Below are 72,089 nucleotides of genomic sequence, written 5' to 3'. Positions count from 1 at the left end.
TTCGAACGCGTCTGCCTTGACTATGGGCCAGAAATACCCCTGTATTATCACCTTTTTGGACAGACTATGCCCCCAGTGTGATCTGCACAAAATCCTTCGTGAATTTCTTCCAAAATTTTCTTCGCCTCGGGTGGAGTTACACATCAGAGTAATGGCATAGAATACCCTCTTTGATACAACCTTCCTTCCACAATAGTGTTCTCGGGATCTGATACATCAACCTTCGAGCCTCGTTCTGGTCTGCTGGGAGACTCACGGTTTTGAGGTAGTAAATTATTGGGGTCATCCAGGTTGGTTGTGAGTCGATCATGCATACATCCTCCTCGTCAGACTCGCTAATACTCGGGGTCGATAGAAACTCTACCAGGACCACGTTCAGTGTATCAGCCTCGCTCATTGTAGCATGCCTGGCCAACGCCTCTGCATTTGAATTTTGTTCTCGGGGGACTTGCTCTATAGCATAGAATTCGAATTGTACGAGTGCATCCATTGAATTTTGTAGGTACGTGGCCATTTTTATGCCCCGAGCCTGATATTCCCCTAAAACTTGGTTGACCACCAGTTGTGAGTCGTTGTAACAGTGTATAGCCTTTGCTTTGAGCTCTCTGGCTATTCAAAGTCTTTCTAGCAACGCCTCGTATTCAGCCTCGTTATTTGGCGCTTCAAAGTTGAACCTTAACACTGAGTGGAATCGATTTCCTGCTGGGGTAATTAGTATAATGCCTGCCGCCGATCCTTTTTCGTTGGAGGATCCGTTGACATAAAGTTTCCACAGCTCGTGGGCTGGGGTTACAACTTCATCATTTGAGATCCCCGTACATTCAACAATGAAATCCGCCAGGGCTTTTCCCTTGATGGTCGTTCTTGGGTGGTATATGATCTCGAATTGCCCGAGTTCGACAACCCACTTTAACAATCTTCCGGAAGCCTCTGGTTTGGACAAAACTTGTCATAGTGGCTGATCAATTAGCATATGAATAAGGTGTGCTTGGAAATAGGGTCAGAGCTTTTGAGATGTTTGTATCAAGCTCAGAGCCAGTTTTTCCATCAAAGGGTATCTCGATTCTGCCCTTAATAACCTTTTGCTGACATAGTACACAGGCTTTTGTACCTTCTTTTCTTCTCATACTAGCACCGCACTAATAGCGTGCTCGGTCATCATGAGGTATAGATACTGTAACGCCCTGGTTACCCCAGAACAGTTACGGTGAACCGGAAATTTGACCCACTACCTGAGTCCCTTGGTTAAAAACGTGTTCTAAATGTGATTAACAGGTTAAGGTGGAAAAATCAATAAAAAGGAAAGGATATTTTTCATTACAAACTGCTCTGCAGAGCTAATCAAAACATTTACAAGTTGTTCTCAGTACCAAATGGTCATTACTGTTTCAAATTTACAATCCCACCGACCTAAGCGGCAAAAATAGGGTAAGCCCCTAGTTCCCCTGAGAACGCCTTGGCCGTGGTGGTCAAGCGGCCGCATATGTACACATCACCATCTAAGCTCTCCACTCAAGGCTGGGTGAGCTTTTCTTTCCCTTTACCTGCACCACATAGCACCCATGAGCCAAGGCCCATCAAGAAAACACAATATGGCATGATATAATATCAATAATGATCATAATAATCATTCAGGACCATCAGCCCAAAACAGATAGGTGATAGTCGCAAAAGTCACAAAAGTGGGTACAACCCCCTTTAGCCTTGTGACAATAGGGTCACTCGGGCTTAATAGATAAGTGAACCTTTCATAAGTTTGAACAGGATAGGTGTATGGTGTCTAGTCACCAACATAACCTTCCTCATGACCATAGAGTCATAACCCTGGAACATCGTTCCCTAGCCATGTGACAGCAGTCACCGGGGCCTCATGCCCTGGCTCTGAGTAACTAGTCTTAGACTAGCCAAGCGCTTATAAGTTCATCGACCTTAGGGTCAGTCCAGGATTAATGCCATAAAGCCATTCAATGCTAATATCGATTAGATCCAATCTTCATTTGGCCTTGCGTTCATGACGCTATGCCATTTCTGACTCTTAGGTCAGTATCCCTGACTAGTCAATAGATATACAAGTATACAACATTCGCTAGCATATAATATGCAATCCATGTCCACATTTATCAACCAACATGCCTCAATAACAATCACGCATGTCATATACATATACAGGGTGCAATTGTATTCATACACTATTTTCTTACCTCAGATTCGAGCTAGAATGATAAAAAGAACGACCCTTGAGAACGATCAATCTTTAGTCCTTTAGCGGTCACCTAATCATAACCAAACATGGGACATCATTAATAATAATGATCAACATATGTTCCCAAACCAATATCTAGCCTCCAAGACATCAATCCCCACTAAACCAAGTAGTAGGAACACTCTCGAGGCCTATAACTAAGTTCCCGGGGTCAAAACATGCAAACGGGGTGAAAACTGGGCAAGGGCTGTGGCCCTAACACCTTGGGCCGCGACCCCCAGAAATTCCTGAAGAAAGGGCCACGACGCCCTCCATCAAGGGCCGCGGTGCCCAGCAGGTTCAGAACTCCCACCTGCTTCTTCAAAGTAGGGTCGCGGCACCCCAAGAACAGGGCCGCGACCCTCAACTCTGGGCCGTTCCCAAATGTGTTTTTAACACTCCAAAGCCTCCAAAATCATACCTAAACATTCCCCAATCCTCAAAAAAAAGTTCCCAAGCTTCCCAAAGCTCCAAAACCTTCAAAACCCAAGGTTCAAACCAACCAAAAACTCAACAATTTTCAAAATCTAATTCAAAGCTTAGAAACTCGAAAAACTCAAAACTTAAACTTCAATTACCTTTGATTGGGTTGTTTTCTGTCAAATCCTTCAGTTAAGAAGCTTCTAATCTTTCCTAGGATCGCTATGCCTTGATCCTCGTTTTATTCCGACTCCTAGAACTCGAGATTTCTTCAAAAAGGCTCAAACGGTAAAACGAACTAACGAAAGGGGGAATAAGAGGTTTTCTAACGTACGTTCTATCTGATAAGCTACTTCATGCTTAAGTAACCTCAAATAAAACCTAGTGCTCGAGGTCCCGAAAACACCCCCGGGGACATTATAGTCAAAACCTCCGAAATTTCCTCCTGGTCTCAATTATTCCCAATTTATCATCAAATAAACATTCCTATTACCCCAAAATTGACCCCATTATGACAAAACTGCTAATCCATTATATATGACCGTCTCATGCCAAATAGCTCGAATATATCTCCATAATAATGAAATCTCATTCACAAATCACATTATGCACCCAAATACACATATTCACCCTCAATGGGCCAAATTATCAAAACAGCATAATATTCAAATGTGGACCCACATGCACGCATATAACATCATATCATAATATAATTCACATATACATGCATATTATCAATTAATGGCATAATTAAGCAAGTATGGCCCTCCCGGCCTACTAATCCCGCCATTAAACCAAATCGGAGAATTCGGGGCATTACAGATACAAAACCTCTCCTTGATAGGTTTCGACAAGATTGGTGGTTCGGATAATATTCTTAAGGTTTTGAAATGCGATCTCGCACTCTTCTGACCACTCGAATTTTTTTCCCCTTCTCAAAAGGTTGAAAAAAGGAAGACAACAGTCTATAGATTTCGAGATAAACCTACTTAATGCCGCCATACGTCCAGTTAAGCTCTAGACATCCTTGTGCTTCTGAGGTGAGGGCATATCTATCAATGCCTTAATCTTGTCAGGATCAACCTATATTCTCATGCATTTACTATAAATCCAAGGAACTTTCCCGAAGACACTCTGAACGAGCACTTTTGTGGTTAAGTTTCATGTTGCATTTTCGAAGTATAGTAAAGCACTCTGCGAGATCATCGATACTCTGCGAGATCATCGACATGGTTATTGTTACGTTTCGATTTAACTAACATATCATCGACATAAACTCCCATGTTATTTCCTATTTTCTCGGCAAACATCCTGTTCACCAGTCTTTGGTTCGTGGCTCCAGCATTTATGAGCCCGAAAGGCATGACATTGTAACAGTATAACCCTTTGTCGGTCCCGAAGCTCGTGTGTTCCTGATCTGGTGTATGCATGGTGATCTGGTTATATCCAGAATAAATGTCCATGAATGACACGATGCCATGTCCTGCAGTGGCATCTACGAGCTGATATATCTGAGGTAAGGGGAAACAGTCTTTTTCACATGCCTTATTAAGATCTGAGTAGTCGATATAGGTTTGCCACTTTCCGTTGGGCTTCAGAACCAACACCAGATTGGCAATCCAATTAGGATAAAAGGAATCCCGAATGAATCGATTTTCCTTTAACCTATCAACCTCTTCCTTGAAGGCCTTCTTTCTATCATCATCCATGAGTCTTCATTTTTGTTGCTTCGGGGGGAAGCTCTTGTCAATATTGAGTGCATGACTCATGACATTCAGACTGATTTCGATCATGTCCGAGTGTGATCATGCGAACACATCCTGGTTTTCTTTCAAGAAGAAAATTAATTGCTATCTTGCCTTTTCAGAAAGATTCTTACCCACCTTCACCTCCTTCGTGACATCTACTGCATCAAGCTCTTCCAGAGGTTCAAGATCGGTCCTCTCATCTACTCTGGGATCGATCTCCTCATCAATCTCGAAAACGGTTCCATTTATTTCTTGAATAACCACCAGTGCTTGCGCACTTGTCTGACTATTTCCTCTTATGGAAATGTTGTAGCACTCCCTTCCTACGAGTTGGTCTCCCTTCAGCATCCCGATGCCAATAGAGGTAGGGAACTTGATGGACAAATGCCTAACAAACGACACTACCCCCAGCCCAATCAGGGTGGATCTCCCGAGTAGTACGTTGTAGGCCGATGGGAGGTCCACCACTACAAACTCCATCATCTTGGTCACTGAGATTGGATAGTCTCCCAAGGTTACGGGGAGTTCGATGGATCCCATGCAGGCAATCCCTTCTCCTGAAAAACTGTACAACGTTGTTGCACACGCTTTCAAATCACGAAGCGCAAGTCCCATCTTTTCTAGAGTGGCTTTGTAAAGGATATTCACTGAGCTCTCATTATCAATTAGGAATTGGCGTACCCTCTTGTTCGCGAGCTGGAGAGTAATGACCAGGGGGTCATTATGAGGAAATTGGACATGTGACGTGTCCTCTTCGGTAAATGTTATGGGTTGAGTCTCAACCCTCTGTTGTTTTGGAGCTCGTGGTTTGGATTTGTAAGGAGAACCATCCTCAGTTTTGAGCTTGTTTACGTATCTTTTATGGGAATTTCTGCTTGAGCCTACAATATGCAGTCCCCCCGAGATGGTTACTACATCCTCTCCATCAATTAGAGGGGGTCGCTCATCCTCTTGAGCTCGAGAGTTGTTGTGCTGGGCAGGTTGTGCAACTGTTTCCCTCTGACTTGTTGAGGCTTGATTGGGATTTCAGTTTCTGACGTACTGGCCTAAATATCCCCTCGAGATCAAACCTTCGATCTCGTCCTTCAATTGCCGACATTCATCGGTCGTGTGTCTGATGTCTCTATGAAATCTACAATATTTGTTTGAGTCCCTTTTCGCCTTCTGATTCCGCATGGGGTCAGGTCGTCTAAACGGAACCTAGTTCTCATTGGCCAAATAAATATTCTCCCGAGTCTCGTTGAGCTCGGTATACACTTTTTATACAGAGAAATATTTATCGCCTTTCTTCTTTTTTCCTCCATCAGCCTCGGGGTTATTCCCTTCGTTCTTTTTCCTTTTGGAAGGGTTATCCCTGGAGGGTTTTGAAGTTGATGGGACTACCGAGGTCGAGGCAGAGTTCACATTTGTCGTTGTAGTTATGGGCTGAGAGGTTAGGTTTAATGCTGACCTCACCTCTTCTACATTGACAAACCTATGGGCCCTCTGATTGAACTCGGTTAGTGACCTAATAAGTTTCCTTTGTAAATCTTCCCAAAGGGGATTTCCTGGAAAAATACCAGCTCTAACGGCCATCAAATGGCCACTATCATCGACATTTCAAGCTCGGGCCACTTTTAGTTAAACCTCATAAGGTAACTCCTTAGCGACTCATCTTGATGTTGTCGAATATTGGTTAAGGCTGAGGCTTCGGGCCTGATGCCAACCATAGCTTTAAATTGCTTCTTAAATTCTCTAGCTAATTGATCCCAGGACGTTATCGAATGTCTTCGAAACTTCTCAAACCAATTTTTTGCTAGTTCTATAAGAGTGGGTGGAAACATCATACATCTAAGCTCGTAGCCAACATTCTTGGTTCACATGATGGTGTTAAAAGTACTCAGATGACTATATGGGTTTGAGTTTCCATCAAATGGTGCTGCATGGGGTATTTTGAATCCTTGGGGAAACGGAGTGTTAGAAATATGCAAGGCAAAAGTGTTATATTATTTCATATAATATAATATTAGATTAAATAAAGTGACAAAATGTGATTTTTCACACAAATGTGATTTGTCACACCTTGTAACATATTATTGAGAGTCACAAAATTGGACACATCTGTGTGCCCAAATGTGACATATTTTGGAGTTACAAAACCAGTTACAAATTGTAACTCCCAAATATTACCCAATAATGTGTATATTATATGTTACACATTTGAGATTGGATTTCATAAAGCCATTATGAAATATGGCTGTTGGAGATATGATTTTAACCTCAATAATGTGTTTTGGGAGTTACAAAATCATTTGGGAGGGTTTGGAACCGTTTGGAAAAACAACACATTTTCAAGTGTTGAAAATGGGCTGTGGCCGCGACCACTGAATGATGGTGGCCGCGGCCTGGGGGACAGAGAGCAATGGCCGCGGCCACTGATGTCCCTGGCCGCGGCCACAGATGCATTTCAGGCTAAATTTTCAGTTTTTTCCAAATGTGTTGAACAGTTCTAAAAACCCAAATAACTCCCAAATCTCAATTTTAATTCCATATTAATCCAATTAAACATTGGTAACAACCATGGGGGTTGGTGGAATTTGAAATCCAAAGGGTATCTCAAACTCTATAAATAGGAGCCTAATGCTCACTTGTATGACACACCATTTTCCATCCACAAAGCACTTGCCTGGAAAATACACCAAATGGCTTGATAATTCCAGAGAGCTATTCCCTAGAGATATCCCTTAGTGCTTAGAGAATAGGGGGAAATAAGCTTTTGGACAAAGGTCTTGATCCTTGTTCAAGTTGGTGATCCCCACTACTCTACACTTTGGTTGTGTGAGAGTTTGTTTGTGTTTTCATTCTTTTGTTCCTCTTCTTCTTCTTATTTATTTGTATTATTATAGTATTGAGCTTGTAATCTTCTTCCTCTACATCTTATTTCTATTTACTTGTATTTTGAGCAATTGAGTTGTAATGTTTATTTAATCAATATTATCTTGTCCATTGTATTTTTGCATAGAGTTGTATTTGATTTTTCCATATTTCCATTGAAGTATCAATATATATTCTCTAACAATCAAAAGCTTATTCCTTTTTGTTTCAATGGAAGGTGAGACCATAAAGATCATGAACCAAGACTTAGTGAGGTTGGATAGGTTTGATGGATCCAATTTCACTAGGTGGCAAGACAAGGTGAAATTCCTTTTGACAACACTCAAGATAGCCTACATCCTTGAGTCATCCTTGGCACCTCTAGCCGAGCCATCCGACAAAGACACTCCCAAAGAGGTGGAGAAAAGAAGGAAGAGAGAAGAGGACAACCTTCTTTGTAGGGGTCATATCCTTAATGCCCTATCCGATAGGCTATATTATCTCTATACCAATACCAAATCTGCGAAGGAGATTTGGGATGCCTTGGAGAGTAAGTACAAGGCTGAGGAAGAAGGTACAAGAAAATTATTAATTTCTCAATATTTGGAATTTTCTTTCATTGATGGGAAAACTCTTTTACCTCAAATTCATGAGTTACAAGTGATTGTGAACAAGTTGAAAGTTCTCAAGATTGAGCTTCCCAAGGCCTTCCAAGTTGGTGCAATAGTGGCAAAATTACCACCAACTTGGAGGAGCTATAGGAAAAGAATCCTCCATAAGAATGAGTATTACACTTTGGAAGAGATCCAAAAACACATTAGAATTGAAGAGGAATCGAGAATAAGAGACAAGGGTGTGAATGAGTCTAAAGATGAGACTTCCAAGGCCAATGTGGTTTCACACAAGCATCCAATGGGAAACAACAACAACAAAAGGGGTAGTGGGAACCCTTTAGGTCCAAAGAAAGATCATGGACAATTCAAAGATGTGAGAGGTCATTGTTTTGTTTGTGGAAAACCCGGGCACTATGCTAGAGTGTGTAGGTACTGAAAGGACCCACATGAGAATGAGGTAAAAGCTATAGAAAAGGAAGAAGAGATCCTAGCATGATTACCATGTTTATGTGCCTTATTGGGAAAATTGTTATTTTGTAATAAAGCTTGTACTCTTGAAAGCTATCAATAAAATTAAAGTATTATTCTACGATGATTCTTTATTTTGTTATGAGACATTTGTGTGAGACATTAACAAAGTTTCAAAATGAACTTGTTAAAATAATAGGTAAGTGTGTAGACCCATTATTTCATAATGTGATTATTTGTTTGAGAAATTCTCACAATACACTTGTGTTCACATTTTATTTTGTGAAATATATAACAGAAAGCAACCAAGTGAAAGTTACTTTCAAATAAAGTGTGTCTTGCTTTAGCAAGTAAATGAATTAAGATAAACATTGAGGTTTTTTATCTTGATCTATTGAGTGTTTATCATGAAGCTTAAGGACTCATGATGAACTTTGAGAATCATAAGTCTAGATTTATCTTGGAGGATAAATGACTTATTAGAAATGAAGAGATTTCTATTTTAAAGCTATATTTTATTATCATTATGTGATAAATGTGGGGGTGATGCTCCAAAGTTAATCAATTTATTTTGTTGTTAATCAATTGATTAATTTGGTCAACCTATCAAATAGGTGATTTGGAATTCCACATTCTAAATCACATTGGCTATATGTGTATAGAATGAACAAATCTAGACATGTTTGGTGTCTAAAGTCATTGTTTGTAATATTTTGATTCAAGAAGGAATCAATTTAAACATAAAGGAGAATTTTAGAAACAAAGAGGTTTCTAGAATTAATATTCAAATGTTTATCTTGGATATTAAACTATAAAATAGTGGGGGCGTTGACTATGGTCAAAATCACTATTTTAAAGGGGTAACTATTTTAATTAAACTATGGCTAGCAACAAAGTTTGAATAAAATAATGAGAGTGTCTAAGTATGCATACATGAGAAAAGAAATGATTCAAATGGAATCATTTCTACATTTCAAGGGGTGGGACTTAGACTCCCTAAAGAGATTCACGGTTGATGGTAACCTATCTTAATACTAGTAACCAAACTAGTATTAGGTTCAATAGGTAATAACAAGTCAATCAAGTGAATAGATAGTAGTACTCAAATTTTGTCCCATCTGAGATATGAGTACTAGTGTGTTACAAAAATGAGGGTTAAAACCGAAAGGATTTTTAATAGAACTCTGTCTTGAAAAGACAAGTATTTTAGGGTAACAAAATACTGTAAGAGTTCTACCTATATAGACCTAGGGGTGGTGCCGCCCCTCATGAGAATTGGGAGTCATTCTCAAGAAAAGTATATGAATGGAATGTGCACATGGCCATTAACGGTGCAAAAGCGAGACATTGAGGTCTCAAGTGAACATAGCAAAGGTGTGTGTGTTATCACCGGTTTGTTATCAAGGGATAGTGGTTCAATGCTTCAGCAACCAAAATTTCAACAAACTTTGTGATAATTCCACTAAGGTAAAATTCAAGTCGAAAGACATTTTACTTTATGCACCAATGCAAAGGTTTCTATAGAGAGTGATTATTTAATCAAGTGGGGGAATATTATATTTTAATATAATGTTTGATTGATTATGTTATCCAAAAATCTGGCATGGATGACATGGCAGACATTTAATACACGTGGCTGATATCTGGCAAAATTCTTGCTCGACTATCGACCAGGAAGATAACTATTAGCACAACGCTCAATCTCTATATACGACCAGCCTGGTCGTGACACGCTATATACGGAGAAAATCTTAGGCAGTTATGATCGAATTCGAAATTATCTCCCATGATTTCCTAAGTATCCGATTATTTAGGAAAGAATATCTGTAACAAATTAATGTAATCTTCCTTGAGCCTATAAATAGAGAAAGATAGCTCAAGGAAGGGGGACTTTTTGCTTTCTGATTATCTGAGATTAGAGTTATTCTATTTGATATATTGTTTTGTTCTTCAGAGGTTTGTGAAACTCATTGAACCCTAGTTTTTTGATCACTCCTTTGAATCATATATCAATAACAGTTCAAGTGGACGTAGGTTGTTACCAGATTCTGGGGCCGAACCACTATAAACTCTTGTGTTCTTTATTGTTTTTGTCATCACATTCATTTCAACGCATTTGTCCACATCAAGCATATTTGACTTTGTGTCAGTTGGCCAAAATTATGGTCAACATTCTGGTGCTTTCATTGAGAGCTTGATACAGTATCGTTGAAATATCAATGGCGAAAACCACCAAGAAAACTGGATAGGCGGCTAGCGCTGCACCATCTACCCCGCTTCCTCCTCCCCCAAATGTGACTGAGGATGAGCCACATTTGGAATTCGATGAGGAAGAAATGGATTTCGAGACGCTGAGGAATACCCTGGGGGTATTGCAGGATGAACTGGCCAATCTGAGGGCCAGCCAGGAAAGTGTTGCCGAAATTATGGCGCGGCAGCAACAGGAGATTGAACGACAGCGCCTGGAACTAAGTGAAAGGCAGGCGGAGATGGACCGTCGCCAGGGGGAGGCCATGGCAGCCCTCGAAGCAGCCCTACAGCTGTCTAGGAACTAGGATGCACCTGCCTTGCAGCCTGATCAACCTACGAATGGGCCGCCCCAGAGGGGTTCTAATCCTAGCCCGCCTATCCAGCCCTCGAGCCCCCAAAGGCTCGAGCAGCCACTGGTGCCTCAGGACGATGTCCAGCTAAGGGACCGTGAGGCACAGCCTCCATCCCAAGAAAGTCGCGGCAATCCCACGCAACAAAGGCAGAATAGGACCGGACAGCCGCCTCGCAGTTCTAGACGCCATAGGGGCGACGAGCCAAACCCTCCGAGCAGAGGACAACGTCCTCCTGGTAACAGAAGGAACTTAGAGTCAGGCTCTGCGGTCCGAGGCCCCCCACGACATGATAATGCACGGGGACCTACCGACCAACGTAGGCCACCCTCTAACGTTCAAGAGGTTCCAGCCCGGGAAGGCAACCGAGGGAACAGTCGATCCCATCATAGCCAATCAAGATTCAGAGATGGCCATGATTATAATAAGGCCGACTCAGACAGAGGAAATGCCGGTCGGAGAAATGAAGAAAGAGGTGGAGGTAGAAGCCTACCACCTAGGGATGACCAACCCGAAAGACGGGACGCTGGGGGGTAGCCCCGACAAAATAACATATTTAACCTGCTTGAAGCTAGCGTGCAGCGGAGGAGAGACAAGGATTTAAGGGACGTACTCAACGATCTCCAGGAATGGCACGATGAGTACGTTCCCCCAGCACCAGAGGCCCCGGCAATTCCTGGCGCCATGCAGGCCCAGATAGATGCCCTCAACCAGGCAGTGTAGTAGTTGGTCGGGGGAAGAACATCTTATATCGACCATGATAGGAGAAAGGGCACTCCTTTCGTCCAGAGGATAGCTATGGCAGAAACTCCTAGCAAGTTTAAGATGCCAACGCTTCCGAACTTTGATGGGTATGGTGACCCGGTATCTCACGTCAACAAGTTTGAGATACAAATGGACATTCAAAAAGTGTCCGAAGACGTTCGGTGTAGGATCTTCCCTGCAACACTTTCTGATGCCGCACAGGAGTGGTTTTTCAAATTCCCTCCTGCAAGTATAGTTTTCTGGGAAATGTTTGTGAAGGAATTTTACGGACAATTCTATGCGGGTCGTGTGCACCTGACTAAGGCAAATCAGTTGGTCGAAATACGCCAGCAAGACGGAGAACCACTGAAGGACTATGTCCAGTGTTTTATGCGAGGAGCTATTCGGGCGAAAACAGTGGGAGATGAAGGCAAGATGATGGCCATAACTGCAGGGGTTAAGCGCCGCACGCCTCTTTGGGACAACCTCAGAAAGCATGGAGTCAAAACTACCCAGGAATATTTGGATCGAGCTTATCGATATATCAAGCTCGAGGATGCCATCGCCAATGAGGGAAAGCCCCCAGACAAGGAAAAGGGGACAGCCGAGCCCGCCAAAGCCGACAATGGGTCGAAGCCCAACGGAAACGGCAAAGGCAACGGGAACGACAATGGCAATGGCAAGAATGGGGGAAACGGCCGCACAATGAGCCTTCCACCTCTGACAATAAACGAGCCAAGGGTAATCATTATGAACCTCAGTTCACTAACTACACTGCCCTTATTAAGTCTCGGGGAGAGGTTTATCAGGCCACGAGTTCCAGTGTGCCTTATAAGAAACCTGCCCCCATTCGAAAGGATATTTCGAGAAGAGACACTACCAAGTTCTGTCGTTATCATAACGACTACGGACATGATACCAATGAGTGCAACCAGCTGAAGGATGAGATCGAGTTCCTTATTAGACAAAGACACTTGAGAAGATACATACGGGCCTCGGGAAATTCCCAACGAGAAGCTCCAGGTGGCAACGAGCAAGCGTCCACATGCCAACGCTCACCACCTTTACAGCCTGACCCCGTAACTGGCACATTGTTAACCATCTGTGGAGGCTCGCACCTCACAGGAAACAGTGGAAAGGCTAGGGAACGATATGCTCGGACTCTGCGCCACGACCAGGACATTGAGATGATGACTGTGGACGACCGCGCGCCAAAAAAGGCTCGGTCAGAAGAGGGTGAAATAACCTTCTCTGATAGCGACGCTCAGCATGTCCGATTCCCACATTCCGATCCGCTGGTCGTGGATGTCCAAATGGCCAATATGATGGTGAAAAGAGTGCTAGTTGACACAGGAAGTTCAGTGAACATCCTGTATAAATCTTCGCTAGAACGCATGAAGTTGTCCGTGAAGGACTTGGAGCCCTACAACCAAACAATATACGGCTTCTCTGGTGAGGGACTTGCCCCAGCGGGGTTAATCAGACTTCCAGTGACAGCAGGTACATCGCTTGCTACTAGGACATTACTCGCTACTTTCATAGTAGTCAATTGTCCCTCGGCGTACAATGCGGTCATTGGAAGGCCTATACTGGTTGATCTTCGAGCCGTCACCTTAGTATGGCACTTAGCCATGAAATTCCCGACAGACGCAGGGGTAGGACGTGTGTTGGGAAATTAGAGGGAAGCCAGGGAATGCTACAACGCCTCAGTCACGAAGGCGAAGAAGGGAACGTCAAAGAGCACTCCCCCAGATAGGTTGCAGATGGCTATTGATACACAAGCCCAATTCGGTGATGAACTCACCAAATAAGGTGTTGCCCAAAGTGAGGATAGGGATTTAGATCCTCGCTTTGGGGATTTTGAGGAAAATGTTGGACCCGTCGAGGACCTGGAAGAGGTCCAACTTGACAGAAAAGACTCGACCAGAGTTGTGAAGGTCGGGAAAAACTTAGAGCCAACCACGAAGCATGCACTGGTGGAATTCTTACGGAAGAACCAGGAAGTTTTTGCCTGGTCGCACAAAGACATGGCTGGGATAGATCTTGCAGTTATCAGCCATGTCCTGAACATAGACAAGAGTTTTCCACCCGTGCAATAGAAAAGAAGGCTTCTCGATAAGGATCGGTCAAGAGCCTTAAAAGAAGAAGTTGAAAGATTAAAGGAGAATGGGTTCATCAGGGTGGTGTTTTATCCATCGTGGGTCTCTAATCCAGTACAGGTTCCAAAGCCTAACGACAAATGGCGAACCTGTGTGGATTTCACATACCTCAATAAAGCCTGCCTAAAGGATTGCTTCCCACTCCCAAGGATCGACCAGCTGGTCGATGCAACTGCAGGACATGAGATCCTCTCCTTCATGGATGCATACTCAGATTACAATCATATTAGTATGCATCCCCCTGACGAGGATCACACCAGCTTTCGAACTGATACGGGATTATACTGTTATAAAGTGATGCCCTTCGGACTGAAAAATGCAGGTGCGACTTACCAGCGATTGGTTAACCACATGTTTAAGGAGTTGATCGGAGTAAACATGGAGGTGTACGTGGACGACATGCTGGTAAATTCGAAAAAAGCAGAAGGACATGTGAAGGATTCACAAGAGTGTTTCGATGTATTGAACAAGTACCAGATGAAACTAAATCCTCTCAAATGTTCCTTCGGAGTTGGATCAGGGAAATTTTTGGGGTTCATAGTTAATTCAAGAGGAATCGAGGCCAACCCCGACAAGATAAAGGCCCTGATCGACATGAAATCGCCAGAGAAGATCAAGGATGTACAAAGTTTAACTGGAAGAATTGCCACCCTAAGTAGATTCATTTCCAAATCGACGAATAAATGCGTCCCTTTCTTCAATATACTTAGGGGCAACAAGAAGTTTGAATGGACAGGAGACTGTGAGCAGGCTTTTTAGGCCTTAAAAGCCCATATGGCACAACCTCCTATTTTATCAAAGCCTATCGAAGGAGAAACTTTGTTCATCTACCTGGCGATCACCGAAGTTGCTGCTAGTGCGGTACTGGTACGAGAGGAAGAAGGCGTACAAAAGGCGGTTTACTATGTAAGCAAGAGGCTAATCGGAGCAGAGCTGAGGTATCCTCCCATCGAAAGGTTAGCCTATTGTTTAATCTTGGCCTCAAGGAAACTACGTCCTTACTTCCAAGCCCATCCCATTATAGTCTTAAATGACCAACCCCTTCAGCAAGTCCTCCAAAAACCAGAAGCGGCTAGGCGTTTATTAAAATTGGCAGTCGAACTAGGGCAGTTTGATATTACATATTCACCGCGAGCAGTAGTAAAAGGACAAGTCTTGGCTGATCTTATTGTGGAGTTCACCGAGCTCCCAGACAACGAGCAGTGCGAAAAGCCTAGTGTGCCTGAGCCCCAAGATGAAGCTCCTTCGTGGAAGTTATTCACGGATGGATCGTCCAACGAATCTCACACGGGAGCGGGAGTGATTTTGATAACGCCAGAAGGGCATCGATTTCACTGCGCCATAAGGTTCAACTTCACAGTGTCGAATAATGAAGCCGAATACGAAGCACTCCTCGCTGGACTAAGACTGGCAAAAGACATGAGTATAAAAGTGTTGGATATTTACAGTGATTCACAACTGGTTGTGAATCAAGTTATAGGGGAATATCAAGCACGAGGCCTCAAAATGGTGGCCTACTTGAAAAAAACTAGAGATCTGTTGGCTCAGTTTGAGAAGTATACCCTCCAGCAAATACCTCGGGATCAGAATTCGAACGCAGATGCCTTAGCCAAACTCGCAAGTGCGAAAGATGCTGACACTTTGAATATTGTGCCAATAGAAAGATTGTGCTAGCCAAGCATACGAGCAGATGAAACCAATATGGAAATCCGAATGGGGGACACATGGATGGTGCCTTACTTGGAATATCTTACAAATGGTGTACTACCGGCAGATAAAAACAAAGCCAGAACTCTTCAAAGGCAGGCTGCTAGGTATATACTGGTCAATGGTGTTCTATACCGAAGAGGATATTCCATGCCACTGCTCAGATGTATTACACCAGAGAAAGATCCATAATTAACTTCTTGGTGGCCCAATATGCCACATGCTCTAACTGAATCGGCAAATGGAAAGCTTTCCCAAAGACCAAACGATAAGGTGACATTAGGATTCACCACCTTTTCTAGAATTTCCTTGCTTTCACTATTAGATAGCTCTGCCTGGCCATTTGTTTGAGGATGGTAGGTTGTAGCTCACACAATACTTGGCCAAAAGGACAACTAAGAACTTGTTGAAAAACTGGGTACCCTCATCACTAATAAGAGTTCTTGGAGTACCAAAGCGAGTGAACACATTCTTATGCAAAAACTTCATCGCCACCTTAGCATCATTGGTGGGACTTTCTACCACTTCAACCCATTTTGATACATAATCTACAGCCACCAAAATGTACAAGCTCCCAAAAGAAGGAGGGAAAGGTCCCATAAAGTCAATGCCCCAAACATTAAACAAATCCACTTCAAGGATGACATTCAATGACATATCATTTCTTGCTGAAATATTACCAACTCTTTGGCTTCTATCACATCTTTTAGCAAACTCATGAGCATCCTTGAAAATAGAAGGCCAACAATACCCCGATTGAAAATATTTTGTTGTTGTCCTTTGACCACCAAAATGCCCTCCATAAGGAGCTAATTGACAATGCTCAAGAATGCTTTGAATCTCATCTTCTGGAACACAACACCTGAACACATGATCTGAACATTGCTTATAAAGAAATGGTTCATCCAAATAATAAAACTTCACATCATGAAAGAACTTCTAAAGTTCTTGGCTCTTCAAATCAAGTGGACTCATACCACTCACCAAATAATTCACAAAATCAGCATACCATGGCATTGAAACTTGACTCACCACCAAGAGTTGCTCATCAGGAAATGTCTCTCTAATTGGTTGCTCAAAATTCTCCTCATTACCATCTTCAAGTCTAGAGAGATGGTCAGCCACTTGATTCTCTATTCCCTTTCTATCTCGAATTTCCAAATAAAATTCTTGAAGAAGCAATACCCAACGAATAAGTCTTGGTTTGGCCTTCTTTGTAATAAGATACTTGATGGCGGAGAGGTTCGTGTACACCACAGCTTTAGTCCTAACAAGGTATGCTCTAAATTTATCAAAAGAAAATACCATAGCCAAAATTTCCTTCTCTGTGGTAGTGTAGTTCAATTGAGCATTAGCTAGTTTCTTGCTTGCATAATAGATGGAATGAAACACCTTCTGTTTTCTTTGGCCAAGCACAACACCTACAGCAAAATCACTAGCATCACACACTAGCTCAAAAGGAAGGGACCAATCGGGAGCTACAATAATAGGGGTGGATACAAGAGCTTTCTTCAAAGTCACAAATGCCTCTTAACACTCATTGGTAAACTCAAAAGCTCAATTTTGCTCAAGTAAGGAACAAAGAGGCTTAGAAATTTTTGAGAAATCTTTGATAAACCTCCTATAGAAACTCGCATGCCCCAAGAAACTTTAAATTCACTTTACTGTAGTAGGTGGTGGCAACTTCTCAATGACTTTAATCTTCACTCTATCTACCTCAATGCCTTTTTTAGAAATCTGATGACCCAACATAATGCATTCTTGCACCATAAAATGGAGTTTCTCCCAATTAAGCACCAAGTTTGTTTCTTGACCTCTCTCTAACACCTTCTCAAGATTCATCAAATACCAAAAAATCATCCATAAACACATCAAGAGTTTTCTCCACCATATTGGAAAAAATAGCCATCATACAATGTTGAAAAGTGGTGGGGCATTGCATAACCCAAATGGAATTCTCTGGAAAGAAAATGTCTCATATGGGCAAGTAAAAGTGGTATTTTCTTGATCTTCAAGAGAAATAGAAATTTGGTTGTAACCCAAGTACCCATCAAGAAAGCAATAATACTCCTTCCTCACTAATCTATCAAGCATTTGATCAATAAAAGGCAGTGGAAAGTGATCTTTTCTTATTGCCCTGTTTAGCTTCCGATAATCCATGCAAACACGCCAACCCGTCACTGTTTTTGTGGGAATCAACTTGTTGTTATCATTAGCTACCACCATGACTCCACCCTTCTTGGGAACACATTGAACCGGGCTAACCTAAGAACTATCTGAAATTGGGTAAATAAACCAGCATTTAACAACTTGATCACCTCCTTTTTAACCAATTCCTTCATGATGGGATTGAGCCTTCGTTGTTTCTCAACAAAATTGCTACAACAATCTTCTAGAAAAATCTTATGCATACAAAGAGAGGGACTTATACCCTTGATATCCGCCATGGTCCAACCAATAGCCTTCTTGTATTTCTTCAACAAATCAAGCAACATACTCTATTTTCAACCCCTAACATTGCAGAAACAATCACAAGCAAGGTGTCTTCATCTCCTAAATATACTTCAAATGACTAAGCAAAGACTTCCATTCCAACTTTGGTGGCTCTTGAATAGATGGTTTGGATGGCTTGAAATTTCTTTTTGACAACTCCAAAGTCTTAAAATGCCTTCCAAATTTAGTAAAAGGTTGCTTGGATTCCACCCATGTGACTTGGGTTTCTATCTCTTCACTCATTTCTTCAAGCAAAATCACCCCCAAACCATCTTTACAAGTTTATTTTTGCAATTTTTCAGCCACAATAGCATCAATCACACTCAAAGAGGAACACTCATCAATATCATCTGGAAACCTCATTGCATTGAACACATTGAAAGCCACTTGTTGGTCATTCATCCTCATTGTAAGCTCTCCTTTTTGGACATCAATTAAAGTCCTTCCGGTAACAAGAAATGGCCTCCCCAAAATGATTGGAACATCTATATCCGCTTTATAAAGAAGAAATGAACTTATCAACTTGCACAAGAACATCTTCAATCTTGCCTTCCGGATGTGCCATAGAACAATCTGCTAATTGCAAAGTGAAGGCGGTGGGCATTGCTTCTCCAATTCCCAACTTCTTGAAAATAGACATGGACATCAAATTGATACCAGCCCCTAAATAACATAAGGCTCTACCAACATCTCTACCACCAATAGAACAAGGAATTGTGAAGCTGCCTGGATCCTTCAACTTAGGTGGATTTGTATTCTTCAAAATAGTACTACAGCCTTCAGTCAAAGCAACCGTTTCAAATTTACAAAGCCTCCTTTTCTTTGTCAAAATATCCTTCAAGAACTTCATATACTTTGACATTTATTCCAAAGCTTCCACCAATAGTATGTTGATGTAGAGTTGCTTCAAAACATCTAAAAATCTCCAGAATTTGCCATATTGCTGCTGCTTTTGAAATTGTTGGGGAAATGGTGGAGGTGGCTTGCTATTTAGCTTCTCTGGTGAATTTTGCTGAGAAAATGTTGTAACATTTGCTTCAGGATCAGAATTTGACATATTAGAAGTTCCAACTCTTTCTTTTTTTTCCACACTAGTTTGGACTGAAGTGGGCTCATTTTTTCTCTTAGATTTTTCCTCATTCGACTCTAGATTTTTACCACTTCTCAAAGTGACTGCCTTGCAATGCTTTTTTCCATCTCTCCTTGGATTTTTGGTATCACTAGGAAAAGTGCCTTGTGGTCTATTTCTTAATTCATTAGCTAGCTACCCCATTTGAATCTCAAGGTTCCTCAAAGACGCTGCTTGACTTTGAATCACCGCATATTCCTTGGCCATATACTCGTTCATCAAATTCTCCAAAGAGCTTGTTTGAGAAACTTGTGGAGGATGAGGTTGAGCTCTTGGTTGTTGTTGAGAAAAACTCGGTGGATAAGTAGGCTTGTTAGGCATGGATGCACCACTTGAACTATCCCCATGACCTCCCCAAGAAGTTTGGATGTTGCCTCCAACTCGGATTGTAAGAGTTGGAATATGGATTATTGCGGTTGGCATTTTGATTCCCCAAGTAACAAACCAAAGCGGGATTAGAAGGACAACTATCAAATGTGTGCCCATCTCCACAATAAACACAAGACACATCTGCTACTTCACCTATATGAGCTGGTTGTAGATTACCCCCCATACTCTTGGTCTTTAAGAGGTTGGTCATAGATGAAACTTGAGCGGTCAAAGCTGTCAAAACATCTACCTCATGAATACCCGCTACCTTTTTTCTCATTGGGGCTTTAGTAGCAGGCCAATGATAATTGTTGTTGGAGATCCTCTCAATAATATCATAGGCCTCATTATAAGACTTAGCAAGTAAGGCCCCATTTGCTGAAGCAACCACTGCCATTATTATGTGAACAATGAGACCATTGTAAAATGTCGCCATCTAGATGCGACGAGGAGTTCCGTGATGAAGCCATTTTCGCAATAATTTCTTGAACCTCTCACATGCCTCATATAAAGATTCTTCCTCAAGATGCTGAAAAGAAGTGATCTCATTATAGAGCTTAACATTTTTAGTGGGAGGAAAGTACTTCATCGAGAACCTCTCAGCTAACTGTTGCCAAATAGTGACTGAAGTTGACGGTAAAGTGTTCAACTAAGCTCTTGCTCTATATCTCAAGGATTATGGAAATAACTTTAGTATTAATGCATCCTCTATAGCCATGGGAAATTTGAATGAATCACTCACCTTCATAAATAAACGAAGATCAAGGTGAGGATCTTTGGTAGGCATCCCACTGAATTGTACCATAGTCTGAAGCATCTGGAACATAACTGACTTCAATTCAAACTGTGTAGCCTATATTTCTGGTCTCATAATGCCTAGGTTGAGCTCATTGAAGAGGGGGATAGCGTAGCATTTGTGGCTTGGTCTCTGTCATCAGCCATGATTACTGCATTTTGACAAATGTTAGCCATTATTCCCCCTTAAGCTGCTTGCTCACCATTTTGGTTTTCCATCATCACTACTTCCTCTAAAGCTCTCTATTGTGCTTATTATGCTCTTCTTCTTTCTCTGAATGTGTGCTCAATTTCAAGATCAAGAGGAAGCAGCTCAAGATTAGTGGAGTCTTGATCCTCGTTCATACTGATATAATATCTGTCAATTCACACGAATCACCCATATAAGAACACAAGAAATTAAAACAAATTGTAAGATAATTGATTTTCACAATAAATAACTTTAACAATCCCCAGCAACGATGCCAAAAACTTGTTGTGATATAATTTGATCTATACTGTGCAAGTGTACACAGTCACAAAACAAGTAATAAAGTGATAAGTATTCAAGATGATCTCCATAGAGATTGCAAATTAAAACTAAATGCACAAATCAATTTCCAAACAACTGCAAAGGTAACCAAAATTAACTTGTTTTGATTTTTGTCAACTAACACAACTTGAGATCAATTAAAAATGCTTAAAACTAAACTAAAATGCCAATCTAAAGGTGGGAGAGAATCAATTGATTGAAATGAGCTTGATATATTAAATCCCTCTACGTTAAGTGACATGAATAGTTTGCTGCAGGAAAATTCCTAGAGTTAACAAGAATTCCAAATTAGCTCAAAGAACTTTCCCAAATCCTATGGTATTAATTCTTTCACCTAATTAAATATATTCATATACTAATCAAGTTTAAGAATTCAATTTTAAGCTTCAATTCACAATTGTTACATAAGGAAAATAACACATCCCTATGTTATTCACAAAACATAATCTAACAAGATTATCTACTTGTGTCATTCAAGCTCATCCATTATATTCAAACTTTCTAGCACAAACATAACTAATCATCTTGCCATTGATGGCCAAACAACAACAATAATCAAGCATTAAACATACTCGAATGAAGAATGAGTATTTTTGCTAAAATAAAATGCCAGAAATTGAAAACTAAGACATAGAATTCATTAATAATTCAAGCCTCAAAATATCTAGTTCATAGATAAATTAAGAAACACAAATACAAAGTCAAATCTATCCATGAGTAGTCAAACACAAAATACTAGAGAAAAATAGGAAAATAATAACAGATATAAGAGAAGAATTAACCCAAAATGGTGATGAAAATGAATATCCTCTTCTTCTCCTCTTCTTCTTTCCTCCTTTTCCTTCTTTGTACTGTTGGGTTCTCCTTGTACTTGGTGTTTCTCTCACTAAAAAAATTGTTCTATGTACTAGTGGAGGTTGTCCTTCTTTTCTTTTTCAGTTAGGGTACAAACCCTCTTTTCCAAAGTACAAAAATTCCATCATCCACCTCTACACGTGAGTCTATATTTTCTCTTCCAAAACATGCTCCAAAATGCAGCTCATTATCTCTTATTTTTGCCAGCTTACCACTCTTTGCCAACTCAATTAATGACATGCCAAGTGTCTCTTCTTCATATATTGAAATTCCCCACTTGATTCTTGATGGAAATGCTCCAGTAAATTTTTTTGTTATAGCAAAATCTGAAATTTCAGCACAAACAAAATAACTTAGAACCAATTTACTTTTTAACTTTTCCTTGGATAATTCATGCATAAATTCATTATTTTTTTACTTTCAGCCCTCAAAAACAAAAAAGACATAATAAACTCACAACATAAAAATGATAAGAAATTAACTAAGAATAATAACAAAAAGTACTCACCACAATAACTCTTTATTCAAGAGTTATCATTATCCAATTCTATAGACAACAAATGGAGAAAGAAAGGATTGTATTGCTTTATGTGTTTTAAGTACAGAATAGTGGTGAAACCCACTCTAAGGGTGAGGCCTCTGTATTTTATAGAAGTCTTTAGGAGTACAATTAATTACAAGAGTACCCTTTAAATATTACACTAGAAATACACAAAATACAAATGCCACTTTCTCTATCTAACACCATGATCATGCTATAGGGTTGTATAGGTAGTGTTAGTTAGGTAATGTCATCTAACATGTTGTAGCAAGGCAACATGGTATCTAGGTTCGTGGTTGTACACATGTAGAGGGTCAGAATTTTCTCAGAGAGTATGCAGCTATCCAACCCCTATATGTCGTGGGGATCATCATCCTTATTGCTACCATACACAATTATTCATAGCAGAGCACAATGACCTTCTCACAATCCTTTTTCTAGGACATGTGCAGGGGATGAAGTAATCATCTCATGAGGCCTTAGTTTTGGGGCTTGTGGATGGTTCAATCTGAGGACTTTGATAAAATAAAGAGCATGTTGGGCGCTTGAGGTTCCTGGGCCTCACTGATTTAGTCATATATTTTAGAACTACATCAATAAATAAGGAGTAGAGTTTGGACAGTATGTTTACTTTCATGATTGAGCATACTAAAACATTCAACATATATTGAATTTTGTCAATGAAATCTCGAATGTTGGCAAAAGTCCCACAATTTTGACAAACATTTTTGCTTTATTTGAGACTAATATTTTATTAAGGAAATTTTTTGAGAGAGAAAAGACAAGAAACAATATAAAGGAAAAATATTTTCCTAAAATTTTATAATAGGTTTTGTTGACTGGCTTTTTTGCCAACTACCAAATTAAAAGGAAAGCTTAAGAAAGAAGAATACCAGATTTTACGTGGCTCAAGTTATTAATTAACCATAGTCTACGAGTCAATTGTATTGAAGATGAAGAACTTTCAAAGCTCAAGTTCTCTTGATATTCTGGTAAGAATAGGCTCACTCTGAATGTTTTGTGATCCCTTTACACGTTGTTTCCTAGCCCTAATTATAGGAAGCTACGAAGATTCTCATTAATTGGAGCTGATTACAATTATTCCACTCTTCATGAGGTTAGTTTATGTAATGAAGATATTCTATATTTAAAATACTGGCGGGCCCATGCGTATTTCAGATAGGCACAATACAAGGAATTTTATTGGAAAAGTATCCCTGACAATGTTAAGAGGTAGTTGCACGTTCCCCTGTGTCAGGCAGTGTCATGAGACATCCTTTTTGCCGCTTGTACGGATTCGACAACACAATCTTTGTGGCAACTGGGTGCTAGACAACGGGATGTGGTCCAAAACACCTCTCTGGTTGACGCCTAGAAATTGTTATTTTCCTCCAAAGGAGATTCTTTAACACTTGGGAGATTTGGTCACAGCTTGAAAGACTTTTTGGAGAGTCACTTCCCGACTAGGTCCGTAGGAGGTAATGACCTTTGATGAGATACTCCTCAAGTATTGATGATGACGATGAAAAAACGGGACTTAAGCTCCCGTGGAGCCTTAAACTGTTGGGTTTTATGCCCATATAAACCCATTTCGAACATGTAACGCAATTTCATATTGTCAATAAAGTAGTAGACATCATTTAGTTTGACAACTGTGTTGCTTGCTTGTTTTATTATATGATTATTGAAATAATATAAAATTATAAAATTTTGAACATATAAACAGTTACAATTATAGTGACTAGGTCACAATGGATTATAGTTGTAATTATATGTTCAAAAGAACAAGTCCTAAGATTATATTAGTGCATTGGATTTTCACTGATTAGGCAATCTATGATATGATCTACTTATACATTCAGGGTGTGATGTCTTATCCAAGGCATTGACCGAGTAGATAAAATTGAATGTATTTGGTTACATCGGACTAGGACCGATATTGATTATTGATAGATAAATAAGCATCGTTATTATCGAATCTAATCAATGTCACAGCGTTGACCATTGGTCAAGTCGATCTTAATTCCGAGTGATAATATTCTGCTAATTATATTATTTAAATCTTTTGACTTGTTCGTTACCAGCTTACCCTACGGTCTAGCCCATACTTACATCTTGGAGATTTAGTAATGTAATTGAGTGGGAGTACTATTCATAGATATGAAATCTATAACTTGTGTATGAGAAGTGAAAAGATTATTTCCTTAATTGATTTGTTCAAAAGGTTAAATAATTGAGATCTCATTTCTGTGATTAAGTTCATGGAAATATCATTTATAAGGAACTTGGTAGGAGTTAAGGATAAAATACTGATGAGGGGTAAAATGACAATTTGCACCCAACTCGTTAGTAAGTCATCGATAGAGGATTGACTAATTGTAATGGCTATAACAATTGATAACGTATTTATGGTTTGAAAAATACATTATATGAATTCAAGAGTTCATTTCTGAGTCTATAGTGGGGTCACATGGAATTAATAAGGTAGTGAAATTATTTGTAAATAAATTCACGGCAACTTATTGGAGCTTGATTTCATGGATCCATGGTCCATGCATCACCTTTGAGTAAATCATCTAGAATGTCTCAATTAATTGATTTAATTATCAATTATGATTTTTGTAAAGTTGACTAGGTAAATTTTTGGAAAATTTTACAAAGATATGAGATTTAGAGAATAAAAGAGAATCTTTGGGCAAATTTATTAATATTGATAAATTGGTGTCAATATAAATAAATAATATCAAATTAAGTTACAAATTATAATTCATTATTTTGAATTAGGATTTAATGAATTAATTAAAAGATAAATAAATAAAAAGGTTTTGATTTACGCCCAATTGGGATTTAAATTCAAAACAAAGAGATTGAGCCCAAGTCCATTTGTGGCAGCCCAAAGCTTTTGTTTTTTGTTTATTATTTTTAATTAATTTAAATTTAAATAAAGATCATTAATTTGCCTATATAAGGAATATGATATCTAGGGTTTTCATAAGTTAGTCTCAGTTGATTCATTGGGTAAGTGAAAACCTGGACAACCTAATCCTTCTTGGCCACTCACTCTCTTCTTCTTCTCGTCTAGAACTCTATCTCATGTATTGAGAACCAGCCCACACTAGTTCTAGGTTGATCAAAGACTTGGTGAGGAAGATTGTGTTGCTGATCTAGCTAAATCTCTTGATAATACTCTGCTACAGAAATGAATCAAGAGTTAGAGAGATTGAAGGAATGAGTTGTTCCAATTCCGCTGCGTAATGTAAGTTTTTATACTTTATTATGTTTTGTAACAATTTCATAGGAGTATGTTTTAGGAATTTACATATTTGTTTGATAATATGTGAATACATGAAAATAAACAAAAACCCTGTAATATGAATTTCCAACATAAACAACATCTTAATTTACGCACGTGTCTAATGGTGACAGCACTAACAACATTTGGTAAGTCCCGATCACGTGTGGGTTTCTCCCATAATTCTCCGATGTGGCTTCTCCAGCGATCGTCGATGGACTTAGGAGGAGTATCGTGATTACCAAGATGTCATAGACTACTACCTGCCACCATCCGAAGAAGTGTTTGCCTCCTCGGGGCTTTGTACCCCTTGACGTCATGACCTATTTCCTTGCTTCATGCTTTTATCAGTATAAAACCAATACAACTCAAGAAATGGGTTTGTTGATGAGCTCTTTCGCTCATTCAGTGCTTCACCCCAGAGGATCTGTCATGTGTTGGGGCTTTTCGAGAAGTCCAATTGCTCCTGGAGTTTAGCTGTTAGGTTGGAATAGTCCTTCAAGGCCATCCCGAGCTCACGAGATCAGGTCCCCTCCTCCTCGAGAGTCGCCTGAAGCAGCTTCACCTCCTCTGCTGGCACAAGCTTCAAAACAACTAGCATGTTCGTGGCCCATTGGAGTTCATAGGATTTCTCTATCACTATGTTCCCCAGGCGCTAGACCATCAAAGCTTCCTGAAAACAGAAACAAAGTTAGTACATGCCACGAAGGACGAAGAACATAATTGGAAAAGTATAGATATTTACCTTTACCATCACCTACTGGCATGAAGAGATAAGACTGGCCTCATTGTCACCCCCTAGCTGGGTGTATCTCCTCGCGATTAAGTCATGCATTGTGGTACTTAACCTTTGGGAAACTCTGAAACTAATGGATCAATAAAAAGGCTAAGATTCTCAACAAATAGGCTCTCCAGTTGCACACATATGTTGGGAGGTTCCCTAGGCGTCTCTCGTGGAGGCTTCAGTTGGCGAATATACGCCCCTAGTTCATGGACCAAAGCTTCCCCCTTGTCCAGTCGAGTGTTGAAATTCTCGACCATTGCATTGTACTGCTTGAGAAATTTTCCCTTGTAGTGCTCGGGATATACGAGTAGATTGGGAGTGTCCTAAGCCTTCGGGACTCTAAGAGAAGGTGTGTTCCCAGAGGATACTCCTGTATTGGAGTATCTGTCACCTCCAGTGATGGAATGTCGAGTGTCGTCCCAAGCTCCTCGAGGGTAGTCACATCCTGTCGCTTTGGGGGCAAAGGAGATTTTGTTTCTTCTAGAGGCCTTTTGGCTCTTCCGGCCCCTAACAAAACCAAATCAGGATTTCAGGCCAAGTCGCTGAGCCTCATCTGGTCTACAAAAAGGAAGGGAAATGGGTTAATGCTTAACACAAACAAAAGGACCAAGTAAAAAACAATAAAAAAACATCCAAGAAAAATTGAACTTCTCGGGAAGCCCCACCACTTGATGGCTCCTCTGGGTGAAGCACTGAATGAGCAAAGGAGCTCATCAGCCGACCCATTTCTTGAGATGTATTGGTTTTTTACTAACAAAACCATGAAGCACGAAAAAGGTCACATCATTGAAGGGTACAAAGCCCCGAGGAGGTAAACACTTCTTTTGTATGGTGGAGGTAGCAGTATATTAAATCTTGGTAATCCTGATACTCCTCCCAAGTCCATTGACGATCGTTGGAGAAGCTGCATCAGAGAATTGTGGGAGAAACCCACACATGATCGAGACTTACCCCCTCATCAACTGACTTGGCATGAAATAAATGGATATGAGTTTTATCTTGTTTAGGAGGTCCAATTTCTTACTCTATCTCCTCATCGATCTCCTACGAGAGGCAAGCTTCATGGGCCACTTGAATCATCCGAAAAATTTATCGGTGCTCTTCGGCTAACTGTTGGGCATGCACGCGTCTAGCCAACATATCGATTTGCTCGGGGATTGAAAAAATAAGGAAATTTTTTCTAAAACATGAGTGTTCCCAGAGCAACGAAACTTCGCCAGAAACACCACCAAAGATTCAAGAACACAGCCAAATCGAGGCTGTAATTTTGGAAATTTCCATAAATGAAACCCAGAAAACACAATTCCAGTCAAAACGTAAACAAACCACTCATGGCTTGATTTTACACCAGAAAGGGCCAAAATAGCATAAAAAATATGGGATGACCCTAAATCATATCATGTTTATCATTATGAATAAAAAACCACGAATACAAAATTATCAAGAACAAAGTGGAAACAGTAAAGCTCATTGAAGAACACTTACTCGACAAGTATTGAAGATAGGTACGAAGATGAGTACACACACGAATGTATCTGGTTTCGTTAACTCAGGATATCGATATTCTCTCCAATTATCCAGATTCAGTGTGCGAAAATCTAGTGTCAGAAATGGGTTCTCTAGGAAATGAGAGGTTTTTCCTTGCTGAGAAAATGAGAAAGCTCTTGGCTGTAAAAGTAAAAGTAGGAAAAACGAAAGGGAATGTAGTTTTTTAATTTGGGAATCAAACGTGGGCAAAAAGTTACTTACTCCCCAATCGTGGATCACCTACGAGTATGTACTTGAGCGTAATCCAATGGTCACAAAAATTGAGGCACTGGCTATACTCGAAAGGTGAAAGGACGTCTCGAGTACGAAAAAGACCCCTCATTAAATAACATCGATTAGTGGTCCCAGCAATGGTGAATTGACACGTGGCACCCCTTTTTTGGAAACGTCAATGCTCAATAATACCAACAGTCACAACCCAAGAATAAATTCATGAGAAAACGACAACTATTTTTTCTAAGTCTTCACTATTCTCGAGGACAAGTGAAGACTTAGGGGGCAAATGTTGTCAATGCTTTTTGTTGTGAAATTTCAATGTATAAGTATACACAATCGTAAACAAGTAATAACAGTGATAATTTAAGATCGTTCCCACAATGAATGTTTACCAATTACCAAAAATCAATGTTTATTTCTATTTGGCTAATAAAACTTGGATTCAAGAATATCAAGAACAAAATAAAAAATTAATAAAATTAGCAATTAACAAATAAAATGAATTAATACAATGGATGTAAAACTAGGGCATATAATTTCATATTCTATCCACTCTAATATTTTATTAATACGATTTTTACTAATATTCTCCCTATTGTTATAGCGGATTAACAAAATCAATGTATATTCGTACTAGGATATATAAATCTCAACATATATATGCGAACTTTCTACGTCTCTATGATAAATTCAAACACATAGCAGATTTTAAGAATAGAAATCCTAAAAGTTACAAAAACCATACAAGTACTCTCGTCCAATATCAAAATTTTGGTTTATTCAATTGCAACATGATTAATACTCAATTATCAGATTTCAAATTAAAATTATATAGAACATGCAATAGATGACCAATCAATTACAAGCATTAAACACAAATTGAATAGATCACAATTACGAAGAAGAAATCATAATACTTGCATTGAATAATAATAAAGTATAAAAAAAATACATTAAAATCCTAGAAAATAAAATTAGTTCATATCAAAATCCATAACATCCATTGATTCATAAAATAACATAGAAAGAAGAAATTAAAGAAGAAAATAAGAAAATCTCTTGAAGAAATTCCCAATCTTGATCACCAAGTGCTTCAATATGTTTCTCTTGTTTTCCAGCTGCCAAAAGTACTTTGAATTATTCATAATTATGTTTTTATAGTAACCCTAGCAATTCTCTTTAAAAAGACCTTCTTGCCCCTATAAAAATGCCATTTTCTTGCTCTTTACGAAAATCGTACAGATCGTAGCCATGCAGTGCAACTTTATAGCCCTGGGGCGCTAATTCATACTTCCTAAAACTCTGTTTTCTGACTTCAATAGTGTTGCAATGCTATACAATAGTGCTAAAGTGCTAATTGTATAGAACAAGATTGAAACTCGCTTCAAACAACCTACAACGTTAATTGATTGTATTTTGTCCATAAATCTCTCGATATAACTCCAAATTAGACAATTAAAAAAGTTATGGAAATCTAAGAGAAATATCTACAAATTTCATTTCTAAGAGTTTTTCCAAAAAATGAAGAAGTCATGGTAAAAATGTAGCTTGAAGTTTTAGACTTGCGTTATAGAGCATAAACGACATGTGTTGAGCATCTTCATCATAGTATTTTCCACCCATAATGTCTTGAAACTCCACAATCAATACTAAATACATATTATTCATTGTATTTAACATGTTTCTTCTCATTTTACTCCATAGTATGTAATTGACCATTAAAACCTGAAACAAGAGGAAAACAAGCGTAAATGAGCACAAACTAATTAAAGTAAAAACACTTAAATGATATCTTAAATTACTCTCTAAAAATAACCTAGAGTCAAACTAACACTTTCGTCATTCGACACATGGAATAAATTAAGATGTTGTTTAAGGCCCCACGGGAGCATTAGTCCTGTTTTGTCATCATCATCACACACGATGAGTATCTCATCGAAGGTCGTTACCTCTTAAGGACCTAGTCGGGAAGTGACTCTCCAAAAGCCTCTCAAGTCATGATCAACTCATCCAAATGTTAGAGAACCTCATCTAGAGAAAAAGAACAATTATTAGGTGTTAGTCAGAGAGGTGCTCTGGACCACATATAACTGTTTGACACCCAGTGGACACAAAGATCATGTTGTCGATTCCGTACAAGCGGAAAAAGGATGTCTCACGATGCTGCCTGTAGCTACCCCCTAACACTGTCAAGGTGCTTTTCTGATAAAAAGAAATGGGCTAAACTTCCTTGTATTGGGCTCGCCCGAGATATGCTTGGGCCCACCAGTCTATTAACTATAGAATATCTCCATTTATATAATAGCTAACCTCATTAAGAGAAAAATAACTATAATCAGCTCCAATTAATGAGCTTAATCTTCTTAATTGCCTATAAATAGGGCTAGGGCACAACTTGTAAAGGGATCCCAAAATATTCAGAGTGAACCTATACGCTGTTTGAATATCACGAGAACTTGAGATTTGCAAGTTCTTCATCTTCAATACAAGTGACTCATGGACTAGGGTTAATTAATAACTTGAACCACGTAAAATATGGTGTTCTTCTTCTTCTTTCTTAAGCTTTCTTTTTAATTTGTAGGGGTGAAAGTAAAAACCGCCAAACTGTCACCGATCGCCAAATCGAGCATTTAAAAACCACAAATTCGGTTCAATGTCATCACTGAAGTTCACGGTCGATTTCAGTTTTGGTTTTTATTATATATAGAGTTAAAATATTTATTTGTTATTAAAGTAAAACCGAAAAAAAACTGCCAAAAATCGTTCATAACTATGGTCAGTTTCAGTCATTTTTTCATCATTGGTGGTCGGTTTCGGTGTGCCAAAAAAAATATTTGTAACCGACCAGTCGGTTACAAAGTCAGTAAAAACCAACCAAATTTCACCCATATTAATTTGATAGTTGACAAAAAAGCCAGTCAACAAGTTTCTTTGAATATATATATTTCTTAATATATTCATAAAATTTGAAATTTTTAAATAATATATTAAATCTAACTCTTATTTTTTCTAAAAAAAAATATTCATTTGTTATTTTTTAGTATTAAAATAAAAGAAAATAGAGTCTTTAAGAATTCATTTGTTTTCTCCCTAAAATCCAAATTTCAATAAAAGGATAAATTTAAGAGGTTTATTTATTAGATCTTTTGTAACTCTAAACTTAATAGACAATTTTCAATCCCTACAAATTTATGTAAACAACCTTAAAATTCTCATATTTTTCAAAAGATCTATTTTATAATATATTCTAAAAAAAATTAAAATTAAAAAGAAAAATAAATTATTTGCTACCAAACATACACTCATGGTCATAGTCATAACCTAATGGTACTACATCTCTCCTCACAAAGAGGAGGACCCAAGTTCAAATCCTCCTTCCCCACTATCAAAGAAATAATAATAAAAAATACACCTGAAATATATTGAATTTTAGATATATAATTAATAATAATATAAAAATTCTATGCTTTCTCTAAACCCTAAATCTCTCTAGGGTTTTTTCTTAAATTTATTTCTTCTTCTTTAGGTCAGGAATGTCGTTGCCAGCCTTGGATGTGTAGCTAGTCATGCCCTGGCCGAGAGAGGTTTTTTAATGGACTGCGGATCGTCATTGTCCACGGTGGGAGTGCAGATCAAACTTAGGTTGGGCTTGCACGATGGTTCTTCTTCGTCTCTGAGGCTCTATGACAACTTCTTCATTGATGGAGTTGTAGAGTTTGGTGGGACAAGGCTCAGAGCTAATGGTGGTGATGTTGTTGCAAGAGGTTCGTTGGGTTTCCGAGGTTTAGATTTATAGGGGTGATTGTAATGTTCCAAATTTTCTAATAAGGCTTGATGCTTTGATTAGTGTCCCAGGAGACAATAAATGATTTAATTCCATTATTATGTGAAATTAATTAAACATATGTGTGATTATTTGGTATACGTGACTTATACGATAATATGAATATATATATGCATGTGTTATGTGTATTAAATATGCATGTGTGCCCGTTCTTGTTAATAATGACATATTTGTAATTTTGGCCTGTTAAGAGTATCAATGTAATTATGTGTGTGTTATGATTGAGATCACATTATTATGTTGGTATATTTGCGATGTTTGGCTCGAGGCGGTCCAAGTGAGCGGATTAGCAGAATAGTCACAACAGGGTCAAATACCCGGCTCAGAGTGAGTCTAGGGGTATTTTGGGAACATAGTGCATATACGGGGTATTGGGTAACGAGTATTTATTTGGCGATTATTTGGGTATGTTGGGACTAATTGGGAATTTATAGGACTACTTGAGGATTAGCGGGAAACGTGGCAAAAGATGGATTTGCCCTTAGGGGCATTTGTTGAGTAAGGGGTAGCTTGGTCTTTTACCCAACTTAAGTGACTTAGTCACTTGGAACTTTTCAGAACAAAGGAAAATATTTAGGAACTCAGCTCATCGATTTCTCTTTCTCTGTATTTTCTCTTCTCCTCTTGATGCCTTGGTGAGTTTTGATCTTTGGGAAGGAAAAACTTGGAAATTTGTGGATTGAAGTTGGGATTGGAGTAGGAAACCGTTCAGGGTTGTAATTCATAGCTAAGGTAAGCTCTAAAACTTATTTTGATTAAGCTCTGGTCTAGTTTTTCTAGAAGTATTTTGAGTTTTAAACTCAAGGAATTAGGTTGGGCTTGTGATGAGGTTTTTGGTTTAGTTTTTGGGTATATGTACTGCTCTAGAGGTATTAAAGATGTTTTGAGACTGACTTAGGAACTTGGTGCCACTTTGGGGTAAATTTTGGTGGGTTTAGCTCAGGGAAAATGCTAGGGAATTTCTGGGTTTCGGGTTCGAGTCGCGGCACTGTTCTTCATGCGTCGCAGCCCGTGTGCCTGAAATGGCTTGGGCGATTTCTGAAATCACCTAAGCATCGCAGCGCTAGTTGGGGTGCGCCGCGACCCGTGTCTCCCAGGAGAGAGCCCCGAGCTCTCTCACTTCTAGCGCGTCGCGACCCTATGGGCCGAGCCGCGACTCTAATGGAGAAAAATAGCCAAAGCAGGTTTTTAAGCTCGGGAACTCAACTTAAGGGCTCCGGAAGGATTCTACTACTCGGTTTAGTATAATTCGAGGTTCCGGAGGCTAATATATTATTCTGAAGCTTTTAATTGGTTTAGGTTTTGATGGTTATTCGTTATTACATTGTGACTAGGTTATACCACTAAGGCTTGGGATTAGGGATCATACTTGGGATCGCCTTATACTGTCAGCTCGAGACTCAAGGTAAGAAAACGATTTGTGCACATAGAGCAGGGCATGGCCCGACTATATGTGCTTGTATTGTGCTTAGTGTTATGTGTAAATGTTTGTAACTATTATGTCATATATGTATGTTGTGACTGAGCGGCAAGGGCCGGGATTGGCAAGGGCCGGAATCGACAATAAGCATGCCGAATGCAGGCCGCCATGCCATGGCCACCTAAGGGTGTTGTACTCACCCGCTCGATTAGGACCGTGAACTTGGTGCTTGGTAACACAACTTGATCGGCTTAGGCCGCTGTTGTGAATTGTGATGGATGCATGTGAATTGTCTTTTGTGTTTGTTTAGTTAAGCACTTATTGAAATAAATTGTTATATGCTATGTTGGTGAAGTTTTCTTGCTGGGCCTTGGCTCACGGGGGCTCTATGGTGTAGGTAAGGGCAAGGGGAAGGACGACCAAGCATGAGTTGGAGGGCATGGAACGGTGCGTACATGTTTGGCCTACTTGGCTGCCACAGCTGGGGTAGTGTTGAGGAACACAGTGTAAATGTCTGATTTTATCACCTTGGTCGACTGTATAATGACTTTTGAGTTGTAAATATGTCTTAAACAACATTTTCGGATCCCACTATAACTTTTCAATGATCTTAATGAATGTTTAAACCTTTTTATGAAAATTTTATTAAATAAGTCTTTACTTTAATTTAATAATATTTTTGGGTCTAACACCTCGATTAGCGAGTTAAATACACATTTTAAAACCACATGGTAACGACTCTAGGGTAATAGGGCATTACAATGATGCTTTGTCTCGAAGGTGTACGACCTTGTGGATTGGGGTTCCATTTTGGCTTGGGTCATCAGATTTTGGATTTGGGGTTGGGGGTTCCGATTTGTGGTTGAGATTCCTATCGAGGATTTATGGCTTATACTTTATTAAATCAACAATTAATAATGAGAATAGTACAATATTTCAAACCCTAGAGGCTAATCAAGAACAATATTCATAGTATGAATGCAATTATGATATTACTCCACTATAAATTCAGAATTGCACTCTTTATGTTATAGATATATTTTTACATAAATCTTATCTTTAGTCGTCCATTGATATAACCATATTTCAATAGTTCAACCCTCTAGTTAATTAGTCCATAAATTAGAATGGAAGAATTAACATTTTACATTTCTAATTTACTTCTTATTCCTTAAGTACCATTAATTCACTAGTGAATAATTAATCTATAATCTAATTATAGATTTGAGCTCAAAATCATTCAGTTCAAGAATTAACCCTTAAGGGAACTAATATACGACCCGTTAGGAAAGATTAGATTCTGTATTGTTGATACATGTTCCCAGCCATCCATGATATTAAATCTCCAAAACAAAAGTCATTAGCCTCATTCTTTGAAGAGACCTTAACGAATGAATCAAAAGATTTAATAAACATGAACAGGAGTTCATGAACACTCAGGATTTCGGTTGATCTATAAATGATCATCAGTTATGATATGAATTACAAGTCTTTATTGTTAAATGGTTTTTGGATAAAGACTTTAATTCATATTGGTCCATGTCATATATAATCATATTATATAAAACACCTTTACCGAGATGTCTTACCACATCAATAATCCGAATCTAAATTATTTGTATCATTATGATACTCAGTAAACCGTACTTACAACTCCAATTAAAGAATTCCATAACTTTAATTTATTGTTGTTGACTATTTTTATTCATTCATGTGATCTTAATTCTCTCGTACTAATACAAGATCACATCCTCAATAATGAATATGGAATTTTTCTGATATTTACAAAATTATTCAAACAATAATTTAACAATCTAAATATATCAATAATAATAAACTATTGTATTTATTTATTCACAGAAAAAAAATATCATTTACATCCTTTTAGGACACACTCCTAACAGAGCATTCACTCGTGTTAGTACTACCCTTTCAAAGCAGGGCATTGCGGGCTGATTTTTATTTTATTTCTACTGTTAGTTCTATTTCTATTTTAGTTTAGTGAATAATGTCCCCCTATTTTGGGTGTTGTCAACCACTATATTTGGTGGTGTTTTTGTACCATTCATCTTTGATGGTATGGTGGTTCCGATATTTTGTCATAATGGTTGGAGATCTTTTGTGATCCATGTCACCTGAGTTTCTGATAGGGAAATCTATTTACTCATTTTATTGACAAAGTGTTGACTTTAAAATGTATTTATACTCGAGATGAGTCCGCGTCTATGCTGGTGGAAGTGAATTAGTGATTGTAATATCTTTGGATAATTGAAGGTTTGACTTTTAATTTATCAGCTATTCCTTTCTTTCAATATATATATATATATATATAGAAGAGAATTTTTCTATAGGGGCTTCACTTTTAAGCCCTATCGGTTGGACTTTTAGTGTTTCTCGGCCCGTGAACAGTTTTTGGCGCGATTTTTTTCACGACCATGTAAATTGTAGCTATTTAGAGCATCCTACAAAATTTCAGAAAATTTCGAATAGTTTACAGTACCGAAAACTAGGTTCAAACATGTTGATTTTCACGCGCATAAAAAAAATTAGTCACACGTGCAACATGTTTGAACCTAGTTTTTGGTATTGTAAACTATTCAGAATTTTCTGAAAAATTTGCAAGATGCTCTAAATAGCTACAATATACACGGTCATAAAAAATAATCGCGCCAAAAACTATTCACGGGTCGAAAACATGGAGAGCCCTACCGGTAGGGCTTAAAGTAAAGCCCCTATAAGAGAATTTCCCTATATATATACTAGATACAAAAAAAGTACAATGTACATTTTTACTTAATTTTATTTATATAATTTATTAAATTTATATTATTATCGTATAAATTTTAAATAAATAAACAATATTATATATAAAAGAATTTTTAGTAGGAGAGGGCATGTGCTTTGAGATAGCTAATCCTTCTTGCGAGGAACTTTTTTTTTTTTTTTTTTTTCTGATTTCTGTCCAATCCAGCTCGGACCACTACATTTGTTTCCAGATGTAGATTGAGCATTTTGTTGATGACATAAAAATGAAAAATAAACCAAAACACTATTTATGATTTTTTAAAATATATATGATAGCTTTTTTAAACATAAATAATCATTTTTTTTAATAAAAATTAAGATTATGTATTATATATTATTATAATGATATTTTATAATATTTAAATTTATATTAATATGAGTATTAAATATCTAATTTTGTATTAAATATTATAATAATAATGTTATTATTTTCTAATATTTAAATTTATATTAATATAATTAGTAAAAAATTAGGATTATATATTATTATCGTAATAATATTTTATAACATTTAAATTTATATTAATATCTAGTTTGTATTATATATTATTATAATAATGATATTTTATAATATTTGAATTTAAATTTAAATTTATATAATTATTATATATATTTTATGTTAAATATTTTTATAATAATGATATTTTATAATATTTGAATTTATATTAATATAATTAATAAATATTTATTTTAAATTAGTTTTAAAAATTTATTCTGATAAATATTTAGAAAATTTCGGTAAAATTAAAAAAAAAAAAATCATTAAAATAAAAAAAATTCTTTATCTACATACTTTTTATGTAGAAGAGATATATTAAATTTTTACCAAACACATACTATAGGGAAACCACGCAATATAATCAAAAGAAATATTTTTAAAAAAGCCGTAGAAAAAATATTTATATACAAAATAGCAAAAAAATAAAAATACATATACCATTATTTTTTTTAATTTGTTTTTCAATATTATATATTTGTAAATTTCAGAAGTGTAGAGTACTAAAACTGCAAAAGTGTACCATTTCAGTTGAAGTGTCAACTCCTCCTCTTCTCTTCTTCATGGCGGCTATATCGGTGTCAGTGTCAGGCTCAGCCTCAACCTTTCACAATCCCAGACCTTCTTTATCGGAACATCTTCTCGCGCAACCGAAAAGCGTGGCCTTCTCTTCTTCCGCCACTTTCCATGGCCACCACCACGACCACCGCAGACCCACCTTCTCTGCAAGAACCATCGACCGCAACATTGCCGATGCCGCTTTACCTGTCAATGGATCTCTTCCTTCGACTGTCACAACAACCCCATCAAAGTAAGACTATCGTTGCTATCTATATGGTATCTATTATCTAATCTAGATTGGGATCATTTTCGTTGATTTCGATTTTTTCTTGCCCAGGGTGAGAAGGCATACAATATCGGTGTTCGTTGGGGATGAAAGTGGAATGATTAACAGGATTGCGGGGGTGTTTGCAAGGAGAGGATACAACATAGAGTCCCTGGCAGTTGGTCTGAACAAAGACCGGGCACTCTTCACTATTGTTGTCTCTGGCACTGAAAGGATCTTGCAACAAGTCATTGAACAGCTTAACAAGCTTGTCAATGTCTTGAAGGTTCTACTTCTGTTCTATATTCTGATACCCCTAATGCATTACTAACTTTTTAAAACAAATTGTTACTCAATTCATTCGATTTGGAGTTTGGACTGCTCACTTTCAAGATATATGTATGTGTTTGTATCTATCTATCTATCTATCTATCTATCTATCTATCTATCTATCTATATATATATATATATATTTATATAACCATGTCAATTATGATACTTTGATGAACAGGTTGACGATATTTCTAATGAGCCTCAGGTGGAACGTGAGCTTATGCTTATTAAAGTCAGTGCTGAACCATCCTACCGTGCTGAGGTACTTCAAATTTGGCTATTAAACGCTGAGAATATTTCTAGTGATTTTGAACTGAGTTGAAGTTTTTTGGGTTTTTAAAATTTTCAGATTATGTGGTTAGTGGACACATTCAGAGCAAAAATTGTGGATATTTCTGAACACTCCTTAACTATTGAGGTAATGATCAGGATACCAAGGATACTTCTTCATTGTAGGATTTCCCAAATTGATTTTCTTAAATTAACATTAACACTAGCCAATTATCATGACTTGGGATAATTTATGACATTTCATGATGAAATTGAATCAAGCTGTTGACTGTGTATAAAAGTTCACTTTTAATTACAGTTATGGTATTATTTTCTTACGATCCCCAGGTGACTGGAGATCCAGGAAAGATGGTTGCATTGCAAAGAAATTTAAGCAAGTTTGGAATCAAAGAAGTTGCCAGAACTGGAAAGGTTTGGAAGTATAAACGTTTATAAAGTACTTAATAATGTCTTTAAGTTACTTCTTAATAGTTGTGAAAAATCATAACTGAAACTGGATTTCTTAATATCTGAAACTGTTTTATTAACAGATTGCCTTGAGGAGGGAAAAGTTGGGCGAATCAGCTCCATTTTGGCGATACTCAGCAGCTTCATATCCAGATCTTGAAGGAACAACACCTGTTGATGCTCTTGCAGCAGTTGAAAGTAGATCAGTCAAAAGTGAACCTGACAAGTCTCTTGGGGTATGCAATAGTGGTTAATAATAGTTAATATGAAATGCCTTTTTTCTTCGTTTATTTTTTTACTTCCTCTCTCTCCAATAGATTTGTTATCTCATCTATATCTCTTTGTTCATAAAGGGTGATGTTTATCCTGTGGAGCCATCTGATATCTCTACGTTCAATCAAGTTCTTGATGCTCACTGGGGTGTTCTCAATGATGAAGATGTAAGAATTATCTCCAGCATTGCTATAGGGTACTTATAAAAAGAAATGTATAATCTGCAGTCACGATTCATTAGTAATTATCACTATTATAAAGTGATTTTGATTCTTAATTGAAGGAATAATGAACCTAGGAATATGCTGTTGTTTTGTTATCCACATACACAATGTCCCTAACTAACTTCTAAGCATTTATTTTTCCTGTGTGTGAAAATTTTACCATGTCAGAGGAGAGTTGCTTGGTCAATCTGCTATACATGATACATTCACGGTTTTATTTTTAAAGAGGAATTGTGATCTCTTATTAATTTCAGACAAGCGGTTTTCGATCACATACTCTGTCCATGCTTGTCAATGATGTTCCCGGAGTTCTTTACATTGTTACTGGGGTTTTTGCTCGAAGAGGCTATAACATTCAGGTAGCCTGTTTTGGCTCTGTAGAGTCTGTATATATGCTACTTGCTTCATGTTTCTTCTATTTTTCTCACATTTGCTCATTCCAATACCTTGACACTTATTTTCAATCAGAGTTTAGCTGTTGGCCATGCAGAAAGTGAGGGCCTTTCTCGAATTACAACTGTTGTTCCTGGTACAGATGAATCAATTTCTAAGTTAGTGCAGCAGCTTTATAAGCTTGTTGATCTTCATGAGGTAAGAATTCTTGGCTTTACGAAAGATTGCTTCAGTTCCTATGAGTAAGCATATCTGTACAAGTTAGTTTCTATAATTTAATATAGGGTTTTTAGCATGGTTGCTCCTTAAATTTATCAGGATTAGCAAAATGGTCTTTGAATTTTTCCTTTTGTGTTGCTGTTATTGTTCTTCGTGTAGCTGAAAAACTTTATGGTTGACAGTAGTGTTTAGCAGGGGCCACCGATTAATTAATGAGTTGCAAATTTCCTTCAGGTCCAGGATCTTACCCACCTGCCGTTTGCTGAAAGGGAGTTAGTGTTGATAAAGGTGGCAGTGAATGCTGTTGCACGGAGAGATGTCCTTGACATTGCTAACATATTCAGGGCTAAAGCTGTTGATGTTTCTGATCATACAATAACCCTTGAGGTGATTCTACCCTTATGTGATTTCTAGTTTAATCATAGTTCATCCAAAATGTCCTATTACGGCTGATTTCTTGTTTCAAAAAAAAAAAATTCAGCTTACGGGAGATTTGGACAAGATGGTTGCACTACAAAGACTGTTAGAGCCCTATGGCATCTGTGAGGTTTGTCTTGCAATTTCATTAATCAGATTTGAGAATATGTTAGTTTAGATGATTTACAGAGTGGGCATTCACGACCTTGTTTGTTTTATCTAGCTTCTAACTTAGAATGGTTGGAGTTTTTTATTTTATAGAAATTTACTGTTTGATTTCATTGGCTTGACAATATTCAATAATTTGTTTTTTCATCATTTTGTGATGACGTTAATGCCTCTTCCAGGTGGCACGAACTGGACGAATTGCACTGGTGCGCGAGTCGGGTGTAGACTCTAAATATCTCCGGGGCTTTTCTTATCCTGTATAATCTGCCAGAGCTGAGAGTTGTGATGATGGTGGAAAAGCATGAGAGCCCGACATCTGAGAATGCAGACAAATTTGTTTGCTGTGCTAATGTGTTAGTTGACTAAAATTGGTCACAGGGAGAGCGATGTCAGTTGTAAAGCTCTTGTATGCTTGTAAATTTTGGCTAATGTTTTTATCGAGTTAGTTACCCAGTTTGTTTTCATTGGTATAGGAACAATTACATTATTTTTTTTCTCTTTTACTTGTAGTAATTTTACCGTTGTCTTTGCAATAGAGGAAATTGTATGCTTTAATGTTAGTGTATTCTATAACTTGTTTGTTATTTAAAGGTCGAGATGCTGTTGTGTTTAAATTATGTGCTGTGGTCAAGAATGGTTAGTATTTTTCAAGGGTGATTAAAAGTTCTTTCACAGCATATGTTCTAAATGAAAAATACATCATTTAGTTCAACAACAATGAAAGTCTGATTAGCTATTTCTAAGTAAAAAATTACACAATCATTTTTACTTCCACCAAAATTTCTCTTGCCACCATATTTTGAGGTAAAACAAATCCACTAACAAATATTTAGAGTTATTACAAAAATTTATAGTGGCAGCAATTCAAAATTCCCATTTGAATTGAACCAATAATTAACTCTATATTTTTAATGAAAATTTTCTAACCAACTCTATGTTTGTTGGACTCCCTCAAGCTCCCCTTGAAAATCTGCTTGAACCAAAAATCAAAGAAGGAAAGGTAAAAACTTCTTCAATACACTAAGGGCAATGAACAAGGAAAAGCAGTAACTGTTTCAAACTTTTTGCAAAAATGTTTCTTGGAAATTAATTTTTAGCTGCTAAAAAAGGTGATAAATGACACTCACAAAATCACTTGTGTTAAATAAAAAATGACTTGTACATAAAAGTGAGCTCCCATAACAAAGTGCATTTACTATAGACTAGTTAAAATTAAATTATATACAAATTAAATCTATGTCTAAAATCAACATTTTCTTGATGGTAAATCATAACTCACAATTATTACATGTATACTTCTACAATTTATAATCTATCCATATATTTATATAAAGGAAAGCCCAAAAAGATGATGTGGCCCTCTTAAATCTCTCCAAACCACTTTATCGATTTTCTATTTTTTTCACATTTAGTTTCTTTTCTTTTTAAATTTATGATTATTAATTAATTAGAAAAAGATTTTAAATATTTATGATAATTAATTACTATTAACTCTATTTTATTTTATCTTAGTTTCTAAATATCTATCTATATACTAGGTACAAGTAACGTCCAATACACATTTGTTTTGTTTTGTTTATAAAATTTATTAACATTTTATAAAATTTGTATCATTGTCATATAAATTTAAAATAAATAAATAATATTATATATAAAAGAATGACATAAACATATTAAATGAAAAATTAAATCAAAACATTATTTATGATTTTTTTTAAAAATATATATAATATGATAACTTTTTTAAACATAAATGATAATTTTTTTCAATAAAATTAAGATTATGTACTATATATTATTATAATGATATTTTATAAAATTTAAATATATAATAATATAAATATTAAATATTTAGTTTTGTATTAAATATTATTATTGTTGACTACATTTTTCGCTATCAACCTTAAAACGAGAAATCAAAGAAATAAATAACACAAACACAAAGGTTTTTACGTGGTTCAGGCTATAAAAGAGCCATAGTCCACGAATTTATGGTATTAAGAGGATTGGAAGCTTGTTGTGGCAAGTCCAATGGTGTATTCTTAGACAGCGTTTAGATTGCTCTGAGTACAAGGTGTTTTCTCTCTAAAAAAAACATAATCCTTTACAATGAAACTCCCAGCCCTATTTATAGAGGATGGGGTCATTAATACTAATCATCAGTAATTAATACATATTCTTCCCATTATTGGGGGATTAATACAAATTCAATGCATTGTATTGCATTGAATAGAGACCACGACCCAAGCGAGATTCGCGGGGCCCACTGCAGAAATGTACCTACTTTATGGGGAACATGCCCCAAGTACTGTTAGGGCGTTCTGTAAATATCTCCATGTCAGACGACGTAGTGAGAGTGCGAATTGTCGAATCTTACACTCGACAACACTATGGACGAATCACCAAAAAGGTTGTCAGATGATCCTCTGGCATTGAAAACCCGCATTGGCTGACACCTGGCGCCTATCTTTGGTCTGAAAACCAGAACCTTGGACTTGGGGGACGACTGAGGGAGAACTAATGTCGTAGTTGCTTCACCAGGAGAACCCCCAACTCCGAGGGCAACCCTCGGGGGGTAATCTACCATTAGGGCACCCACGGTTTACCACCTAGCAAAGACAAATGACCTCAACTGGAAGGATCCTCGTTCTGAAGAGAGGCATCGGGGGATAACATATCCCGAAGATGTCTACGAGCGTTCGAGCCAGTCACTGTGAGTTGCCACGTGTTGGGAGGTGAAAATACGGACAATATTTTCCCCCGAAGTCTCTACTCGCCCTCGGGAAGTGGAGACTTAAATTAGGAGGAGTGGTTTGAAAAAACAGAGGGAAAAACGTTTAGGCTTTCCTTTGACATTACTCTGAAAAGTAAACCCATGTGTCAATGCCCTATTACTGAGCCTGTTAATCTGCACATTTAATAAGGGGTCAAATCCACGATCCCAAACGTCCACTCTGTACCCGAGGTGTCTTTTCCCAATGAAACAATGATTACGATCCCCACCTTTTTGAACCTTGACTGTCGGATCACCCTCATGATCTCATCAAGGTAAGCAAGCCGATGGTCGTGGGGAGATGGCTTCCCCCTTAAGCCTTACTGGGTATAGAACCCAGAAAAATCCATCTTCAGTCTCACACTAGCCACATGAAAATCAAAAACCCTCACAGAAACCTCTCTTCTCTCTCGCTCTTATCTTTAACCATTTTTTCCCGAAGCTTTGGAAGATTGGTGTGAGTCGTCATATTTCTGGGCAGACGGCAGGCGTTAATTCAAAGTCAGGATTCACCTTAGCATTTACTTGCGTTTCATCTTGAGTAAGTGCCCTTGACCTGTCTTTTTTTTTTTCTTGTTTTTGTGTATGCTTGAGGGTTTTTGATATATGTTTAGGAATGCCAATGGTATGGTATTTAAGAGTTTGTTTCTAGTTTTCACGAGTCACTTTAGGCACATATCGATAGTAGGGATGTTCAAAATGGCCCTCAATTTTTTTTTATCTCACTTCTGCGTTTCTGGGCCTGTGACCGAAATCTGGGGAATTCCCAGATTCCGATAGGTTCATCTCCTCCAGTCTGTCTTTAGGTGTTGAGGATACCCGTATTTCCAAAATCTTCCTCTTCTCCCCGAGCAGTATCCTTATAGTCATCTGTGTTTTGGCCATCCTTCCTTCGGTCAGAATACTAATTGCTTAGTTTTTCTCTTAGATGTCCGAGGAACTCCGAAAACTACACGAACACAGATTCTACCTCTTTGGCCAGGAGATTTCCGACATGGCCCTTGAACAAAGCGCTTCCGGGGACAACACGAGGGTGGGAGCCTGAGAACCAACCTGGAAGTTTTTCGTTCATCTCGACAGCCAAATGGTGGAGAGGCCTGAAACGCCCGAAGGCAGGGGATTGACTGTGGAAGAAGTCAACAGAGCTCTGATTCCACACCCTACCCAGACGTACGAGGGTGATGGGTTCGAAGCGGAGGATTACCATACCCTGCTCCAATACCCCGATGCCATAGAGGCCATCATGAGGCATTACTGAGTTGGGGACAAGTGTCTCATCTGCCTCTATCAGGAGTCCGAAAGAGCGCATCGCAACGTTAACTACTTGGGCACTTGGAGCTAGGCCCACCTGATGGTAGGGGCTACCCTACCCCTCAAGTAATATTTTGTGAACTTTTTAAAGTTCATGGGGATAGCCCATTTCCAGCTTTCCCCCAATGCCTACAGAGTGCTCGCGGGGATGCACATTCTATATTGGAAGCAGAAGTGGCCTGAGCCTTCACCGACAGAGATCTTGTATTTCTACAGCTTCCGCACCACTCCAAGGAAGAAGAAAACCAACCGAGACAAGTACTATGCTCTAGCGAAGTACGTGGTTTCGTCACTCAACTACAAGGCTCCTCACCACAACGAGAATCATTCTCGGGACTACAAGGACGCCTTCTTCTTTATGGAAAGCTTCTCGACTTGTAGCAATCCGACCTTGATTCTCGACTTTGCTAGGGTTGGTGAGTATCTTCCCAATCATTTTATCTTTCATATTTTTATGGCTCTTTTGTGTTCGGTACTTAGTCATTCTTCTTAATAGGCCCTTTCTGCCGAACCCATTACGTCCAACTCTTTGAGGATCATCTTCAAGTGATGAAGTCTCTTCCCGACCGAGATCTGGACCTAGCCTCCTGGTGACGAAAGCTAATCTCATTAAGTTGGGGCTCCTCAGCATGGAACAAAGAATTAGCAACCTGGAGCTGATTAAGTATCGCCAGTCCAAGAAGTCTTGGGAGTTGGCATCCTGTCTTATCAACTACATTGACGAGCTAGCTTGGAGGGCTTTACAGAAGTGGCTCATGGAGGAACAACTGGAGAATATGCGCATCGTGGAAGAAGCTCGAGAAGCCAAGGAGGATCAGAAGCTTGAGGAAGAACTTCAGGTGGGGATGGAGGCATCCCACCTTGCTCTAGGTAAACTACCTTTCACCCTAATTTATGCTCCCTGGATAGAGGATACGATAAGTCCCGAGCACATTTGGGCTTCTCCTACTTTCCTTCACTGTGGTTAGATTTCACATCAGCGCTGGACTAGGGAAGAATATCAGGATTATTTAGATTTAATAGATGTGTACCTCCACCGCCCAAGGAGACAGCCACTTCCTCGGGGCTTCGTACCCTTAGACCAAGTGACATCTTTCAACTTTGACTAGTTTTTCCAATATGACACCAACATGAGTTGTGGGATCGGAGATATGATAAGACACCCTCACTGCCTGCACCGAGGCTCAACTCACGGTGGGCCTCCGAGGAGCTTATGTTATTACATTACCCTACTGTGGAGAATATACACTAACTATTTTGACTTGTTCTTGCAGCTCACATGGGATTAGCCGACATTTATCGGTCTGCCTTGAGGCTTGGAGCTCCCCAAGGCTCTTCGGTGGGAGAGGGGTCGTCATGTCCTCAGGAGCATCCAGAACCCTCTCCTCCAGCCAAAAGGCAGAGAATTCCTACTCCTCTAGCGGAAATTCCTACGGTCGACTTGCCCCCAGTCTTGGAGATCCCACCCTCACTTGGGCCAGAAGAGGTGGTTCAAGACACAGAGCAAGATGCGATGCCACCCCAGGTCTGTCTTCTGGTGTACCCCGAGAAGTACGAGGAGGCCCTGCTGGAGCTATACGAGAGGATGCTTCAACATTTCGAAGTAAGGCTGGAGGAAGGCAACAAGGCTCTCCATGAGACAGCAGAGGCCCTTCACCAACTGAAGCCACCCTGAGAGAGGCCAGTCATTCCTCCGATAGGTCGGACCGAGCTAGAGACTTTATTCTCCGCCAAGCTAGGGGAGATTGTCGCCCCTCTCACCACCAATCTCCTTCAGGGGGTCAGCTCTACTATGTGCAAGCTAACCGTCCGAAGTTTTTCCCAACTGGGGGACAACATCGAGGCTTCTCTCGTGGGTTCATGTTGCTACGCTTCTGTCTGGGTAAGTCATTCATTCTCAACGTTCTAATTTAATTCGGCAATTCTTTGGGCTAATCTTTTCCTTTTATATAGTCCGCCTTGGCTTGCCAACGCTTGGGAGACATCATCATGGAGAAGTCATATGAACTTCGGAGGTCCCAAGACAAGATAACTTCCCTCAAGGAAAAACTCCAAGGCCCTCAAGAAAAGCTCGCCCGAGTTCAGGCTGCCCTAGAGGCTGAGCAAAAACTCTCTCGGGAGCTTGAAGAGGTCGTCCAAAAGGCCACCGAGGACATGCATTGAGCCCTAGAGGAAGCAAAGGCGGCCACGAAGGGTATGCAAAGAGCCCAATAAGAGGCAAAGAAGGCCACAACGGAGGTCGCCCTAAGGGTCCTTGAAAACTCCCAGCTTCAGGAGCAGACTAAGGAGGCTATCGACCGAGCTGCACTAGGGGAGAAAAAATCCCTTCAAGCCATGGAGATGAATAGAACCTCTTGGTGTCAGGTGGACAAGCTGAAGAAAGAGGTTGAGACAATCGTCGAGGATGCCTTCTACGTGGCCTGGTACCATAACCAAGACACGAGCTTAGATTTCACTGGAGAGCCTGAGAAGTATAGACTCATCTTCGAAGAGCATCTCCGAGCAACCCAGGCTGCGGAAGCAACTTTAGTTTCTGAGGCGACCCAAATGGTTCAAACGGCCGAGGCGACCCGGTCTACTGAGGCCATCCAGTCAACTGAGGCGACCGCCCCTACTGAGGCAGCTTAAGTAGCTGAGGCAACTCCGGCTACTGAAGCGGCCTAAGTTGTGGTCCACCTGGCAAAGGGTGCCCCGAGAATAGACCTGGTCATCGACCTAGTGGAGGAGGTCCTCGAGGGTTGTTCATAATTTTTAAACTGAGTAGGTCTGCATGCCATAGCTTATTGGGGTATAGACAAACAATGCTTGAGCCCCTGAGCATAGTTGTAATTATTTTCCCATTTGAGAACTATGCAGCTCGCATTACTTTTTACTCTTATTCTATTAGTTCGTCGTAATATTGCATTCACGGGAACCAAAACCTTAGGTCCTGTTTTGTTTCGTTTGGCTCTATGAATTCAACGTAACCTAATTTCCATGAGAATAAGCACTCAAACAACTTTAAACACTTGGTTCTATAAATTAAACGTAGCACGACTGCCATGAGAAAAAGAACTCAAACCATTTTAAGCACTTGGTTCTATAAATTCAACGTAACATGACTGCCACGAGAATGAGAACTCAAACAGTTTTAAACACTAGGTTCAATAAATTCAACATAACATGACTACCACGAGAACAAGAGATCAAACCGTTTTATAGGTGATTCCAGTGTTTAGTGTCTCTTGTAGGCTCATAGTCCTAGAAGTAACTTTAACGCAAAATTCAGCGTACTCTTGGAGCATTTAACTTTAACTTTATAGGTGCCAAGATTAGGATTAGATTATTACTCCTCGGGCGTGCGCTGTCCTCGGGAGGTAGCCTGAATCTCTAAGTTCATGCTACTAGACTTTTACGCTGGGTTTTCTCTAGGTTTCCTATGGGATCAGGTGACGTTAAGGGTGCTTCGCTCGTCGACTAGCCAAGCTCCCATGTCACAGATTTCCTGGACTTGGGTCCAAGCTCCTCGGGCGCAATGTCCACAGGAGGCGTGCCAAGTCTGCCTCGGGACCAAGTACAGGGTACTCAACCTTCCATTCGCATCTCGAGATCAAGAGACTTGGTCAGAGCTCCTTGGACTCGATGTCCACGGGAGGTGAAAAAAGTCTATTCTCGCACTACTAAGATTATCTAGCTCCTAGGTGCTAAGCCTTGTTTTGCCTGGAACAAGCTTAGTCTTCTAGGCTACTCGATCAGTTTCCTAGGATTTTCCATTCTCAAAGTGGTGACGCTAGGCTTATTCCACTTGACAAGCTTAGTTTCCTAGGACGTTCCCTAACTCCATGCCCCCCAAATGATCAGAGACTCGTCCGTAATCACTTGTCCAGGCGAGTGGGTGCTTTTGCATAACATTAATAGAATAAAGGAAACCAAAAAATATAAGCAGACAATAAATTTCTTACTGTGTTTTACATACACGATATCCATTAAATGTGCCCGAAGGCTACAAGGGGTATTACAGAAATAAATAATATTTGTTGCTCATATCATTGGTAATACCGGTGAAAATGCTCAGCATTCTAGGCATAAGGAATCAGCTCCCCATTTAGTCGGGCTAACTTGTATGTTCTTGGACACACAACGCTCTCGAATTGGTATGGGCCTTCCTAGTTAGGTCCCAACACTCCTTCACCGGGGTCTCGGGTGGCTAGGAAAAGTCTTTGCAATACCAAGTCTCCAACCCCAAACTTTCTATCTTTCACCTTAGAGTTGAAATACCTGGCTACCTTCTACTGGTAGGACACTACTCGAACCTGAGATGCTTCACGCAACTCCTCCACGAGGCCCAGGGATTCTCGTAGTAAATCATGGTTCATGGTCGAGTCATACGTATCCTGTCGGTGTGTGGAGATTGTTGCCTCAACTGGGAGCATAGCCTCATACCTGTAGGCAATCGAGAAGGGTGAATGGCCGGTGGAGGTCCTGGCAGTGGTGCAGTAGCTCCACAATGCCCTAGGCAGCTCCTCGGGCCAAGCTCCTTTTGCTTGCTCTAGCCTTTTCTTCAAAGTGGACTTGAGTGTCTTGTTAAATGCTTCCACTTGGTCATTTTCCTGGGGATGGGCCACGGAGGAGAAGCTTTTGGCAACTCCAAGCTGTTGACAGAAGCCTGTGAACACTTCACTGTTAAACAATCCATTGTCAGATACTATCTTCCTCGGGAGCCCATACTGGCAAACTATGTTCTTAATGACGAAGTCCAAGGCCTTTATGGAGGTGATCATAGGAAGTGGCTCGGCCTCAACCCACTTCGTGAAGTAGTTGACGACCACTATGTCATATTTCACTCCTCCCTTCCCTGTAGGCAGGGACTCGATAAGGTCAATACCCCAGGCAGCGAAAGGCCATGGGTTGGTCATCTGTGTAAGCTCATTTGGGGTCGCTCGGGGGATGTTAGCGAAGCACTGAAACTTGTTGCATTTCTTGACATAATCCATCGCATATCCATTCATGCCAGGCCAAAAGTATCATTTCCTTAAGATTATTTTGGAAAAGCTCTCCTCCCCAGCGTGATCTCCGCAAAAACCCTTGTGTACTTCTCGGAGTATCAGACTGGCTTCTTCCTTGGACACACACCGAAGTAAAGGCAAAGAGTAACCTCGACGATAAAGCCTATTGTCCATGATTATGTACCTGGGTACTTGATAAAGCAACTTTTGAGCTGCCTTTTTATCTTAGGGTAGTTCCCTGGAGACGAGATATTTTACTATTGGCCCCATCCACCCATCTTGGGGTTGTATAGACTCCACCTCGTTTGGAGCTAAGATACTCGGAAACTCCAAGTAATCAATGGGGACCACATTGATCAACTCAGCGTCTTTGGTTGTGGCCAACTTAGCCAGGGCGTCAGCCTTGGAATTTTGCTCTCATGACACCTGCTAATTAGTGAATCTTCTAAAGTTATGCAGCATTTCTTGAGCCTTGGCCAAATATGCTGCCATATTTGGTCCCTGGGCCTGGTACTCTTCGAGTACCTAGTTCACAACGAGTTGGGAAATGCTAAAAATCTTGAGGCCCTCGGCCTTGAGCTCTAGTGCCACGTGAAGCCCAGCGATTAAGGCTTCGTACTCCGCTTCATTGTTAGAGGTGTTGAACCCAAAGCAGAGGGAACTATGAACTCTGTGCCCCTCGGGGGAAACAAAATAAGTCCAGTCCCATCACCATTTTCGTTTGAAGATCCATCCACAAACAGCTTCCAGACTGGTCCGACCGCTGGGCTACCATCAGCCTTCTCCTGATTCTCTGTGTACTCGGTGATGAAATCAGTGAGTGCCTAACCTTTTATGGTAGTCCTTAGATGGTAGGCGATGTCGAGCTGACTCAACTCCACCGACCACTTCAAGAGTCTTCCTGATGACTCTGGTTTTTGAAGGACTCGTCTAAGGGGATGGTTTATGAGGACCTTAATCGTATGCGCCTGGAAGTAGTGTAATATCCCAAATTCCCTAATGTGGCTTAGTGCTTGGATTAGGGGGCCAGAAGGGACATAATTGATTTAATATGCAATTATGTGATTATATGCATGATTATGTGAGTTATATTATTATAGGATGATAATTGCATGCATGTGGGCCCACTTCTTATTAGAAGGGCATTTTCGTAATTTTGGCCATTGAAAGCATAATTGTATATTTATGTGCATGTTTGTGATTTATGGGTGATACCACATTATTATGTGGATATGTTTGAGCTATTCATCACGAGACAATCCTAGGATGCAAGTTAGCGATTTTGGTCATAACAATGTTAATAGTTGGGCTCGGGGTGAGCCTGGGGGTAATTTGATTCTTATTACATTACCGGGAATGAACAGGTAATGGGTTATGATTTAATAATTATTTGAGGATATTGGGAGTAACGGGAATTGGAGGACGTTAATTATGATTAACGAGATAGATGAGAAATGACAATTTTGCCCTTGGGTGGCTTTGAAGGTTTTAATGACCCTAGGGGCATTTTGGTCTTTTTAGCCATTAGATAGACATAAGTCAAGTAGGCTGTAGAAGGAAATAGGCAGCAAAACAGAGTTCTCTCTCTCTCTCTCTCTCGATCACCTCTCTCTCTCTCTCTCAAGTTGGAATTTTAAGGCAAACTAGAGGATTTAAGGCTTGGGAGTTTAGGATTGGATTGCAACAATTGAAGGGTTCAATTATGGGATTTAGGTAAGGTTTTTAGCTTGAATTTTTAAGGTGTTTGCTTTGTTTTTAAGGTTATGTTTGAGCTTGAGATTTTGATTTTAGAAGTGGATATTTGGTGATGTTTTAAGTGTTATAGAACTTGGGTTTTGTTGTTTGAATGGTGATAATATTGTATTAAGGTTTGGTTGTGTTATTGGGGATTTATGTGATGAGATTTGGCTGAGTTTAGATTTGGAGAAAATGTAGAGGAGCTAGGTTTGTGGGGTCAAGTCACGACCGAGTTCATGTAAGTTGTGACTTGAATGCATCCTAGAGCCTCCCCTGGGTTCTGTCTAGCAGGCGCGCTACGACCCACAAGGGCAAGTCGCGACCCGCCCCTAACATCCCAGACAGGGGGATCTCTGTCTTGAGGGTGCGCCGCGACCCTTGGTGGGCAGCTCACGGCCCTCCTGTCCCTTTTGTGTCAGGATGGATTTTAGTCATTTTTAAGCGAGGGTTTTCAATTCTCTAAGCTCAGGATCGAATCTACTAACCATTTTAGTAGGATTCGAGATCTTGTGAGTGGAATTTTAGTCCATGAACCTTTAATCGCCTATTTTATTGATGGGATTTTATATTTGGTTATGACTAGGTGACCGCTAAAGGACGTAAGGACCGATCGTTCTCAAGGGTCGTTCTTTTATTATTTCACGCTCGAATTAGAGGTAAGAAAATTGCACCCAGTATGTGACATGCATGGTTATTGATGAGGCATGTTGAGTGCTCTATTTATGGACATTGGTAGCATTGTAAATGCCTGGCAGCTTTGCTTACTGTGAATGGCACTGACTTATTAGTCAGAAACGCGTTGGTGTTTAGTATTAGTCGTGAAGTTCTGCTTATCAGTCATGATAGGTAGTAGTACTGAGCACTGGTTGTATGGTATTGGCTTATGAGTCAAGAGTGGCATTAGCGTGTTTGATGCAGTCCGAAATGATTAGATTTAATCAACATAAGTATTTAATGCTTGATCGACCTGTTGGTCAAAGAAAACTAAAGCGCTTGACTGGTCTAAAAGCTAGTTACTCAGAGGTAGGGCTAAAAGGCTCAGGTGACTGAAACGTCACATGGCTTGGGGCGTAAAACTCCAGAGAGACTTGTTAATCATCTATTCAGAGAGACTTATCAGTTATCTATTCAGAGAGACTTATCAATTATCTACTCAGAGAGACTTATCAGTCATCTATTTAGAGAGACTTATTAGTCATCTACCCTGAGAGAATTATTAGTCATCTACCCAGAAAGACTTATCAGTCATCATCTAATTAGGGAGGCAAGCCTTGGAATCATTTATTTATAATACATGCATGCAGTAATAAGTTTTCTTGTTGAGCCTTGGCTCACGGGTGCTATGTGGTGCAGGTAAAGGGAAAGAAAAGCTCACCCAGCCTTGAGTGGAGAGCTTAGGTGGCAATGTGTACATATGCGGCCGCTTGACCCCCATGGCCAAGGTGTTTCTCAGAGGAACTAGGTTGTAACCCTATTTTTGCCGCTTTGGTTGGCAGGTTGTAACTTTTATAATGTAATGACCATTTTGGATTATAAACATTTTTATGGGATCCCATGTACAATTTAATGCTTTTAATAAAATATATCTATTCCTTTTGACCGAGATTTTCACCTTGGCTTGTTAATAACACCTAGACGCACGTTTACAACCTAATGACTCGTTTAGTGAGTCAAGCACTATTTAAAGTACATAGTGTGATGGTATTGGGCTAACCAGGGCGTTACAAGTAGGGCCTCAGCTTTCGAGAAGCCATCATTAGGAGAAAAATTAATTTCTCGATCAGCGGGTACCTAGATTCTGCACCGTGGAGTCCTCTGCTAACATAATAGACATGGTGCTGAACACGGCCTTCCTCCCACACCAACGCAACACTGATAGCATTCTCCGAGATGACCATATAGAGTAGGAAAGGCTCTCCATCTGCTGGTTTGGACAAAATCAGAGGATTTTCCATGTGCGCCTTGAGTTGTTGGAATGCCTGTTCCCACTCTTCCGACCATTCAAATCTCTGACTTCCTCTGTAATGACCCACTAATCTAGACTATTTGGACCATTAACGAAACTATACATAAAACTTACATTTTTACGAAAATACCATAATTTATTGAGTAACTTGCAAAATGAGAGTTATTTACAAACAAACAGAATACTAAGAAGGATTATGGGATCCCATTGTTTTAAAACAAAAGATGATTTAAAAATGAAAGACATTACATATTTGTTGCGGAAAATACACATAAAATCATAAAATTTTTTTAAAAGGAGACTACATCCTCGAATCGAATAACGCTCGGCCCCTTGACTCCGTTCACCATCGATACACATACTCCAAGCATCACGAATCTTACCGCCTCTAAAGCTTATTTTCCTGCACATAAACAGAAAGGAGTGAGTCTAATGCCCAGCAAGGAAAATCTAACACATAGTCATAAACATAAACATAATTTCATAATAACGTAAAGACATATCATAACACATAATTCACTTATTATAATGGCCATTATTACTTGGGGTCCCATAGACTAAACAAGCTTATGCCCATGAGATTAGTGGGGTCCTACCAGCTAAATAGGCTTATGCCCACAATCTTTTTGGGGTCTTGTTAGTCAAATAGGGCATATGCCCAAGCCTACAACAAACACATGCATAACAAATTCATAACACATTCATAACATATCATAACATAACACATAAGATAACATAAACATAAACATATAGATTCTAGCCTATTTTCCTTACCAAAGTTACCGGGATTATGGACCGAGTTGGGACTTTTGGAACACTCCTAAAACCATAAGAAAGAGTAAGTCTAAAGAAAGGAGATGAAATGAAAGAGATGGAAAGACTAAACCATAAAAAACATACTTACCAACTTATATGCTTAAGAGCTTGGATTCCCTAACCAAAATAAGAATAAGGTTAGGGGACTGAGTAGAAGGTTTTGAGAAAGGAAATAACATAAAATACAGAAAGGAACTAGAGTTTTGGGTTTACCTCAAAGATTGCAAGATCACTCTAACCTTCACCGAAATACTATAGAACTCACTTCCCAAAGTGTTTGATAAGCTTATGATGTTTAAGCTTATAGTTTTTCCCCAAACCAAGTGTTTACACTCTCACACTCACTTAACACTAGCAGCTTCTGAACTTAGAGCAAATGGTGAATAATGGCTGGGTACTAGGTCCTATTTATAGAGTTTGGGAATGAAAATATCTTGATTTTACTTGAATAAAAATAATGGCTTTTTAGGTGAAAATCATTTGAATAATCGTTCAGCAGAGGCTGAAGACTCGTTCAGAAGATGCTGGACTGTTGAAGGAGTTTGAATGGCTGAAAGGAAAAGAATTCAAAAGTATTTGAAAACATGCTGGTGGAGGCGATATATCACCCCCTATAGGCGATATATCGCCTGGACCTTTGTTCCCGAGGCGACCGTGCATCGATTCGTGTTTTCCGTATCTATGTGCTGCGATATATCGCCCCCTATAGCTGCGATATATCGGCATACGCTGAATATTTAAACACGAATTTACACATTTTTAGCTAAGTTTGAATGGAGTAAACAGCCTTGACTAAGCCCTCAACGTACTCAAAGCTGCTGACTGACCCTATAACATTCAAACTTTACCCTTATTTAATTTAATCCTAAAAAATACTTAATCCTTAATTACCATTCAAAACATGTGCTTAAAAATCCTATTGGTTGATGTCTAAACCTTATAATATAATAATATAATCCTTAATATCAGTCACATTAATCAAACCTTAGGTTATACTTAATATTCTTAAACTATAGGTTAAACTTAGAAAATCTATAAGTACTACTATGAGTGTCCAAATAATTCCCGGTCTGAACCAAAAATCCATAGTAACAAAGATAATGCTATAAATACTATCATACTATTATCTATCTTAGCTAAGTAAAGTTCTTGGACTCTACATCCTCAGAGGACATTAAAGAAAGGGATGCACTTGTCCGTCGCCTTGGAGAAAAAATGACTCAAAGATGCGATCCTCTCTATCAGGCTCTACATGTCTTTATTCTTCCGAGGAGGTGGCATCTCGATTAGGGCCTTGATCTTCTCAGGGTTTGCCTCAATTCCCTTAGCACTAATAATGAAGCCTAGGAGCTTACCAGAGGCAACCCCAAATGTGCACTTTTGGGGATTTAATTTCATTTCCAATCGACGGAACACCGAGAAAACCTCCGCCAAGTCGCCCACATGGTCGGGGGATATCCTAGATTTGACTAGCATATCACTCCAATCAGTTCTTGAACATCTTATTAACCAGCCTCTAGTAGGTGCCGCCGGCATTCTTCAGTCTGAAGGGCATCACGATGTAATATTAGACACCCTTATCGACCCGAAAACTAGTATGCTCCTGATCCGCGACATGCATGGATATTTGGTTATATCCTGAGTATGCATCCATGAATGACAGAAACTTGTAGCCAGAGGTGGTGTCGACCATCTGATCTATCTTGGGGAGCGGAAAACAGTCATTCAGACAAGCCTTGTTAAGGTTCGAGAAAATGATGCATGTTCCCTAGGTGCCATTTGTCTTTGGAACGAGAACAGGATTGGATAGCCACTTGGGGTACTGGGCTTCTCGTGTAAATTCGTTGGAAAGGAGCTTGTCTACTTCGGCCTTGAGAGCCTCTTTCCGAGTTCGATCAAACATCCGTTGCTTCTGTTGGATGGGAGCAAAGTTAGGATCAACTTTCAAGGCATAGCATATGATGTTCAGATCAATATCGGTCATGTCGGAATGCGACCATGTGAACACGTCTTGGTTTTCTCGGAGGAAGCCCACCAATGCCTCTTGGACTTCCGTTTTCAAGCTTCCCCCAACTTTCATTTTTCTATCGGGGGTGGAGGTATTAAGAAGTACCTCCCCCACCTCCTTTATTGGTTCAACGGACCTCTCCTCTTGAACCCTCGGGTCCAATTCGCAGACCCGTTCTTTTGGACGGCTTGTACCTCCATTACCTCGGGCTTCTGAGGGAATTTTCCTCCATACCCATCACGAGAGTTTTGAGGGAGACATTGTAAAATTGTCTTGCCTCTTTCTGGTCTTTGCGAACCATACCAATTTCTGCCTCCGTGGGGAACTTCATGCACATATGGCAGATGGAGGTTACGGCTCCGAAATCCACTAGTGCTGGTCGTCCCAAGATGGCGTTATACGCCGAGGAACAGTCTGCCACCACAAAGGTGCAATATTTGAAGGCCTAGTGAGGCACCTTTCCAAGCGTTACAGGGATCCTTATCTGTCCCATCGGGATGATGGACTCTCTTGAGAATCCGTAGAGAGTTGAGGCGCACGGGGACAAATTTGCTGTGGTCAGCCCTATTTTCTCAAAGGCTTACTTAAACAGGATGTTCACCAAACTCCCATTGTCTACCAGAATCCATGCCACCGTTTTGTTGGAGATTTGGCTCTTAATTACCAATGGGTCATGGTGTAGGAAATGCACTCTCCGAGGATCGTCTTCGGAGAATGTTATGACCTGGTCAGTCATTTAGGGCATTTGGGCAGACAAATGAGCCAAATCCATCACCTCATCATTGTGATTCAAAGCTCGCGCATACCTGTTCTGCGAGCTTCGGGAGGTGCCACCCAAGTGGGGCCCTTCTGAGATGGTTCCTACTTGCTCGTTCACCGGAGGAGGTCCTTGTGTCACTTGTGGGACCGCATGAGCAACTGTTGGAACCTGCAGAACAACAGGTGGCATGAGCAGTCCTGCCACGGGGGGTTGTGCCTGACGCGCTCCACCCTTAGCATATTGGTGGAGATGTCCCAACTTGATGAGGTTTTGGATCTCATCCTTGAGTTGGCAGCACTTATTGGTGTGGTGCCCTATGTCGTTATGGAAACGAAAAAACTTGCTAGAGTCTTGCCTTTCCCTGTCCTTCTGGATGGGTTACGACTTCCTATAGTGAACATGTTGTGCCGTGGCTACGAATATATTTTCTCGAGAGTCTACCAAGTCGGTATACTCGGAGTATTGTGAGACATACCTCTCGCCAGAGGAAGCTCTGTGCTTTTCCATTTCCCTTAGGCTTCTGACCCTTACCCTTCCCCCCAGGTCTACTGCTGTCGGGGGCTCGACTGGATTTAGCAGGCTGGGATGGTGTAGCAACTCAAGCACTGAATGTAGGCTAAAAAACATTATATCCAGTAGGCGCCGCTTTGTATCTTGTCGAAGCCATGCTAAATCCAGGAGTGGGTATGGCACTGAAACCGGAAGGCGGAACACTTTGGCTAAGCTGGACTCCCCCCAACCCTAGTTGGACGGGAGCATAAGGGGAATATTAGATTCCCGAAGCCACAGGGCTAGGCATTGCCGAAGCGAGGAAAGCGATGGGTACTCTAAATGCCCCAATCTGGGCATCCTCAGCGGATATACTCTTGTGCTCGACGAATGAAGTTGTCGAGCTGTCGACATCCTCTCCGCTGGAGGTCATCCAAAAGTGGGGACCCCGCGCGGATGCGAGCCTGCAAGGCCATCAACTGCTAGCCATCATCAACCCTCTCGGTTCTCATCACCTCCTCCTTGAAGCCTTTGATGTATGCCTTGAGGGTCTCGAAGGGCCCTTGTTTAATGTTGGCCAAAGCATTGAACTTGAAGCTCACCTTCCGAGCTCCTATGAATTACCTTCGAAAGGCAGATGACAACTGATGCCATGAGTGAGTGGATCCTGGCTGATGCTTCTTGAACCATTCATTTGCTGGTCCTGTTAGAGTGATCGGGAACACATGACACTTAGCATCATTAGAGATGCGGTGGACCAAAATCAATCTGTTGAACTTGGAAATGTGGTCGATGGGATCCCAGCTGCCATCATAAGGCGAGATGGCCGACATTTTGAAACCTTGCGGCAAGGGGGCTTCCACAATATGGGGAGCGCATGGCTCCACTTCTTCGTCTTCTGAGTCTGAGTCATGGCCTTGCCGTCTGGCCATTCTTATCACAATCTTTTTTAAACTCTCTAGCTCTGCATGGAGCGGATCTCGATCTTGGTTGACGCTCTGCGTTGGATTATTTCTTCTCCAGGTTTTGAGGTTGTCCCGTAGGTCAGATAGTCCTTTGTTGGCGGGCCCACACCCATTGGCCTTATTGCACCTTCAAGCATTAAGGTTATCCTGTAGGTCATACTGACCTCGGAATTCGCCTTTATCCTCGGGATGAGGCACTTCAGTTTCTCCGTTGGACTCGATATTTACATTTATCGAGATATTGACACCACGTTCTTGGTTCTGCGGGTCATTCCTTGGGCGGATCCCTGGACCATTGTTCCTACGGGGTTGGTTAGGTCCTGAGGGGACACCATCTCCAGGAGTCGCGCGGTCCGTATGGGCACGTCAGGGCGAAATGCCCTGAGCTCCACAGGCGCTGACAGCCTAGCGATGTCCTCAGGTCCTTGGGCTATTACCTTTACCAGCCTGCTGGGGAACTTGGTGGTCCTCGAGATCTTGACGAGCCCTCTTCTACTTTGGAGCAGGATTATCGTCAACCTTTCCTTTACCGCGATATTGTGGTGGCATCGGGGTTCCAACTTCTGCTGGGTGCTCGGTGATTGTTGCTTAGTTCTTGAGTTTTTAATTGATTTATTAAGCTTTTAAGTAATTTTGAATTTATTGGGTTTATTTTGATTTCTCTATATTTTTGTGTGTTTTTATAGTTATTTTGTTGTAAAATGTTGTAGTTAATTAGTTGAATTATTATTATTTAGTTTGAGGTAAAGAAAAAGTTGTATTATTGAACTTAAATGTTAAATATAAATTAAGTTATAATTAATATTTTCAAAGAATTAACTTGATTTATTTTATAGTGAAAATATGTTATTATGATTTATTTTATGTTTATTTTGTTAGGGAATTTGGTGTATTTTTGTGCTTGAAAGATAAGGATAGAAAGCTAAAAAAAGAGAAGGAAAATGTGGCATTTTTGAGAAGCAAGACCCAATTCACCTAAGGCCCATGTATGCCCAGTTCGGCCCAGCCAGGCCCAATGCCAATATCTCCTGCCCAGCCGTGCCCCAAGCCACACAGCTCCCAGCAGCTCCGCCTGGCTCACCTCACCTCCCTAGGTGCCTCCCTGCCAACTGAACCAGCCTTTCGATCCATCTCCACACCAGCCAGCCCCACGGGCCCACGCCCAGATCCGAGCCCAACAACTGGCTCCTGCTCTAGCAAGCCCACGCCAGGTCCATGCCCAGAAGCCACTCCAGCCCCCCTGTCAGCTGCCTTCTCCACGTTTCTAGCCCACAGGCCCAACGCCTGCCACACTGCCCCCTACACTCCCAACAGCCTTCCATCCGCCAGAGCAATTGCCCCAACCAGCCACATGCCTGGCTCCTCACCAGCCACCACAAGTTGTTTTTTCCCATTTTTGAGCCCACAAATTGTCATCTTGTCCCCAATGTCTAAAAATACAAATTTTTTTACCCAAACTTTTTTACACATTTTACCCCAAAACATCATCATTACACCCTATAATTTACCCCTATTTGCCATATTATTATTAATTTAATCAATTTAAATTGATTATTTTAATATACCTTTTTTGGCTATAAATAAGGGAGTTTAGTGCATATTTTGGGAAGAGGTTACCATACCAAAGTTTCTACACTTTCAAACCTCTCAATTCTCTTCATCTTTTTCTTCTTTTTGGTCATTTTTCCTATGAGTTTTTAGAGAAAAAATTTGGGGGTTTCTCCTCCAAATTTTCCTATTTATGTTTGTAATTTTTAGTTTGTATTTGCTATTCTAGTTATGAGTTTCTAATCTTTTTAAGATTATTAAGGTGATGATGAAACAATATGTAACTAGATAGTGTTTATTTTGTATGTTGATTTCCCATTTTGTGGAACAAAGTTTATGGATTTTTCTTCTTCATATATGTCTTTCATCTTCAATATCTCATATTTTGGATTGTTAGATAATATTGCACTTTGTTCTTCATTTTGCAAAAAACATAATATTCTTTGTGTAAGATGTGTCATTAAATTGTACACATCAATGCTTAGAAAAAAATATATTATGTTTTGCCTTATAAATAATGTTCATTGATTTATTTGTTATTTCATTAGATTGATTTACACTAAATGCTTTGAAATTATAATTTTAAAAGTGAAGATAAATCCTGTATTTTTATAAAAACTTGTGCTTAAATAGAATATCTAATTTGAATAAGTGATGGTTTGATTAATTTCTACTATTACTAAAACTTGGGAATTAATGCACTTTTAAATATTATTGAACTTATATTTTGTGGATTCTATTATCTTAATAATCTTTCTTTTACTATCTTGTTTAAAATTATTAATTTAGTTATATTTATTGTCTTAAATTTCTTTATTATTGTTTTTTTATTTTATTTTCATTATACAAAAATCTCATCAATCTTTGAAGCTAGGTTAGAAATTATTAATTTTGGTTTAAAATAGTTTTCTTTTCGATTTTAGACAACTCCTTTGGGTTCAACATCCTTGCTTACACGATCACTATTCTATATGAACGATTCGTGCGCTTGCGATTTATAAATATTTAAAACATACGCGTTTTGGGTCCATCACACCACCACTTCCGGTGTCTCCTTCGCGTCCATGGGCTGAGGATATTCTTCCTCATAATAACTCTGGTCGACCCCATCATCTTCGCCATTGTACTCGACGTCTTCGTCATTATCCTCCAACATTGTAGGCATGTCCTGAGGTGGCTGCCGTTCGGTAGAAGGGAGTACATCTTCTGTAACTTTTCTTTGAGTAGTTACCATGGCAATAAGTGTTCGAAATGATTTCTTCAAACTCTCAATGAAAGCACCAAAATGTTGACTTCCTTTTTCATTATTAACCTTAAAACGAGAGATCAAAGAAATAAATAGGACGAACACAAAGGTATTTATGTGGTTCGGGTTATAAAAGAGCCATAGTCCACGAGTCCCTGGTAGGTGTTTTCTCTCTAAAAAACTAAACCCTTTACAATTAGACTCCCATCCCTATTTATAGAGGCTGGGGTCATTAATACTAATTATCAGTAATTAATACACATTCTTCCCATTATTGGGGAATTAATACCAATTCAATGCATTGGGTTGCATTGAATAGAGACTGATAACTCTAGGAATTAGAGTTATTTTTATGCTTTTAAACTTATATTTTTTTACCTAGGAAGAGTGATTTGTGATGTTTTGTAGTAGGTTTATTGTGTTTTCATTAAATATGAATTAAAGTAGGATAATATAAATGTAACGCCCTGGTTACCCTAGAACAGTTACGGTGAACGGTGAACTAGAAATTTGACCCGCTACCCGAGTCCTTTGGTTAAAAACGTGCTCTAAGTGTTATTAACAGGTTAAGGTGAAAAAACAATAAAAGGAAAGGGTATCTTTTATTAAGTATATAACTGCTCATGAGCTTATCAAAACATTTACAAGTTATTTACAACTCAAAATGGTCACTACTGTTTCAAATTTACAAACCCGCTGACCTAAGCGCAAAATAGGGTAAACCCCCTAGTTCCTCTGAGAACTCCTTGGCCGTGGTGGTCAAGAGACCGCATATGTACACATTACCACCTAAGCTCTCCACTCAAGGCTGGGTGAGCTTTTCTTTCCCTTTACCTGCACCACATAGCACCCATGAGCCGAGGCCCAGCAAGAAAACACAATATAGCATGATTTAATATCAACAATGATCATAATAATCATCTAGGACTATCAGTCCAAAACAGATAGGTGACAGTAGCAAAAGTCACTAATTTGGGAATAGCTCCCTTCAGCCTTATGACGATAGGGTCACCGGGGCTTGACAGGTAAATGAACCTTTCATTAGCTTAAACCAGGATAGGTGCATGGTGACGGGTCACCAACATAACCTTCCTCATGACCGTATAGTCATAACCCTGGAACATCGTTCCCTAGCCATGTGACAAGCGGTCACCTGGGCCTTAGGCCCTGGCTCTGAGTAACTAGCCTTAGACTAGCCAAGCGCTTATAAGTTCATCGACCTTAGGGTCGGTCTAGCATTAATACCTTAGAGCCATTCAATGCTGATATCGATTAGATCTAATCTTCATTTGGCTCAGCGTTCATGACGCTATGCCATTTCTGACTCTTAGGTCAGTGTCCCTGACTAGTCAGTGCCATATACGAGTAAGCAACATTGACTAGCATTTAATATGCAATCCATGCCCACATTTATCAATCAACATGCCTCAATAACAAATACACATGTCATATATACACATGGTGCAATTTTCTTACCTTAGATTCGAGCTAGAATGAATAAAAGAACGACCTCAAAGAACGATCAACTTTTAGTCCTTTAGCGGTCACCTAGTCATAACCAAACACGGAACATCATCAATAAAAATGATCAACATAGGTTCCCAAACCAAAATATAGCCTCTGGGACATCAATCCAAACTAATCCAAGTAGTAGGAATGATCCCGAGGCCTAAAACCATGTTCCCGGGTTCAAAACACACAAACGGGCTCAACCCTGCTCAAGAACCGCGACCCTGGCACCTTGGGCCGCAGCCCCCAGCCACCTCTGAAGCAAGGGCCGCGACGCCCTACATCAAGGGCCGTGGCGCCCAACAAAGGCAAACTTGGCCACCTGCTTCTTCGATCTAGGGCCGCGGCTGTCCAAGAACAGGGTCACGACGTCCAACCCAGAACATGCCCAAACTCGTCCTCCAACATCCCAAAGCCTCCAAAATCATACCTAAACATTCCCAAATCATCAAATCAAAATTCCCAATCTCCCCAATGGTTCAAAACCATCAAAACCCAAGGTTCAATCAAATCAAAAACTCAACGGTTCGCAAAGTTCAATTCAAAGCTTAGAAACTCTAAAAACTCAAAACTTTAAACTTAAATTACCTTCGATTAGGTTGTTTCTCGTCAAATCCTTCGGTCAAGAAGCTTCTAATCTTTCCTAGGATCACTATGCCTTGATCCTCGCTTGATTCCAACTCCTAGAACTCGAGATATCTTCGAAAAGGCTTCGAACGGTAAAAATGAACTACGGGAAGAGAACGAGAGGTTTTCTAACGTACGTTCTATCTGACAAGCTACTTCAAGCTTAAGTAACCTCAAATAAAACCTAGTGCTCGGGGTCCCAAAAACACCCTCGGGGACATTATAGTCAAAACGTCCAGAATTTCATCCTGATCTCAATAACTCCCAATTTATCATCAAATAACATACCCATTACCCAATATTTGACCCCGTTATGAAAAAACTGCTAATCCATTATATAGGACCGTCTCATGCCGAATAACTCGAATATATCTCCATAATAATGGGATCTCATTCACAAATCACAATATGCACCCAAATATACAATTATACCCTTAACGGGCCAAATTATCAAAATATCATAATACTCAAATGTGGACCCACATGCATGCATATAACATCATATTATAATATAATTCACTTAAACATGCATATAGTCATTTAATGGCATAATTAAACAAGTATGGCCCTCCCGGCCTACTAATCCTGCCATTAAACCACGTCGGAGAATTTGGGGCATTACAACTATCCCCACCTTACAGAAATTTTGTCCTTGAAATTTACCTGAACAACTCGGGATACTGACTCTGCATATCTGACTCCAGCTCCTAGGTAGCTTCCTTGACCTTGCTGTTCCTCCACAATACTTTAACCAAATGTATCGTCTTATTCCTGAGGACCTTATATTTTCTGTCAAGTATTTGAACTGGCTGCTCCTCAAAGGAGAGATCTAGCTTAAGCTCCAGATCTTCATAACTCAGAATATGGTTCACATCAGATACATACCTCCGAAGAACTAAAACATGAAACACATTATGCATGGCTGACAACGCTGGAGGCAAAGCCAATCTGTAAGCCACTTGACCAATCCTCTCTAGGATCTCAAATGGACCTACAAATCTGGGGCTCAGCTTGCCCTTCTTCCCAAACCTTCTCACCCCTTTCCATGGCAAGACTCTAAGGAAGACATAGTCTCCCACTTGGAACTCCATGTTCTTGTGCTTGGGATCTACATAGCTCTTCTGTCTAGTCTGAGAAGTGAGCATCCAAGCTCTAATCTTCTCAATGGCCTCACTGGTCCTCTGAACTGCCTCAGGACCCAAGTATCTCCTTTCACCTGTCTCATCCCAATGAATGGGAGATCTGCACTTCCTACCATACAGCATCTCATAAGGTGCAACTCCAATGGTGGACTGATAACTGTTGTTGTAGGAGAACTCTATCAAAGATAGATACTTGCTCCAAGATCCACCAAAGTCCAGTACACATGCTCTCAACATGTCCTCTAATATATGGATTGTCCTCTCAGATTGCCCACATGTCTGAGGATGATAAGCAGTACTGAACTTCAACTGTGTCCCCATGGCTTTCTGCAAACTTTCCTAGAACTTGGAAGTAAAAGTAGGGTCCCGATCTGACACGATCGACCTAGGAGCTCCATGGAGGCGCATGATCTCTCTCACATAGAGATCTGCATACTGGTCAACTGTATAAGTAGTCCTTACTGGCAGAAAGTGAGCTGACTTGGTGTAGCGATCCACTATCACCCAAATAGAGTCATGCTGACCAACAATCCTGGGTAAGCCCACCACGAAATCCATCGTGATGTCTTCCCACTTCCACTCTGGGATATCCAGAGGCTGCAATAACCCTGCCGGCCTCTGATGCTCAGCCTTGACCTGTTGACATGTCAAGCACTTAGCCACGTACTCAACTACCTCTCTCTTCATCCCCGACCACCAATACAACGATCTCACATCCCGATACATCTTCGTGGTGCCTGGATGCACAGAGTAAGGTGTAGTATGAGATTCATCCAGAATCTCTCACCTCAAAGCAGTGTCTAGCGGAACACATATCCGCCCTTTATATCTCAACAAGCCCATCTCAGACACTGAATAATCTCTGGATGCTCCAGCCAGAACATCCTCTCTGATCTTGATCAGCTGTGGATCACTCAGCTGACCCTCCTTAATTCTCTCTAACAGCGTAGACTGTAGCGTAATATTAGCCAACTGGCCCACCAGCAACTCTATACCAGCTCTGGTCATATCATCTGCTAACTCTCTGGCTATCAGCCTCATACCATGAATCTGTCCCGGACCCTTCCGGCTTAAAGCATCAGCTACCACGTTGGCTTTTCCTGGATGATACAAAATCTCACAGTCATAATCTTTTACTAACTCTAGCCAACGCCTTTGTCTCATATTTAAATCTGTTTGAGTGAAGAAGTATTTCAGGCTCTTGTGGTCTGTATAGATCTCACACTTCTCTCCATAGAGATAGTGCCTCCATATCTTCAAAGCAAAGACCACAACTGCTAACTCTAAATCATGAGTGGGATATCTCTTTTCATACTCCTTCAACTGACGAGAAGCATAAGCAATTACCTTCTCTGATTGTATCAAAACACAGTCCAATACCTGATGAGAAGCATCACAATAAATCACAATTTGAATGGACACACAATTTGAATGGTGCATGCTTGAACTCTTTGAATTCAAGATTGTAGTGATATAGACATATATTATTAACATGCATAGTCTTATGGAATTGATGCTTAAATTAAATCTTTGAAATTGAATTAGCATAGACATATGTGATTTAATTAAAAGATTAGAATCATAGTGCTTTGACGAAAGCCTATGAAAATTAACTAAAATTCTGGGCTAATAGACTTCCAGTTGCTGCAGCATCATTCCAACATCAGTGTCAGAGTTGCATATTAGGGGGATAATTATTCTAGTTGCCATCATACCTTTTGTTACTCCTTGAATCAATTTTCCTGAGTTGTTTATTTTATTTTTTTGCATTTAATTAGTATTTAGTTACTTAGTCTTTAGACCACAATTTTTTTAATTAATTTTAGTGCTTTTAAATCATTTTGTTAGAACTTAGTTTCACAATTAAAACTTAAGAAAACAGTCCTTGTGGATACGATATCTGGTACTTGTTACTATATTACTTGTTGTTGATAGTGTACACTTACAGTTAGCTTAAATTTACGCAACATAGACCATGACCTAAGCGAGATCTGCGGGCCCACTGAAGAAAGGTAACTACTTTATGGGGAACATGCCCCAGGTACTGTCAAGGTATGTTGTAAATATCTCCATGTCAGACATCGTAGTGGGAGTGCGAATTGTTGAGTCGTACACTCGACATCACTGTGGAAGAATCGCCAAAAAGGTTGTCAGACGATCCTCTGGCGTTGCAAACCCACATCAGCTGACACCTAGCTCCTATCTTAGGTCCGGGAACCAGAACCTTGGACATGGGGGATGGCTGAGGGAGAACTATTGTCGTAGTTGCTTCACTTGGAGAACCCCCAACTCCGAGGGCAACCCTCGGGGGGTAATCTATCGTTAGGGCACCCATAGTTTACCACATGGCGAAGAAAAATGACCTAAACTAGAAGGATCCTCGTCCTGAAGAGAGGCCTTGGGGGATAACATATCCCGAAGATGTCTACTAGTGTCTGAGCCAGTCACTGTGAGTTGCCATGTGTCGGGAGGTGAAAATACGGACAACAATTATAATAATAATATTTTATAATATTTGAATTCATATTAATTTAGTTAGTAGAAAATTAGGATTACATAGTATTATCATAGCAATATTTTATAATGTTGAAATTTATATTAGTATACTTATTCAATATTTAGTTTTGTATTATATATTATTATAATAATAATATTTTTATATTAATATAAGTATTAAATATCTAGTCTTGTATTAAATATTATTATAATAATAATATTTGAATTCATACTAATATAATTAGTAAAAAATTAGGAATACATATTATTATCATAGTAATATTTTATAATATTTAAATTTATATTAATATAATTATTAAATATCTAGTTTTGTATTATATATTATCATAATAATGATATTTTATAATATTTGAATTTGAATTTATATTAAAATGATTATTATATATATAGTCTTATATTAAATATTATTATAATAATGATATTTTATAATATTTGAATTTATATTAATATAATTAATAAATATCTATTTTTAGTTAGTTTTAAAGGTATATTCCGCTAAATATTTAGAATATTCCGTTAAAGTTAACAAAACAAACCGTTAAACCCAATAATTTTTGTTATCTACATACTTTTTTATATAGAAGAGATAATGATAAATTAATTAACTAATGTATCTATCTATATCAATATCTATATATTTCTATAAATGATAACCTCAAGAAGATGATGCACCACTCTAAAATTACTCTAAATCACTATCTATTTTCTTAGTTTTTTTCATTTTTTATTCAATTTTTTCTAAAAAAATTATTTTTATTCTACTTTCTTTTAATTTTTTTTATAATAATAATAGTAATTAACTTTATTTTATTTTAGTTTCTAAATATCTATCTATATATAATAACAAATTAACTACATTTAACTCTATTTTATTTTATCTTAGTTTCTAAATATCTATCTATATATAATGAGAAATTGATCAACTAATTTAAATGAGAAATATTTTTTAAACAAAAATATTATAATTAAAATGAAATGTGCACATATATATATATATTTAAATCACTTAAAAATTAAAGAAAAACAGAATTATATAAAAGGAAATATATTATGATCTACTTTATTTTAGTCAAATATTTTTTCCGACAATTCAATACTAACTCTTTGTTCGATAAACTTTTAATAATTTATGTTACCATTTTAAAAATAAAGGGTACATGAGGTCCACAAGTTAATTTTTGAAAATAAAGGGTCCAAACGCATAATTAGTTAGAATACAATGTTCAAAATAATATGAACTTGTTGACGCCGTTTTTCGTCAATTTAAATTAGAAGAGAGCACTAAACAACTATTTAAGAAATGATGAAAGAACAATAGAGTTTTTATGTGGTTCAGCAGTTAAAATCTGCATAGTCCACGAGTCAATATTATTGATTCGTGATACTCTCTCAAAGCTTTATCAAAAAAATTCAACAGAGTATTCTCAGTCCAATCTTGTTCATATCTCCAAATGAAATTCCCCAGGCTATTTATTGACCTGGTTGACAGAATATCATCCCCTTATTTCAGGAAGTTACAATTCAAATTTGAAATAAATACAAATAAAATGCATTTATTACATAATATCCCACGATAATTGGGATTTAATACCAGATAACAACAAATCCCTAAGGAATAGGGATCTCCTAACAGTTGTCGTGTGCAAAACGCGTTGCTGACCTCGAACGCAAGGTTTACACGCTTTCGAGATCAACCAACACTTTGAGCTCGTTATTGTAGTCAGCCTCCTCTTTAGCCAGTGATTTCATTGAGCTCAATCTTCGAAGACCAACATCTTCAAGCTTGCAACTAAGGCTCGAATAACACCCATATGACTTGGAGAAGATTCACCCTTTCGAGCTTGATGATTAAGCTCGAGCCTTCTAAAATTATGCTTGATCGCCAACAAGAACAAATCAATAATCATGAAAATTTATACAAGTGTCCAGCCACTGCTTGTTATTTTCGAGCTTACACTTTACGAGCCTACATTTCGAGGCTCATTTATGACTGTGTCGAAATTTGGGTGTAACATTTTGCCCCCTCAAAAGTGTTGGTTCGAATCCTATGAGAAGAAAACTTTTGAACTCTACTTTCGGGAATCATGTCACCTCCCACACTCGAGTGCGGACACACGTCACTTGGGGATTGAATACTCAGAGTACTAAAGTACTCTTGTTCTGCGCACGTCCCTTCCAATTCTTTTTGCTGCCATATCTCTGGAATCAAATATGATCCCTTGGATCTTTATCTAATTCAAACCAATGGTCTAGATTAATTCGACCTTTGGTTTGACAACTGAGATATATATACCCCTTCTCTGGCTTCCCCATTCTCACTCTTTCCTTTCAAAACAAACACGAACCAGAGATAAAAAGCAAGAAAGAACCAGAGCTTTCTTTGCATGTTTTCTAAACCAAAGAAGCAGAACCATTCCAGTATATTCGACTCCACGAAATCATTCATTCTTCCACTACTCCAGTCAGCAATCTCTTCATATCCACAATCCGATTTGTGTAAGTTCTCTGATCTTCCTCTGATATACAAACATATATATATATATATATATATTTTAACGTGTTTCATCTGTTTGTGAGAATAGTTCTCTGGTTTTTACCAGATTTCTAAAGCTTTTCTTTGTATTAAGAAAATTTTCAATTTGGGTAGATTTGTATCACGGTTTAGACCACAAATTTTTTGGATAGAAACATGTAAAAATAAAGTTTTTCTAGTTATGGGGTATTTTCAGTTGTAGGTTTTGTGTGGCTTAAAAAATAGGGTTTTGGATTAGGGTTTTATTGCACGAAACCCGAAAATATAGCCTTTTCGGGTAACTGCCAACTTTTTCCGTGGAAGTCCGGGATTCTCTTGTTTTAAATTGATAGTTTTCATCCCACTCTCGCGTGGGTGCACTCTCTATGCCCGAACTTCACAACAGTAACATCTGAGTCAATCTCGCTCTTTCGAGCCTTCAGTCTCAATTGAGGCAATTTTGTTATCTCGAGGTTTCAAGCTCGAGTTGATCCCCTTTTATTTTTATCTTTATGATGGGCCCTCACCTTTTTCTTCTCTGTTAGATGTCGCAGTACTATGAGAATTGGTGGGGGCCTGCGTTTGCTATCCCTTACCACCCATCAACTCCCAATCCTGAATTTCCTTGCACCCGAAACAAGCGACTAATTCGCGAGCACAAAGAGCGGTGTGAACAAGAAGACATACGAGACCATTTTCGACTTCATTCACCCTAATGGAAGATTCTTCAACGCGTCCAACCAGATCCAAAGCTCTCTTAGTTCCTACCTCGAATGAGGAGTTTTTCGAGGCTGAGTATTACTGGAGCTCGGTTACTTCCACAAGTCATATCTCCGAGCTACTAGCCTACCACGAACTCAAGCTTTTTGGTACACTGATGTGCTATCCTACAACCTCTAACGAAAGGAGTTGCCATGCCTCGAGAGATGGCAATCTCGATCGTAAAGTCAAGTTCGCTGCTTGGAGCCGAGAACATATGAGGGCTGGGGACCTGCTGTTGCTGAAAAGTTACTTCAATTTTTTTTTTGATTATGCTGGCCTCACCTCCTTCCAACTTCAGACCAATTATTTTAGGGTCTTGTCAGCCCTAAGGTCGCTGTACCACAAAATGAAGTAGGACGAGCCCTCAGCACAAGAGATATTATATCTTTATTGCCTTAAGAACTACCCTTCTCAAGCTCACAGAGGAGATGGGTTTTATTGCCTGTCGAGCTATCCTAAGGAGAAGCGATTATTCGAGGACATCCTAAACCATCCTCCAAATTTCAAGACGACGTTCTTCTAGACGGATGGGTTCGCTCCTTCCCAATTCTACTCCTTCCAACACATCCGTAAATATTTCAACACATCTTTTATATTTTCCTTTGAACAATTGAGCTCAGAATATTCACTCTGTTCTTGCCTCCAGCCAACTACCACCAACCCACTCCAACAAAGGCCATGATGGAGCATAGGGCAGCAATTCTCCAACTCACTTATGGTCGAAGGTCTCCCACTTATCTCCTTCATGAAGACAAGCTCCGAGCTTTTGGCCTTTTAGGCGAAGTTGAGTCCACGGATGATTCGGGGATTAAAAAATATGGAGATGGGAAGATGTGCCACTCCCCACTGCTAAAATTCCCCCCAGGAGGAGGACCTAGAGCTCGCAATTCCATGCTACTACCTCCCGCCTTCATGAACGACCAGTCTCGGGCAATGAAGCCCACGACGGGCCTCAACGAGCTCGGCGGATGAAGGTAAAGTAGTGTTGGAACACTCCATGTGGTCTTCGTCATTGCTTAAGCATGAGCTTGACGTGATAATCCTATTCGAGGACCCTAGGGATAACTTCATAGCATGGTCAAGAGTTGACCTTAGAGTCTGTAGGTTCGATAGCTGGTTAGGACAATACCAGACCATGTATGGCTTAAATGAGGTATAGGATGGGGTAGTTGTATAGTATGGGACCAATGTGTATAGGGACCTTTCGAGACTATCCCCCACTTATAGAGAGGGGACTCCCTTAGAGTCATTAAAAGATAGAGGAATTTCTTGGTCTCCGAGCTTAAGCTCGACCGAAAGTACCAGTTAGGTTTCTTTTATCATGGAGTCTTGTTTCTTATAATAACTTTTTTTCGACTACTTACATACAACTTTTTGTTTTTCAAGTGACATGGACTCAGATCTGGATAATGTGCTTAACAAGCCTGTGGCCTCGAGGGTGAACAAACGCCAAAGAGTGTCCCAAAAAGGAGGTCGTCCCTCCAAACTGTCCAAAAAGATCGAGGTAGTCCCCCTGGCCCAGGTGCCCCTAGACCCAAGTCATGCCGCAGCGCCTTCTAAGGTCCGGCTGAGTCAGGCCACCGATCACACAATGCCTTCCGAGGTCATGCCTCCCCCTGTTGCCTAAGCGGAACAAATCCAAGATCCTATACGAGACTGTTTCTTGTCAATCTTGGCCTATGTGCCCGAGTTCATGGTCGACAGCGCTGCTGGAACCCCCGAAGTCAACCTTGGTTCTGATGCTTTGCCCACGTGGGTGAAAGTTTCAGCAACCTCAGGGCCCCTCAGCAGGAATTTCTGACTTCCTACTGAGACACCAATACTCTTTTCAACAAGAGTGGTGAGATATTTTCCTTGGTTAGTCGTTTTTACTTTAGCCCCCTTATTCTGTACTAACTTTGACTTGTACTTTGCTGACCTTTTTTTTTTTGTTTTGTGTGTAGGCATTCATATCCTTTGTTCAACACAATTTCTTACTGAATAACAAGGTTGCGATGAGCAAACCGTTTGCACATGAGGCTCAAAATGCCTAGTTAAAGCTCGAGGATGACCTCAAAGAATCTCGACTGGAAATTGCTGCAAGGGATGCGACGATCAAGAAGATTCCTGAGCTTGAGTCGAGGTTGGAAGCATCCTTGAAAGAGTTCCAAA

At 39.5% G+C, this 72,089-nt stretch overlaps 3 protein-coding genes and 1 non-coding gene across 5 annotated transcripts; 2 read left to right on the top strand and 2 right to left on the bottom strand.

Moving 5' to 3' along the window:
• Positions 1 to 18,330: 18,330 nt before the first annotated feature.
• Positions 18,331 to 18,910, bottom strand: LOC133813268 (uncharacterized). The gene is made up of 2 exons (XM_062246863.1): positions 18,598 to 18,910; positions 18,331 to 18,542 (listed from the first exon to the last, which is right to left on the bottom strand). The coding sequence occupies exons 1-2, from the start codon at positions 18,908 to 18,910 to the stop codon at positions 18,331 to 18,333; spliced, it is 525 nt and encodes a 174-aa protein (XP_062102847.1).
• On the bottom strand, positions 18,911 to 19,498 carry LOC133813252 (uncharacterized). Its single transcript, XM_062246862.1, has 2 exons — positions 19,317 to 19,498; positions 18,911 to 19,268 (listed from the first exon to the last, which is right to left on the bottom strand). The coding sequence occupies exons 1-2, from the start codon at positions 19,496 to 19,498 to the stop codon at positions 18,911 to 18,913; spliced, it is 540 nt and encodes a 179-aa protein (XP_062102846.1).
• Positions 19,499 to 19,998: 500 nt separating this feature from the next.
• Positions 19,999 to 20,105, top strand: LOC133813595 (small nucleolar RNA R71). The gene has a single exon (XR_009884605.1). It is a non-coding gene; the product is annotated as a small nucleolar RNA R71 (small nucleolar RNA).
• A 17,075-nt stretch (positions 20,106 to 37,180) lies between these two features.
• LOC133791387 (acetolactate synthase small subunit 1, chloroplastic-like) lies at positions 37,181 to 40,825 on the top strand. Of its 2 annotated transcripts, none has more exons than XM_062229322.1 (12): positions 37,181 to 37,485; positions 37,582 to 37,786; positions 38,012 to 38,095; positions 38,183 to 38,251; positions 38,452 to 38,535; positions 38,655 to 38,807; positions 38,925 to 39,011; positions 39,323 to 39,427; positions 39,537 to 39,659; positions 39,915 to 40,067; positions 40,162 to 40,227; positions 40,445 to 40,825. In XM_062229322.1, the coding sequence occupies exons 1-12, from the start codon at positions 37,238 to 37,240 to the stop codon at positions 40,526 to 40,528; spliced, it is 1,461 nt and encodes a 486-aa protein (XP_062085306.1). In that variant the 5' UTR covers positions 37,181 to 37,237; the 3' UTR covers positions 40,529 to 40,825. The 2 variants fall into 2 exon arrangements, with proteins under 2 accessions (XP_062085306.1, XP_062085302.1); XM_062229318.1 differs by having other exon boundaries at positions 37,182 to 37,485; positions 37,573 to 37,786.
• The last annotated feature ends 31,264 nt before the right edge of the window (positions 40,826 to 72,089 follow it).

This window comes from Humulus lupulus, chromosome 1 (assembly GCF_963169125.1).
Source record: "Humulus lupulus chromosome 1, drHumLupu1.1, whole genome shotgun sequence".
NCBI classification, from domain to species: Eukaryota; Viridiplantae; Streptophyta; class Magnoliopsida; order Rosales; family Cannabaceae; genus Humulus; species Humulus lupulus.
The sequence above is the reverse complement of the archived record's forward strand: the minus strand, read 5'-3'. Positions and strand labels throughout refer to the sequence as shown.

Coding starts and splice junctions, on each gene's coding strand:
- LOC133813268 (XM_062246863.1), bottom strand. CDS start 18,910: ATGTCAAAGTATATGAAGTTCTTGAAGGATATTTTGACAAAGAAAAGG. Junction 18,543..18,597: donor TTCTATGGCACATCCGGAAG/GCAAGATTGAAG, acceptor TTCTTTATAAAG/CGGATATAGATGTTCCAATC.
- LOC133813252 (XM_062246862.1), bottom strand. CDS start 19,498: ATGCCTAACAAGCCTACTTATCCACCGAGTTTTTCTCAACAACAACCA. Junction 19,269..19,316: donor AACCTTGAGATTCAAATGGG/GTAGCTAGCTAA, acceptor CACTTTTCCTAG/TGATACCAAAAATCCAAGGA.
- LOC133791387 (XM_062229318.1), top strand. CDS start 37,238: ATGGCGGCTATATCGGTGTCAGTGTCAGGCTCAGCCTCAACCTTTCAC. Junction 38,808..38,924: donor AACCTGACAAGTCTCTTGGG/GTATGCAATAGT, acceptor TTGTTCATAAAG/GGTGATGTTTATCCTGTGGA. Junction 40,068..40,161: donor ATCATACAATAACCCTTGAG/GTGATTCTACCC, acceptor AAAAAAATTCAG/CTTACGGGAGATTTGGACAA.